This window comes from Acipenser ruthenus, chromosome 46 (genome assembly GCF_902713425.1).
Source record: "Acipenser ruthenus chromosome 46, fAciRut3.2 maternal haplotype, whole genome shotgun sequence".
Taxonomy (NCBI): domain Eukaryota; kingdom Metazoa; phylum Chordata; class Actinopteri; order Acipenseriformes; family Acipenseridae; genus Acipenser; species Acipenser ruthenus.
The window spans coordinates 889,816-950,763 of record NC_081234.1 but is presented as its reverse complement, the minus strand read 5'-3'; the positions used below and the strand labels follow the sequence as shown (position 1 = coordinate 950,763).

General features: G+C 43.8%; 3 protein-coding genes across 4 annotated transcripts; all 3 read left to right on the top strand.

Annotated features, from left to right (window-relative positions):
* The first annotated feature begins 379 nt into the window (after positions 1-379).
* Positions 380-13,226, top strand: LOC131720998 (uncharacterized). The gene is made up of 23 exons (XM_059013728.1): positions 380-507; positions 656-711; positions 1,028-1,117; positions 1,961-2,085; positions 2,447-2,590; positions 2,855-2,932; positions 3,379-3,549; positions 4,085-4,181; positions 4,499-4,722; positions 5,005-5,158; positions 5,332-5,540; positions 6,026-6,143; positions 6,428-6,630; positions 7,064-7,181; positions 8,012-8,181; positions 8,597-8,694; positions 9,534-9,667; positions 9,985-10,035; positions 10,513-10,696; positions 11,454-11,580; positions 11,798-11,885; positions 12,174-12,272; positions 13,082-13,226. The coding sequence occupies exons 1-23, from the start codon at positions 485-487 to the stop codon at positions 13,192-13,194; spliced, it is 2,874 nt and encodes a 957-aa protein (XP_058869711.1). The 5' UTR covers positions 380-484; the 3' UTR covers positions 13,195-13,226.
* A 3,059-nt stretch (positions 13,227-16,285) lies between these two features.
* On the top strand, positions 16,286-29,982 carry LOC131720997 (uncharacterized). Its single transcript, XM_059013727.1, has 23 exons — positions 16,286-16,410; positions 16,559-16,614; positions 16,930-17,019; positions 18,694-18,818; positions 19,179-19,322; positions 19,608-19,685; positions 20,131-20,301; positions 20,842-20,938; positions 21,253-21,476; positions 21,750-21,903; positions 22,085-22,293; positions 22,780-22,897; positions 23,182-23,384; positions 23,818-23,935; positions 24,766-24,935; positions 25,351-25,448; positions 26,288-26,421; positions 26,735-26,785; positions 27,263-27,446; positions 28,204-28,330; positions 28,548-28,635; positions 28,924-29,022; positions 29,832-29,982. Exons 1-23 carry the CDS (start codon positions 16,388-16,390, stop codon positions 29,942-29,944), a joined length of 2,874 nt encoding a protein of 957 aa, XP_058869710.1. The 5' UTR covers positions 16,286-16,387; the 3' UTR covers positions 29,945-29,982.
* Positions 29,983-32,975: 2,993 nt separating this feature from the next.
* LOC131720996 (zona pellucida sperm-binding protein 2-like) lies at positions 32,976-45,995 on the top strand. Of its 2 annotated transcripts, XM_059013726.1 has the most exons (23): positions 32,976-33,115; positions 33,267-33,322; positions 33,639-33,728; positions 34,538-34,662; positions 35,024-35,167; positions 35,432-35,509; positions 35,956-36,126; positions 36,668-36,764; positions 37,230-37,453; positions 37,736-37,889; positions 38,063-38,271; positions 38,757-38,874; positions 39,166-39,368; positions 39,802-39,919; positions 40,743-40,912; positions 41,331-41,428; positions 42,238-42,371; positions 42,703-42,753; positions 43,260-43,443; positions 44,205-44,331; positions 44,552-44,639; positions 44,932-45,030; positions 45,845-45,965. In XM_059013726.1, exons 1-23 carry the CDS (start codon positions 33,093-33,095, stop codon positions 45,955-45,957), a joined length of 2,874 nt encoding a protein of 957 aa, XP_058869709.1. In that variant the 5' UTR covers positions 32,976-33,092; the 3' UTR covers positions 45,958-45,965. The 2 variants fall into 2 exon arrangements, with proteins under 2 accessions (XP_058869709.1, XP_058869708.1); XM_059013725.1 differs by lacking the exons at positions 32,976-33,115; positions 33,267-33,322; positions 33,639-33,728; positions 34,538-34,662 and having other exon boundaries at positions 35,001-35,167; positions 45,851-45,995.
* Positions 45,996-60,948: the final 14,953 nt, after the last annotated feature.

Below are 60,948 nucleotides of genomic sequence, written 5' to 3'. Positions count from 1 at the left end.
AGATATCTTTCAACACGAACCCCCCGAATATATCGAGCTGGGATCGGCGCCCAATGGAGACAGCAGCGGCAGATGCGATGAATCAAGCAATCAGAGCCACTGCGCGCTTCCAGCTCAAGAGGGAACATGAGCCGGAATGGCGTGATTCATTGAATTAAACAGCCATGAAATAATAATAATAATAATAATAATAATAATAATAATAATAATAATAATAATAATAATAATAATAGCATTAGCTAGCTTCCCCGGTCCTCTATACATTTAATGACACGCGATCAGCACGCGTTCAGACACCACGTGGTGACTCATTGACGTCATCACACTCGGGTGCGCTCGGCAGGGCGCGTGTGCGCCGAAGCGAGGCGATTCTGAGGCTTTATAAACCCCGGGGCGCGCCGCGACCCAGCAAGCGAGGATAGCGGCGTGTCTCTGTTGTGAGCGCCAGGGAGTCCTTGTTGATCGGCGGTGCAATCGTATCGAGATGGGGTTTTGGCTGCTTTTAGGGTGAGCTGAGCTTTTATTTATGTATTTTATTATTTGCAGTCGATTTGAACTAGCTCTCCACTTTAGCGGTGTGGCTGCAGCACACTACCGTACCTGATGTGTAAGAATTCATATCCATGTTCATGGCGTTATTATTTTGTATTTGCAGAGTTGCCTGGCTGTGCGTGTTTTTCCCTGCTGGCGTGGTCGCTCAGGACGTGTCAGGTAGATAAACATTGCCCGAAGAACACCCTGTAGCCTCCCCGATATAATATCATCACTTTGCTTCATGTGATCCGTGTGTCCTGGCTTCACAAACTTCAATCAACACTAACATTGGGCTGCCTGACAATGTTACATTAGATAATGAGTCCAGGCGCTGCTGCTAATCAGTTGGCTACAATGTTTCGGCTTCTGAGACGTTGTAGTTAATAAAGAAAGCTAGTTTTCACTTTGTCAGTTACAGTACTGTTCTCTTGGATTGTGTGGTTTTATTTAATGGTGTTTAGATAAAGGTGCGACTCTGATTATCTAAATTCAGGAAACTTCGTGACGGAGTGTCGGGATCGGTACTTCTGGATGTCGACCAATGGCAGGTTTGCCGGCGGCAGCTTCCGCTTCGACGTCATTGGTAAGTCGAGGCGCTTGTAAGTTGTTCAGTCTGCGTGTAGGATTGCTGGTTGTGGGTCATTCCACTGCGTTTTGGCATTTTGAGTCCGGTAAACTCTGGGTCTTCATAAACCCCCGTCATAAAAAGGCAAGCATTTCGTCTGGGTAACAAAACGTCCCGCGTAAACCTCATGTGTCAGTCTAAGCCATTGTCTCTGCCGTCGCTGGAGTGGTGGGGGAGGGAATTGAGGCATATCAGGACTTGGAAATCCCATTCAAATTAAACGTGATTCAACAGTAATACACACAGATATCGGCTAGCTGCAGCCTGATCAATGAATCTCTTGTCTGTTTAGAAATGCATTTTCAGTTTGTGTTTTACATACCAAGTCACACTTTTTCTACTTTTAATTAAACCATGTTTATTTTAAACACTTTGCCTTCCTGTCTTGTTTGATCAGTAGTTTGCTTCATGTAGCCCAGAAGCTCATAGAATACAACAAGGCATCTTAATAAAATACTATTTAAATAGAATATTGTGTTACTGTAGAAAAATCCAAGGTTCATCCAATGAAATATTTTCTTGCATAACTATTTTCCTTCAGTGCATTGAACTTTTTTCCTATCCAACTTTTTTTTTTTTGAATAACCCTGACTCTTCCTCTCCTCCTCCCCCCCCCCCCCCCCCCCCCCCCCCCCCCCCCCCCCCCCCCCCCCCCCCCCCCAAACTACATAAATGTGTTTTTCTTGAAGTTGGTACTGAATGGGTTGGGTTCTGTCCTCCTGTGTACAGTCAGCTATGTCGATCCCTATGGGAGTTGCTTGGTGACGTGTGTTGCAATGTTTCTCGTGTCTCTCCCTCCAGATGGAAACGGTATTCACCCGCTGAATGACAGCTACGCAGCGACGTGCGGGTTCACCTATTCCTTCAACCTCCCCGGGGACCTGATCTTCAGAGCGTCGTTCTTGGCCTGTCACGTGCAGAGCATGGCGAGTACAGCACTGCAGTAACACTACCGTGCCCATTTCTTTATTTAAATCCTGCTGTTGATGAATTCCATCAATTCTGGACCCATTGCAATTGGCAGTCTTGTTAAAATCCGTTCACATTGGCCACACATTCAATTGCTGTCTGTTGGTCAATTAAATTGGCTTCCAATGAAAAGCAGTTGAACAATGGTCTCCAGTTCATTTTTAAAGGACTTGGTGGAGGGGCTTGAGCTTTTAAAAGGCAATGGGGGTTGTCCCCCAGCCTGGTGATGAACCGCCCTGTTTGCTAGTTCTTCTATCCATGTGTGCCGCTTGTGAAGGATTCTCCAGTATTGAATCGCTCTTTCTCCGTTCTCTCTAGAATGATGTCTCGTATGTTCTCCAGTACCGCTTTGTGAGAATGGACTCTCTGGGTAGAGAGACTGTCTACCCCTTCTCCCTGTCCTGCAGCACTGAGAGTCCCTGGAACCCTCGTGAGGTCGTCTGTGAGGAGAACTACATGGAGGTGGGGTGGTAACCCACTGCCCCTAAAACTAGGGGTTTCATCTGGGTGCTTTCTATTGAGCAGTTGATCATCTGATGGATTAATCACACCCTGGTGATTTTTAGGGGCATAGCAGATTCACCCATTCCAGGTTTAAATATGAACTTGACAAGCCACGGTATACAGGTAACAAGCTCTTGGCAAAACCAGGAATGGTTCGCACTGCTATGCAACAGGAGTCTTGCTCCCATCCCTGCTGTTCTAACCTCCACCCTCCTGCCCCAGGTGTCTGTCAGGAAAAATGTTCCAGTTATCGCTCAGGAAGGACTGGCAAAGGAAGACTGGGAAGCAGCACTCTCCATAGTGAGTGACCTTTCAACTGGGACAGAGGTGTAGAGCAGGGGTGTCCAACTCTGTTTCTGGAGGGCAGCAGTGTCTTCTGGCTTTCGTCCCACCCCAAGCTCTCGTAATTGGTCTGATTTATTTAATTGGACACTAACACTACTTTCCCAGTCTCAATGTTTTTATAGGTAGTGTACCTTGAATCACGTGCACTTTTGAAATCGCCATCTGTAAGACTTTCTAAACCTATCCAATTGAACACAATTAGATCAAGTTAATTGAGAGCTTAAGTCTGAATGAAGACCATGTGGCCCTCGGACTGGAGTTTGACACTTCCTGGTGTAGATGTTTGTTTCTGTAGAGCTTGCACTGCCTCTTGTGGACAGGCTCTGTAAGTGCATCTCTCTTTCCATTGTCTATCTGAATGGCTCTGGTTCTCAGCTGGCTTTCTTTGTGTTGCACTGCAGGCCCAGGAAGCAGTGATGTCCGTGTGGCAGGTCGTGTTCCACCAGACCGGGATGCCCCCTAAAACCATGAACGCCACAGACGCCCGTACCGAGGGGTACTTCATCAACTCCACAACCAGCCGCGTCGTCTTCAGATCGCCCTACGGCATGGCAAAGTCAGAGGTGGTCATGGTGAGAACTTTTAAAATACTAGTAATACAAAACTGGTTTCATTTTTATATAGTGTCCGTGTGAAAACATCCCAGGACACTACAGAAATATACATAGCCAAAAGAGCTCCAATCTGCTTTCTAGTGAAAGGCCAAATGAAATCTAGCCCAATTAATAGATTTTCACAATTTAAGAACATGTAATCAAAGAAATTGTTTTTTTAGTAGGAATCTAAGATTACTATTTGGCAGTTGCCTTTATCCAAGGTTTAATGGGTCTTGAGGCAGTATAGTGTTGTAATGCATGATTAATATTTGAATACAGTAAGTGTATATACTACTGATACAGTATGAACTAGGATGCAATGATTTAAGAACTTGTATCTACAGTGACCTGGTAATGCATTTGCTGAAGATCCAGTAACATGATGCTGAGGTGAAGTCCATGCATGGTAGAGGTAGATCTGCAGGTGCAGTGTAAACGGGTGGGTCTTGAGGAGCCAGTGAGATGCGAGGCTCGTCCTGGTCTCTGCTCCAACGCTCTTCTCTATCCTCAGGTGGCAGGGATCCCAGTGGAAGCCATCAGAGCCACTGTGTTCTACAAGCAGAGGTGGATGCTGCTATTGGTGGACACTTCAGCTGCCTGCGCTAAGAGTGAGTAGCTGAGCACAGCAATCCTAGAGGAGAGCCAGCAGTGTGTCTGCAAGCATTCCCTGAGCTGAGAAGCACCGCAGTGCTAGAGGACAGCTAAGGGAGTCTGCAAGCTTTCTGAGCTAGGAACTTTAAATGGATCAGTCCCATGCATTGTACAAATGTAGTGTGACATTCCATAAATTAATCAATTTGGTTCAATATCTTACTAGCTGAGGTGCTAGTATTTATATGCTGAATCTTCAGTGCATTTGAGACCTCTAAACAATTGTCTTTAAACTAATTCCTCCCCCCCCCCCCCCCCTCCCATTTGTCTCTAGACCCCTCTGTCTTCGATGGCACCTACCTGAGCTGGGTCACCCCCAGGCTCCTCTCCCCGCTGGTCCTGCATCCCACCAAGTTTGTGGATAAGCAGATCAAGATGGGAGTGGAGGGGAGGCCCCTGGATGAGATCACTGCTACTAGCCGGGGATACCAGCTGCTAGTCAACAGCACTGCGGTGAAAATCAGCATTCCCTTTGGCGCTGTGGGAGGATATCGCAAGGTAACATAGCCAGGGTCTGGACCCTCCGGTTGGGTTTCCATGCCTATCTGTGGAGGCTTGGTGGTTAAAGACAAGGGGGTGTTCCTGGCTCCGCCACTGACTCGCTGTGACCCAGAGCAAGTCACTTAACCTCCATGTGCTCTGTCCTTTTTCGATGAGACATAAAACAAACAAGGTACTATTAGGAGTGACTCTGCAGCACTTGCTGCATAGTTCACCCCCTAGTCTCCAAGTAGAGGCAGTCTGTCACCCTAATGTGTTTGCATGTCTGGAAATTTGCAGAGTCATGTGATTGACAACAAGTACAACCAGATGTACGCCATTGACCTCTTTCTGGAGCACCAATGGGCCGATGACCTGTGGGAGATGACCCAGCACCGCTCCTTCAAGCCAGTCCGCTCCCCCTACCTCCCTGAGACCCCCTATGTGGTGAACAGTAAGTACCTGCCCACCACAGCCTTGCACTGTTGGAGTAACCTTTTGAGAGTACAGAGTGGTGCGAGCAGGGTTAGAAACTGACACTAGCCCTGCTGTTGCACCCAGTCCTGGGGTTCAGAACTCTCCTTGTTCAGGTATATTCTTGCTCAACCTCTCCATGTCTTTTCTCAGACACCATCCCGAGTGAGAAGGGCTTCACGGTGACCCTTGGTAACTTCAAGCCGGATGTGGAGCTGAAAAATCTGACCATCAACGGGGTTCCCCTTACCCTTCCTGAGGCTGAGAACAGAGGCGTGAAGATCATTGAGGTCAAGCACCCTAACGGCACCAAGGATTTTGTCCTGAAGGTCCCTTTCGCTCACCCCCTCATCACGGAGCAGGTGAGGGTGAAAGCCTGCCTGGTTTTAAGCATAGGCTTTAATTTTTGCCATGCATCTGCAGGCTGTAGCGGTCTAGTCCCGAGGCTGGTCTTGTGTAGGATTTTCTTTAGTAATTCACCTTGGTGAGGGATGAGTCAGGAGTGCAGGTTCCTGGCTGTGCCAAGTTGCTACTCCTTGATTAGAGGAGCATTGGCCCTTATTTCCCCCATCGGTTGGGCAGTCTGACCCCACCCCTTACCGGCCAGGCACCCAGTAACATCAAGCAGACTCCTACAGTCCATTCTCCAGTGTGGCCCCATAGCTTGATGTCCATGGTGGAGCTCCTGGGTGTAAACGGCTGATTAGCACAACAACCCCTGACCTTTACTTCTCCAGGGCTGTTGTGGGGCGTTGCTCCTGTGAGGGGGTAATATAATTTGGTAAAGGTCAGGTTAATTAGTTGCACAGCAGTTGGCCCATCCCTGTTAATACCTCTTCTCTTGCAGTACATTGGTGATAATTACAGACGATACCTGTTGAACATCAACTACACTTTGAACATCATCCCTGTAAACGAGCCCTATTTCCACCCAGCCACGATCGTGTGTGATGTTCAGGATGTTGGTAAGTAACGTGGCTGTCTGTGGGAATTCCAGTTGGTAGAACAGAACTAGAATAATGGTTGTGCTTGACTTGGATGCACTGTTCTTGTTTGGCAGTTTTCTGGATCTGGTTGGAGGTCTGGCTAGTTGAAGCTACAGATGTGTCTTCACTGCCAACAACCCCTGTTCAGAACTGCATTCTCCTGAGCCCAGTGCTGTTCCATTGCCTGCCCTCTGCAAGCAGTTTCATTCAGTCTTGGGGTAGACTGGTTCCAGCCCTTGACTCCCTCTCCCTTCCTTCCCCAGTCCATCCTGATGTCAAAGGCATTTGTACAAACACCAGCATTGTGTTTGAAGTGACCCCAGGCAACATGGACTACCAGTGGGAGCTTTGCATTGGGGAAGAGCCTCTAACCCCAGAACTGGTGGCTCGCCGAGGCTACACCATGACCAGCCAGCCCAAGATCAGAGTGGAGTTGCCGCTCTTTAGTATTGGCTACATCTATGAGGTAAGAGTCTCGGTCCTGGATCTGCCTGGCAAACTCCCACTAGCAGGGCTGTGGCTGCCATTGTATGGTCGGGTGTATCAATGGGGGTTTAAGAGCTAGCCCTACTTGTTAATAACTTCAGGTCCTTCATGGATTAGAGCCATGCTATCTCCAACAACTACGTATATTCCTATTTGTTCCTGGGAATAGAATGCGGCGTTTAGTAGCTGTCGGCTGGAGCCAGCGTTTTGCTGTTCTCCTGTATCCAAGGTGACTTGCAGGGTTCCAATGTAAGACTATCTAAATATTAAGCGCAAGTTCTATCTACAGTGACAATAGTACATTAGAGGAGGATCCAGGAATGTGGTGCTTGGGTCTGGCAGATCCAGTGCACAGTAGGAGGAGGGAGATCTACAAGTACAGTCCAAGTGACTCCTCCATGCTTCTCTCTAAGGATATCACTCTGAGGGGGCTTATTGGTAAAGTGGTGTTGATTCTCCGAGATATGAAGAGCCTGAAGGAGGAGGACAGGTTTGAACAGCGCTGCCCGTTCCCAACCAATGAGATGCTGGGTAAGGGTGGCTTTGCTCTTCAAGGGGGGGCAGGGGGTTCCTGGTTCAGCCACTGACCCGCTGTGACCCTGACAGTCATTTAAGCTTGTGCTTAGTCCTTCAGATGAGATGGAAAACAGAGGTCCCTAGATTTGCATAGTTCACATGTTGGTCTGTAGTCTCTTTGGATAAAAGCATCTGCTGAATGATAAATTGGATCGGGGGTGGCCAAGGTTGGCCCGTCCACTCCTGGTCTTTGTTCCAACCTTGTTCTAAATATTAATGTAACCTCAAACCAGACCTTCAAGTAGTTGACTCATTTTGCCTTTTGGCTTGGCCCTCCAGGACTGACTGGACACCCCAGGACTGGTTGATTCTACCCTGATTTCGGTATACCAGTGTGAGGGTTGAACTTGAACTGCCATTGTCTTCATTTGAGGATGGGCTACTGCCCTATCTATTTGAACAGCTACCTGTTAATTCTCATTGTTACTGTAACGGCTAGTCGTGTCTAATTGTAACTAATTCTACAAATCTAGCCCTTGAGGATTTTGACACTTCAATATAAAATAAGAAACATAAGTCTAAATGATCCATTTATTGGTGTTCTTTCCTACCCACTGTGAAGCTCTGTGTTCTATGTTGTGCTTCATTGCTGGCATGAAACTTGACTGCTCTGATTAGACACGTTTTAACCTGACTGCCCTTAAAACAGAAAGCAGCAGCTTCTAGCCAAAACTAAGAATTGAATAAATCTGCAATATCCAGTTGCAGACATGCATCCCGTGTTCTGAATTTCTAAGGTTCCATTTTTAATGGGTGAAGTCTGCATGCTTTGTTCTCTGCTCCAGTGTGCATGCCTAATGGAGTGATGTCAGTGCTGGTGGTCCCCATGGCTCCTGTACCGCCCGTGAATCTTGCCAGGACCACCCTGCTGGATCAGAACTGCAGGCCCACGGAGGCTACCTCGGACCGGGCCCTGTTCACTTTCCGGGTCAACACCTGTGGGACCAGGAGCAAGGTGATGGGCTTCTCTCTGAATGCTATTCCTTAATCTTGGGACATATCGGACAGCGCTTGCCTCCTATTGCAGTGCTGAAGCATGTGGTGGTTTTCTATTGGTTCTAGAAGTTGGGTCTTTATTGGTTTAGTTATTTAGACGTTCATTGGAACGAAAACCAAATGACCCTGGGATCCCAATTCCCAGGGGTTGAGCAACCCTGGTCTAGATGGGTCTGTTTCTATGGAAATTTGAGTGGGGGAGTCCCATTAATGAGCTGTGTAACATGTTGGTAGAAGCTGGATTAAATAATAGCTCAGTTCACCATGCATGTTTGCAATTGCTTTTGTCTTTGAAGACTATGCTTGTCTGTTCTATTGGTTCATGTTTACGTACTTGCTAGTTGGCTTGATTTACCTGGCTGCTATGTTTTCAGATTGATAATAACTACCTGGTCTACGAGAATGAAGTCATCTATAGTCGGGAGCTGTTCCCAGCCAATGCTCCCGTCATCACCAGGGATTCTGAGTACAGGTGAGTGGAGGAGGGATCAGGGTTATGCAAGGAGCCCCGGAGTGTTCAACAAGATGTGCAACACTACAGCTATGGGAAAGTAGCATCTCCCTATAAAATGAACTCCTCTAGCTTCATTGTCAAATGAAACCTGCTTGTTATGATAACATATTGAATACTGCTATCCATATACTTAACAAGTAACTTGTAGTGGTTTAGCTTCATGTCCAGCTAAACTAATGTAGGTTATGACTGTCCAATGCAATAAAGAATAATGTGCAACAAACCTCTGCAGCTGTGAAATATTTAAAGGGTCAAAATGGAGCGTTAAGGGAGTATTGTCATATGTTTTGGGCATGGCAGACTACATGGTACTGTAGATTTGTTCAACTAAATTGCTGCAAACTTCACAATTGAAAAATGTGACCTTTTGAAATCGAACAGGGAATACTTTACTACTGTGGCTTCCAGTAGACTTGCAGTGTGATGTAGTTTCACTTTCCATGATCAATTTAATTATCAAACCTGAAATTCTAGGTTATGCAAAGCTTTGGCTGTAGATTACTTATTGTGTGAATGGATGCTTGAAGTTTTCAAAATTTAGGAGGCAGTGAGTTACTGCTTTTGAGGACAGTGTAAATGAAGTGAAGATGAACTAGAGGGAAGGAGACACACAGCAGTGAGGGGATGGAATGGGCTGCCTAGGGTTACCTTATGTTGAGGCAGAGTCGGTTGGCTCCTTGCAAGACCCAGCTTGAAGTTCTGGGATCAGTCAGCTACTAGAAACCGGATGAGCTTGGATAGGCCGGCCTCCTCTGTCTGTAAACTTTGTCCCAGCGCTGTCAACACCCTCTTTGTAGGCTGACTATCCGTTGCCGGTACCCAGTGAGTGACTCCAGGAAGATCTTTGCTGAGAGGAAGCTGGTTCCAGCCCCTGGATCCTTCACTGCTAAAGGAGAGGGGACCCTGCAGCTCAAGTCTGCTTACTACAGTGGTAGGTGGGGGTGTGTGGCTTAATCTACCTTTGGGTGTGCTCTGCCTTTAAGATTTATAAATAAATCCATGCATCAACACTTCAAAACCAGAATAAGCTGTCCTTGTTTCCATTTACAATGGCACTTGTTAAAAGCTGGTTTACTGGCGGTGGCTGTCCGTGCATCCTGTGGCATTTGCTTGTATCTGGAGGGGGTGTCATTTATGAAATATTGAATTGCCAGTGTACTAATCCTGTACAGTTCTGGTCAAGTACCGTATGGACTTGCTTGCAGCTGTGACATTGAATGGATGTTGCTTTATTTGTTCCTCTTCTAGGTGACAAGAGAAGCAGAGATGTCTTGAATCTGAAAGCCCGTCTTGCTAGAGGTAGGACAGCCTGAATTAAACTCTTCGTACGCGCTCCCCTGTCCACACTACCTGAGTAACACAATCCAAACTAGGGGCTTTAATAGATTATTGATTGATCACACGTGTAGATTGATTGGTTAACCCATTATGTGCTGTGAGGACAGGCCACTTTGTATTTCTTTAATTATGATGTAACAATTCTGCAAAAATAGGCCTTTGGATGCTTTTATGATGTGTTTTTTATAGACTGAAGCCCTAAATCCATTTTAAAGCTCAATTGAGTTTCTAGCCAGTGTGAAATGTCACAGATTAAGGGAACACATGCAACTGTTCTGTTCTCAAAACAGGATGCAGTCGTTTGTAGCTAATTCTGTGAACGTAAAGGCTCACTGAAGTTTCTGTACAATAGTTAACAGCCAGCAATGGTAGCTCTACCTGTAATGACTCCAGAGCTTTACAAGCATGGCAGAAGATGACTTTTTTCTCTCCCTGCAGATGTGAGCTACTCCCAGTTCTACTCTGCGTTCCCTGTGTCCCAGTCTCTGCTGGAGCCCCTGTTCCTGCAGGTTGAGCTCCTGAACCCCCACAGCCTGGCTGACCGCCTCCTCCTGCAGGACTGCTGGGCCACACTGACCCCTGAACTGGACGCCAGCCCTCAATGGGACCTGGTCACTGACGGGTGAGGGGGTGGGCTGTGCAGATACTCTGGGCTCATGCCATTCCTTTAACATGATGGATATTGAATGAAACCTTAACTTCACAGCAAGGAAAGCTGCCTTTCTCCCACTTGCCCTTCTCTGCCAATTGATGTCAATGCTCTTCCACACTGCGTTGACACTCTCTACTGGGAGATGCAGGCATGGGAATCAGACTCCAGTTGCATAGCAGTTTAACCCATTCTAGGTGTTACAGGCTTGATTTTAGCCACAGTGTAAAATAACCAGTTCAGCTGTGTTATGAGTTTAAGATGTTCATGAGCTTGTTAGCTACACATACTGTGACTAATGGCGCTCTTATTCACTTGCAATGGGTGGCACTGCTAAGCAATAAGAGTCTTATTTCCATCCTTGCAGATGTATTGTAAGTTTCCTCCTGAGGTTCAGTCTTGCCCAGGACTGTAATCCCACAGCTGTCTGCATTGGGATTCCTGTGGGAATGAGTGGAGCCTCCTCCTCCTCAAAGTGAAATTGCCTTGCTTGCATTTGTACAGTGCAACTGACTTGCACACATTTGCATGAACTGTCTGTAAAGACGAATGGCACCTATTGGGTTTTAGTATCCACTGGTCTATAGTCTACATGTGTCTTCACTTGCTCCCCTCCTAACTCTGCTCTTGTGCTTTTAAACTGTTTGCTGCCTCTTGCCCTCTCTGCTAGTGCAGTCCATTCAGCTGTGCTTCCAATGCAGGCTTGCAGTGACTGTGTTCCTCTCTGCAGCTGCCTGGTCACTGGAGATTCCTACTGGACTCTGTTCCACCCAGTGCCAGCCAGGACCTCCCCCCACCTCCAGAGGCTTGAGGTCCAGGCACAGCAGTCTAGCAAGGACCCTGCCTTCTGGAGACAGGTTAGTGACCCTGCATGAAGGGTCTCCTCTGATTCTGTGATCACCCAGAACAATTCACTCCATGCAATTGGTCAGTTAATATGAATGCTTTTATTAAACTTCAGTAACAGCAAGCAATAGGAAAGGTATTAATTCACTATGAACTTCAGACCGTGTGGCAGTGTGTTCCTGTTCCTCTGCTCCAAGAGCTGCCTCTCCCTCCTCTCCTCCTCCCCAGGTGTATTTCCATTGCATGGCTGTAGTTTGTGATCCTAACCTGGAGGATACCTGCAATAAGACTTGTGTACCTGGAGAAAAGAGATCTGGTAAGCACTGGCAGTCCTGAATACAAGCTGGAGGTTTTTTATTTATTTTATATATATTATGCGAGTTATTTAAATCCTTTCTGCTTGCCGTGCTTGTAGGTAGAGCTGCAATTGTGGATAGGCTGAAATTTTAAAATTGAAGTAAACGAATCCAAACATGAACATTGGTTACAGTATAGCGACTCCAAAGAACATCCGATTTCTAAAATCAAACCTCGGAGCTGACATTCTCATGTCTGTACCCTGGATTACTGGTCTCAAGCTTTTGTGTGTTTGGTTTTCTCTCAGCCCGTAGTGTTGATCGGTACAGCCAGATCCGAGGCTATGCTTCTGCCGGGCCAGTCCAATTGGTACCAGAAGGAGGAGTTGTGGACCTTAAAACGGCAGGTGAGACTTCTGTTGGATATCCTAGTCATTGAATTTTCAATCTGGATTTGATGCTGTGGAGTACCCAATAGGAGTGAAATCACTAAAACACTTCAATATGGGAGGCTTTGTGTTCTAAAGGGGCTTCACACCAGGATGTTCAAATCCCGGCACTGCCATGGACTCTGACCCTGAGCAAGTCATTTTTACCTGCTCATGCTCCATCCTTTAGGATGAGACGTGAAACAGCGGTCCCATCATCGGGGGCTGCAGCAGCTGAGGCACAGTTCACCCCCTAGGCTCCAGGTTGCTTTGGATAAGTGTCCTGCTAAATAACTGACCATGGCTTCTAGTATTTGCAGTCCTATCCCACTAGATGGTGGTAAAGGAGCACCAGGATTATTTTGAAGCAGTTTTATTATAAGCTTGATTGGACGGTGTATAGGTAACAAGCTCAGGTGTGTCTTGCTAAACTACTAGTGAAACCAGGAATGGATCAAAGTGTTCTGGATTGGGAGTCCTTTCCATTCCTGTGATGCCTCATCAGTATTTGTTTTATAGCCAGCATGACACTTTACTGGTCTGATTTACGGGCACATCAGACTTGACTGCCTTAAATTAAGGGCACAGCAGTTTGAGTCAGAACTATTTCTGGTTCTGAAGACATGATTTTTACAATGATTCACCAATACAGATGGTGTTCAGTTGTACTTTCAGGAACTCCATGGTAATTTGTGTAGGTCATCTGAGTTGCTAGGCAATGCTGCCTGTATGGGTGGGTGTGTCTTGTGGCTCCCCCTGGGTCCTAGTGCTCACTTGGTCTTGTTCAGTTTCAGACTCCTCCCCCCTGTCCCTCTTCGTGCCGGTGCTGGGCGTGGTGGCCGCTCTCCTTGGAGTTCTGCTCGCCTTTCTTGTTGCTCTTGCTGTCAGATCCAGAAGATGATAAACTTGCTCTAATCTAATAAAGATCTTCATATTCGAGTCTCGTGTCCTCCCATTGCTTGCTTTTCACACACTTGGACCCTGACGGTACACAAGGAATCGAGCACTTTGTTCAAACGGTTTCTTAATACATTGAGAGGAACTCGGATCACAAGGAGGAAACTGACAACTTGACCTGTCTGTACACTTTTATACCCAAGCTGCTATGTGCACCTCCTTTCAAAAAGTTAGCATCATTATTGTGGGACACCTGTCCCTTCCCCTTTTAAAGGGGTAAAGGTTACTAGTGTGTGGTCTCTATTCAAATTGACGCATTGCAGCCGGGTGTGGTGTAAATGGGTATCCAGTCAGGATCTGAATGATCAGGTTCAGTAAACTTAATGGGTCTAATTTAAGGGAATGGCGCGCATCTTTAAATCTCCAATTCTGCATGCAAGGTATGAGATCTACAGAAACTTCACTTGCAAAGGAGGTCAATCTGCTCATCCTGTTCCTAGGAGCTGATGTTGGGTCTTGCTGGATCCCAGTTATTTCAGAGTAAGCTTGGCAAGGTTTTCCCATTTTATACCATCCTCTCTGTAAATGATTTTATGGTTTCTGCCTGGGAATTTTCTATGGATGTCTGGTAGCCCCAGTACTATTCAACCCTCCCTCAAGCAGTCAAATCTAGATAGAGAGGAACGGTAGTTTTATTGCACCAATTTTTTTTTCTTTTTTTTTTCTTATGTATCTATATAGAAACAAACTGCCATTGACTATCTATCCAGCACAGCTATTTTTTCGTACAGCAATAGAAATAAGTTGCTAAAGGAAGGTAAAAATGTCCATCTCCTTTTTCTTGTTCAGCTGTCTTTTACAGACCCCAGTCACATTTATCCACCCATCTGTATAGTACAGAACATCCATGTTTAATGACCATTGACTTGTTTTCTCAACATAAAAAATATACTGGGGACCGTATTTATTGTAGCATCTATCAATTATATTAAATTATTTCTTTTTTTTTTTTTTTTTAAATTGAGCATTTGCCTGCAGAAAATCTTTATATGAATACAATAAAAGGTCTGGTATAATCTGGGATTTGAACATACAACCTTCCGTTTGCCAGCGTGTTATTCTAATAACTGTCAGTGCTACACGATTAGTTGAGACACAGTATTTTGACAGGTGAAGGCAGCCAGCTAAGAATTCTCAGGAATTATATGTTTTGAATTTTTGAGTCATTCATCTTGGTCATCCTCATTCTGAGATTCTGATCTTGAGCTCTGAATTTTTGGTTTCGTGTCGGTGTAATAGTTTAACACTCATTGTGTCCCTATTGGCGCAAGGAAGCACGGTTTCCTCTCCACACTGGCTGAGGAGAGTAATGCTGTTTGTCATCCTCACTGGACAGAGAAACATCAATTTCTGAGGATTAGCAATACTGAAGGATGGCCTATATATTTGGTAAAAGTAAATTAAATACATTCATAATTTAGTGAACTAAATGAATGGACTTTATTTACCTTGATTTATTTTCACTTTTAATACTGTACAGTTCTTGCTCAATTGTATATTAGTGAAGATTTTTGGACATAAAGGTTATCATGCTTTCATATATCTTTACTTTCAAACAAATAAAAAAAGTAACGACCCATATAATTGCTTTGTTGCAGGACTTGTCTGTTAAGTTTGTCTTGTTTATCTTTTATATATGTTACCTGTGGGGGCTCCCGAGTGGCGCATCCAGTAAAGGCGCTCTGCGTGGAGTGCAGGATGCGCCCTATAGCCTGGCGCCGGTTTTTCGAAACTTTGGTAATCGGATTTCCGCGTTTGATCTGGATTATATTGTGCAATTGGGTTTTTCAAAACATCAAAATGCGATCGGGATTACTGTGATCTGGATTTCGTTTTGGTAATCCGATCGCATTTTTAATCATGATTAAATGTTGAAATTGGGTTTTTCAGAATTTAAAGAGGAGATCAGGATTACTTTGATCCAAAATACCAGGATAATTGTGATCCTACTGCGGAGGCGGATTTAGCTTTTAAATGATCACGGAACATCGATATTTTGTTTGTATTGTCATAGCAAACACAGGTTATATGTACAAGTCGATTGTTAGAATATCATATTTACATACAGTATTTATTTAGGTTTTGTATCCGTGCAAGCAAAAATGAAAACACATATTCAGTGGTATAGCTGCAATAATAATAATAATAATAATAATAAACACCACACACGCCTCTTTAAAACTCATCTGAGAGATGCTGGACACCCTAACAACCAGGAAGACGCTGAAAACACAGGTCCTTTCTTCAAAAGTTTTATGTTTATTCAATTTAGATTTAGTTATTTCATTTCTGCTAAGTGGGCATAAATAAAATAATCATTATTGGCATGTGTTATATGTGCACTAACATTAAAAATGAGGCTAACATTTGAATGTTACCAGCGTTCCATACACTACAGCTGACTTCCACAAAAAACACGTTTTCATTTCAGTTTGAAACTTCCAGATACTCCTCATTTAATTGACAAGACAAATACCACTCTTTACATTATGCGATTACCAACTGAAACCGAAAGAAAGTATTTTTATAAAGACCATAAAAAGAGAGTGCGGGCCAGTGTCCGTGTCCTCCACGCTGACCCATAACCACGACATCTCCACACCACAGACATCTTTCAACACGAACCCCCCGAATATATAGAGCTGGGATCGGCGCCCAATGGAGACAGCAGCGGCAGATGCGATGAATCAAGCAATCAGAGCCACTGCGCGCTTCCAGCTCAAGAGGGAACATGAGCCGGAATGGCGTGATTCATTGAATTAAACAGCCATGAAATAATAATAATAATAATAATAATAATAATAATAATAATAATAATAACAATAATAATAATAATAATAATAATAATAATAATAATAATAATAATAATAATAATAATAATAATAGCATTAGCTAGCTTCCCCGGTCCTCTATACATTTAATGACACGCGATCAGCACGCGTTCAGACACCACGTGGTGACTCATTGACGTCATCACACTCGGGTGCGCTCGGCAGGGCGCGTGTGCGCCGAAGCGAGGCGATTCTGAGGCTTTATAAACCCCGGGGCGCGCCGCGACCCAGCAAGCGAGGATAGCGGCGTGTCTCTGTTGTGAGCGCCAGGGAGTCCTTGTTGATCGGCGGTGCAATCGTATCGAGATGGGGTTTTGGCTGCGTTTAGGGTGAGCTGAGCTTTTATTTATGTATTCTATTATTTGCAGTCGATTTGAACTAGCTCTCCACTTTAGCGGTCTGGCTGCAGCACACTACCGTACCTGATGTGTAAGAATTCATATCCATGTTCATGGCGTTATTATTTTGTATTTGCAGAGTTGTCTGGCTGTGCGTGTTTTTTCCTGCTGGCGTGGTCGCTCAGGACGTGTCAGGTAGATAAACATTGCCCGAAGAACACCCTGTAGCCTCCCCGATATAATATCATCACTTTGCTTCATGTGATCCGTGTGTCCTGGCTTCACAAACTTCAATCAACACTAACATTGGGCTGCCTGACAATGTTACATTAGATAATGAGTCCAGGGCTGCTGCTAATCAGTTGGCTACAATGTTTCGGCATCTGAGACGTTGTAGTTAATAAAGAAAGCTAGTTTTCACTTTGTCAGTTACAGTACTGTTCTCTTGGATTGTGTGGTTTTATTTAATGGTGTTTAGATAAAGGTGCGACTCTGATTATCTAAATTCAGGAAACTTCGTGACGGAGTGTCGGGATCGGTACTTCTGGATGTCGACCAATGGCAGGTTTGCCGGCGGCAGCTTCCGCTTCGACGTCATTGGTAAGTCGAGGCGCTTGTAAGTTGTTCAGTCTGCGTGTAGGGTTGCTGGTCGTGGGGGCATTCCACTGCGTTTTGGCATTTTGAGTCCGGTAAACTCTGGGTCTTTATTAATAAACCCCGCCATAAAAAGGCAAGCATTTCGTCTGGGTAACAAAACGTCACGCGTAAACCTCATGTGTCGGTCTAAGCCATTGTCACTGCCGTCGCTGGAGTGGTGGGGGAGGGAATTGAGGCATATCAGGACTTGGAAATCCCATTCAAATTAAACGTGATTCAACAGTAATACACACAGATATCGGCTAGCTGCAGCCTGATCAATGAATCTCTTGTCTGTTAGAAATACATTTGAATTAAATGCAGTAAAATATCAATGCATTTTCAGTTTGTGTTTTTTACATACCAAGTCACACTTTATAATTGAGAATTAAACCAAGTTTATTTTAAACACTTTGCCTTCCTGTCTTGTTTGATTAGTGGTTTGCTTCATGTAGCCCATTGCACAGAAGCTCATAGAATACAAGAAGGCCTCTTAATAAAATACTATTTAAATAGAATATTGTGTTACTGTAGAAAAATCCAAGGTTCATCCAACTGAATGAAATGTTTTCTTGCATAACTATTTTCCTTCAGTGCATTGAACTTCTTTCTTATCCAACCTTTTTGTTTTGAAAAAACCTTGGATTTATAAGCCGGACTTTGGATGCTGATGTAGCAGGGCATGCAACAACTTTCTTAGATGAGATAAAAAAACCTTTTCTGGACCTGTAGGCTACTAATGGTGATTCAATAAACCAAGTACTGCAGAGCCATTCTCCGTGGTACACCGCTTCAGTGACATGCTGTTTAATTTCAGTTTTTCATTTTGATGATGATTATTCGAGCGCCGCTCCGTGCTCAATCAAGGAGGATTCAATTCTACGCTTGCGTGCCTTACCTGTGTTTTCCAGCGCATGGCCACCAGGAAGTGAGGTGCATGCTGCGTTACGTTACCTAGGCAACCCAATACAACTTGGAGCGTTGCAACGTGCCTTGACCAGCAAGTCTGGCGAGGCTATCGTATACTTGTATATCATATAAACCTTTCATTCTTCATGTTGTGGACTAAAATATTCCAAGGCATATGTTGCATATTTATGTGAACATTTTAATCAAATTAACATAGGTCTTGACCTCTGACCTTGTAGCTAACCATTGTCCTCATTTGAGGATGGGGTACTGAGCATTTAATTGGTATCCTCTAATTTGACTATTCTGACAGCTTGCCGCAATTAACGGGAAGAGTTAACGAAATGTACTTTGAGCCTTTTGGGTGCTTTTCACACCTCGATATAAAATAAACTGAAGTTGCATTTCATGCTGTTCCCCTCCACAATGATCATTCTCAATTCTCTTCATTGAGCTTCATAGCTGGTGTGAAATCTCACTGCTCTGATTACTGGAACACATTGAACCCGGCTTTCCTCAAAATAGGACACAGCGGCTTGTAGCCAAAAATGAAGGAAGAAAAAAAAATATTGATTTTTCAGAATGTAACAAACTACATAAATGTGCTTTTCTTGAAGTTGGTACTGAATGGGTTGGGTTCTGTCCTCCTGTGTACAGTCAGCTATGTCGATCCCTATGGGAGTTGCTTGGTGACGTGTGTTGCAATGTTTCTCGTGTCTCTCCCTCCAGATGGAAACGGTATTCACCCGCTGAATGACAGCTACGCAGCGACGTGCGGGTTCACCTATTCCTTCAACCTCCCCGGGGACCTGATCTTCAGAGCGTCGTTCTTGGCCTGTCACGTGCAGAGCATGGTGAGTACAGCACTGCAGTAACACTACCGTGCCCATTTCTTTATTTAAATCCTGCTGTTGACGAATTCCAACAAATCTAGACCCATTGCAGTTGGCAGTCTTGTTAAAATCTGTTCACATTGGCCACACATTCAATTGCTGTCTGTTGGTCAATTAAATTGGCTTCCAATGAAAAGCAGTTGAACAATGGTCTCCAATTCCTTTTTAAAGGACTTGGTGGAGGGGCTTGAGCTTTTAAAAGGCAATGGGGTTGTCCCCCAGCCTGGTGATGAACCGCCCTGTTTGCTAGTTCTTCTATCCATGTGTGCCGCTTGTGAAGGATTCTCCAGTATTGAATCGCTCTTTCTCCGTTCTCTCTAGAATGATGTCTCGTATGTTCTCCAGTACCGCTTTGTGAGAATGGACTCTCTGGGTAGAGAGACTGTCTACCCCTTCTCCCTGTCCTGCAGCACCGAGAGTCCTTGGAACCCTCGTGAGGTCGTCTGTGAGGAGAACTACATGGAGGTGGGGTGGTAACCAACTGCCCCTAAAACTAGGGGGTTTCATCTGGGTGCTTTCGATTGAGCAATTGATCATCTGATGGATTAATCACACCCTGGTGATTTTTAGGCGTGGAAATGAGACTCCTGTTGCATAGCAGATTCACCCATTCCAGTTTTAAATACGAACTTGAGTAGCCACGGTATACAGGTAACAAGCTCTTGGCAAAACCAGGAATGGTTCGCACTGCTATGCAACAGGAGTCTTGCTCCCATCCCTGCTGTTCTAACCTCCACCCTCCTGCCCCAGGTGTCTGTCAGGAAAAATGTTCCAGTTATCGCTCAGGAAGGACTGGCAAAGGAAGACTGGGAAGCAGCACTCTCCATAGTGAGTGACCTTTCAACTGGGACAGAGGTGTAGAGCAGGGGTGTCCAGCTCTGTTCCTGTAGGGCAGTAGTGTCTCATGGCTTCAGTCCCACCCAAAGCTCTCGTAATTGGTATGATTATTTAATTGGACACTAACACTACTTTCCCAGCCTCAGTGTTTTTATAGGTAGCGTACCTTGAATCAAGTGCACTTTTGAAATAGCCATCTGTAAGACTTTTTAAACCTATCCAATTGAACACAATTAGATCAAGTTAATTGAGAGCTTAAGTCTGAATGAAGACCAAGTGGCCCTCGGACTGGAGTTTGACACTTCCTGGTGTAGATGTTTGTTTCTGTAGAGCTTGCACTGCCTCTTGTGGACAGGCTCTGTAAGTGCATCTCTTTTTCCATTGTCTATCTGAATGGCTCTGGTTCTCAGCTGGCTTTCTTTGTGTTGCACTGCAGGCCCAGGAAGCAGTGATGTCCGTGTGGCAGGTCGTGTTCCACCAGACCGGGATGCCCCCTAAAACCATGAACGCCGCAGATGCCCGTACCGAGGGGTACTTCATCAACTCCACAACCAGCCGCGTCGTCTTCAGATCGCCCTACGGCATGGCAAAGTCAGAGGTGGTCATGGTGAGAACTTTTAAAATACCAGTAATACCAAACTGGTTTCATTTTTTTATAGTGTCTGTGTGGAAGCATCCCAGGACACTCCAGAAATATACATAAAGCCAAAAGAGCTCCAATCTGCTTGCTAGTGAAAGGCCAAATGAAATCTAGCCCAATTAATAGATTTTCAGAATTGAACATGTAATCAAACAAATAGGGTTTTTTTGAGTAGGAATCTAAGATTACTATTTGGCAGTTTCCTTTATCTAAGGTTTAACGGGTCTTGCGGGAGTATAGTGTTGTAATGCATGATTAATATTTGAGTACAGTAAGTGTATATGCTACTGATACAGTATGAACTAGGATGCAATGATTTAAGATAACTTGTATCTACAGTGACCTGGTAATGCATTTGCTGAAGATCCAGTAACATGATTCTGAGGTGAAGTCCAGTGCATGGTAGAGGTAGATCTGCAGGTGCAGTGTAAACGGGTGGGTCTTGAGGAGCCACTGAGATGTGAGGCTCGTCATGGTCTCTGCTCCAACGCTCTTCTCTATCCTCAGGTGGCAGGGATCCCGGTGGAAGCCATCAGAGCCACTGTGTTCTACAAGCAGAGGTGGATGCTGCTATTGGTGGACACTTCAGCTGCCTGCGCTAAGAGTGAGTAGCTGAGCACAGCAATCCTAGAGGAGAGCCAGCAGTGTGTCTGCAAGCATTCCCTGAGCTGAGCCGCACCGCAGTGCTAGAGGACAGCTAAGGGAGTCTGCAAGCTTTCTGAGCTAGGAACTTTAAATGGATCAGTCCCATGCATTGTACAAATGTAGTGTGACATTCCATAAATTAATCAATTTGGTTCAATATCGTACTAGCTGAGGTGCTAGTATTTATATGCTGAATCTTCAGTGCATTTGAGACCTCTAAACAATTGTCTTTAAACTAATTCCCCCCCCCCCCCCCCCCCAATTTGTCTCTAGACCCCTCTGTCTTTGATGGCACCTACCTGAGCTGGGTCACCCCGAGGCTTCTCTCCCCACTGGTCCTGCATCCCACCAAGTTCGTGGATAAGCAGATCAAGATGGGAGTGGAGGGGAGGCCCCTGGATGAGATCACTGCTACTAGCCGGGGATACCAGCTGCTAGTCAACAGCACTGCGGTGAAAATCAGCATTCCCTTTGGCGCTGTGGGAGGATATCGCAAGGTAACATAGCCAGGGTCTGGACCCTCCGGTTGGGTTTCCATGCCTATCTGTGTAGGCTTGGTGGTTAAAGACAAGGGGGTGTTCCTGGCTCCGCCACTGACTCTCTGTGACCCAGAGCAAGTCACTTAACCTCCTTGTGCTCTGTCCTTTTTGGATGAGACATAAAACAAACAAGGTACTATTAGGAGTGACTTTGCTGCATAGTTCACCCCCTAGTCTCCAAGTAGAGGCAGTCTGTCACCCTAATGTGTTTGCATGTCTGGAAATTTGCAGAGTCATGTGATTGACAACAAGTACAACCAGATGTACGCCATTGACCTCTTTCTGGAGCACCAATGGGCCGATGACCTGTGGGAGATGACCAAGCACCGCTCCTTCAAGCCAGTCCGCTCCCCCTACCTCCCTGAGACCCCCTATGTGGTGAACAGTAAGTGCCTGCCCACCACAGCCTTGCACTGTTGGAGTAACCTTTTGAGAGTACAGAGTGGTGTGAGCAGGGTTAGAAACTGACACTAGCCCTGCTGCTGCACCCAGTCCTGGGGTTCAGAATTCTCCTTGTTCAGGTATATTCTTGCTCAACCTCTCCATGTCTTTTTTTTTTTTCTCAGACACCATCCCGAGTGAGAAGGGCTTCACGGTGACCCTTGGTAACTTCAAGCCGGATGTGGAGCTGAAAAATCTGACCATCAACGGGGTTCCCCTTACCCTTCCTGAGGCTGAGAACAGAGGCGTGAAGATTATTGAGGTCAAGCACCCTAACGGCACCAAGGATTTTGTCCTGAAGGTCCCTTTCACTCACCCCCTCATCACGGAGCAGGTGAGGGTGAAAGCCTGCCTGGTTTTAAGCATAGGCTTTAATTTTTGCCATGCACCTGCAGGCTGTAGCGGTCTAGTCCCGAGGCTGGTCTTGTGTAGGATTTTCTTTAGTAATTCACCTTGGTGAGGGATGAGTCAGGAGTGCAGGTTCCTGGCTGTGCCAAGTTGCTACTCCTTGATTAGAGGAGCATTGGCCCTTATTTCCCCCCATCGGTTGGGCAGTCTGACCCCACCCCTTACCGGCCAGGCACCCAGTAACATCAAGCAGACTCCTACAGTCCATTCTCCAGTGTGGCCCCATAGCTTGATGTCCATGGTGGAGCTCCTGGGTGTAAACGGCTGATTAGCACAACAACCCCTGACCTTTATTTCTCCAGGGCTGTTGTGGGGCGTTGCTCCTGTGAGGGGGTAATATAATTTGGTAAAGGTCAGGTTAATTAGTTGCACAGCAGTTGGCCCATCCCTGTTAATACCTCTTCTCTTGCAGTACATTGGTGATAATTACAGACGATACCTGTTGAACATCAGCTACACTTTGAACATCATCCCTGTAAACGAGCCCTATTTCCACCCAGCCACGATCGTGTGTGACGTTCAGGATGTTGGTAAGTAACGTGGCTGTCTGTGGGAATTCCAGTTGGTAGAACTGAACTAGAATAATGGCTGCGCTTGACTTGGATGCACTGTTCTTGTTTGGCAGTTTTCTGGATCTGGTTGGAGGTCTGGCTAGTTGAAGCTACAGATGTGTCTTCACTGCCAACAACCCCTGTTCAGAACTGCATTCTCCTGAGCCCAGTGCTGTTCCATTGCCTGCCCTCTGCAAGCAGTTTCATTCAGTCTTGGGGTAGACTGGTTCCAGCCCTTGACTCCCTCTCCCTTCCTTCCCCAGTCCATCCTGATGTCAAAGGCATTTGTACAAACACCAGCATTGTGTTTGAAGTGACCCCAGGCAACATGGACTACCAGTGGGAGCTTTGCATTGGGGAAGAGCCTCTAACCCCAGAACTGGTGGCTCGCCGAGGCTACACCATGACCAGCCAGCCCAAGATCAGAGTGGAGTTGCCGCTCTTTAGTATTGGCTACATCTATGAGGTAAGAGTCTCGGTCCTGGATCTGCCTGGCAAACTCCCACTAGCAGGGCTGTGGCTGCCATTGTATGGTCGGGTGTATCAATGGGGGTTTAAGAGCTAGCCCTACTTGTTAATAACTTCAGGTCCTTCATGGATTAGAGCCATGCTATCTCCAACAACTACGTATATTCCTATTTGTTCCTGGGAATAGAATGCGGCGTTTAGTAGCTGTCGGCTGGAGCCAGCGTTTTGCTGTTCTCCTGTATCCAAGGTGACTTGCAGGGTTCCAATGTAAGACTATCTAAATATTAAGCGCAAGTTCTATCTACAGTGACAATAGTACATTAGAGGAGGATCCAGGAATGTGGTGCTTGGGTCTGGCAGATCCAGTGCACAGTAGGAGGAGGGAGATCTACAAGTACAGTCCAAGTGACTCCTCCATGCTTCTCTCTAAGGATATCACTCTGAGGGGGCTTATTGGTAAAGTGGTGTTGATTCTCCGAGATATGAAGAGCCTGAAGGAGGAGGACAGGTTTGAACAGCGCTGCCCGTTCCCAACCAATGAGATGCTGGGTAAGGGTGGCTTTGCTCTTCAAGGGGGGGCAGGGGGTTCCTGGTTCAGCCACTGACCCGCTGTGACCCTGACAGTCATTTAAGCTTGTGCTTAGTCCTTCAGATGAGATGGAAAACAGAGGTCCCTAGATTTGCATAGTTCACATGTTGGTCTGTAGTCTCTTTGGATAAAAGCATCTGCTGAATGATAAATTGGATCGGGGGTGGCCAAGGTTGGCCCGTCCACTCCTGGTCTTTGTTCCAACCTTGTTCTAAATATTAATGTAACCTCAAACCAGACCTTCAAGTAGTTGACTCATTTTGCCTTTTGGCTTGGCCCTCCAGGACTGACTGGACACCCCAGGACTGGTTGATTCTACCCTGATTTCGGTATACCAGTGTGAGGGTTGAACTTGAACTGCCATTGTCTTCATTTGAGGATGGGCTACTGCCCTATCTATTTGAACAGCTACCTGTTAATTCTCATTGTTACTGTAACGGCTAGTCGTGTCTAATTGTAACTAATTCTACAAATCTAGCCCTTGAGGATTTTGACACTTCAATATAAAATAAGAAACATAAGTCTAAATGATCCATTTATTGGTGTTCTTTCCTACCCACTGTGAAGCTCTGTGTTCTATGTTGTGCTTCATTGCTGGCATGAAACTTGACTGCTCTGATTAGACACGTTTTAACCTGACTGCCCTTAAAACAGAAAGCAGCAGCTTCTAGCCAAAACTAAGAATTGAATAAATCTGCAATATCCAGTTGCAGACATGCATCCCGTGTTCTGAATTTCTAAGGTTCCATTTTTAATGGGTGAAGTCTGCATGCTTTGTTCTCTGCTCCAGTGTGCATGCCTAATGGAGTGATGTCAGTGCTGGTGGTCCCCATGGCTCCTGTACCGCCCGTGAATCTTGCCAGGACCACCCTGCTGGATCAGAACTGCAGGCCCACGGAGGCTACCTCGGACCGGGCCCTGTTCACTTTCCGGGTCAACACCTGTGGGACCAGGAGCAAGGTGATGGGCTTCTCTCTGAATGCTATTCCTTAATCTTGGGACATATCGGACAGCGCTTGCCTCCTATTGCAGTGCTGAAGCATGTGGTGGTTTTCTATTGGTTCTAGAAGTTGGGTCTTTATTGGTTTAGTTATTTAGACGTTCATTGGAACGAAAACCAAATGACCCTGGGATCCCAATTCCCAGGGGTTGAGCAACCCTGGTCTAGATGGGTCTGTTTCTATGGAAATTTGAGTGGGGGAGTCCCATTAATGAGCTGTGTAACATGTTGGAAGAAGCTGGATTAAATAATAGCTCAGTTCACCATGCATGTTTGCAATTGCTTTTGTCTTTGAAGACTATGCTTGTCTGTTCTATTGGTTCATGTTTACGTACTTGCTAGTTGGCTTGATTTACCTGGCTGCTATGTTTTCAGATTGATAATAACTACCTGGTCTACGAGAATGAAGTCATCTATAGTCGGGAGCTGTTCCCAGCCAATGCTCCCGTCATCACCAGGGATTCTGAGTACAGGTGAGTGGAGGAGGGATCAGGGTTATGCAAGGAGCCCCGGAGTGTTCAACAAGATGTGCAACACTACAGCTATGGGAAAGTAGCATCTCCCTATAAAATGAACTCCTCTAGCTTCATTGTCAAATGAAACCTGCTTGTTATGATAACATATTGAATACTGCTATCCATATACTTAACAAGTAACTTGTAGTGGTTTAGCTTCATGTCCAGCTAAACTAATGTAGGTTATGACTGTCCAATGCAATAAAGAATAATGTGCAACAAACCTCTGCAGCTGTGAAATATTTAAAGGGTCAAAATGGAGCGTTAAGGGAGTATTGTCATATGTTTTGGGCATGGCAGACTACATGGTACTGTAGATTTGTTCAACTAAATTGCTGCAAACTTCACAATTGAAAAATGTGACCTTTTGAAATCGAACAGGGAATACTTTACTACTGTGGCTTCCAGTAGATTTGCAGTGTGATGTAGTTTCACTTTCCATGATCAATTTAATTATCAAACCTGAAATTCTAGGTTATGCAAAGCTTTGGCTGTAGATTACTTATTGTGTGAATGGATGCTTGAAGTTTTCAAAATTTAGGAGGCAGTGAGTTACTGCTTTTGAGGACAGTGTAAATGAAGTGAAGATGAACTAGAGGGAAGGAGACACACAGCAGTGAGGGGATGGAATGGGCTGCCTAGGGTTACCTTATGTTGAGGCAGAGTCGGTTGGCTCCTTGCAAGACCCAGCTTGAAGTTCTGGGATCAGTCAGCTACTAGAAACCGGATGAGCTTGGATAGGCCGGCCTCCTCTGTCTGTAAACTTTGTCCCAGCGCTGTCAACACCCTCTTTGTAGGCTGACTATCCGTTGCCGGTACCCAGTGAGTGACTCCAGGAAGATCTTTGCTGAGAGGAAGCTGGTTCCAGCCCCTGGATCCTTCACTGCTAAAGGAGAGGGGACCCTGCAGCTCAAGTCTGCTTACTACAGTGGTAGGTGGGGGTGTGTGGCTTAATCTACCTTTGGGTGTGCTCTGCCTTTAAGATTTATAAATCCATGCATCAACACTTCAAAACCAGAATAAGCTGTCCTTGTTTCCATTTACAATGGCACTTGTTAAAAGCTGGTTTACTGGCGGTGGCTGTCCGTGCATCCTGTGGCATTTGCTTGTATCTGGAGGGGGTGTCATTTATGAAATATTGAATTGCCAGTGTACTAATCCTGTACAGTTCTGGTCAAGTACCGTATGGACTTGCTTGCAGCTGTGACATTGAATGGATGTTGCTTTATTTGTTCCTCTTCTAGGTGACAAGAGAAGCAGAGATGTCTTGAATCTGAAAGCCCGTCTTGCTAGAGGTAGGACAGCCTGAATTAAACTCTTCGTACGCGCTCCCCTGTCCACACTACCTGAGTAACACAATCCAAACTAGGGGCTTTAATAGATTATTGATTGATCACACCTGTAGATTGATTGGTTAACCCATTATGTGCTGTGAGGACAGGCCACTTTGTATTTCTTTAATTATGATGTAACAATTCTGCAAAAATAGGCCTTTGGATGCTTTTATGATGTGTTTTTTATAGACTGAAGCCCTAAATCCATTTTAAAGCTCAATTGAGTTTCTAGCCAGTGTGAAATGTCACAGATTAAGGGAACACATGCAACTGTTCTGTTCTCAAAACAGGATGCAGTCGTTTGTAGCTAATTCTGTCAACGTAAAGGCTCACTGAAGTTTCTGTACAATAGTTAACAGCCAGCAATGGTAGCTCTACCTGTAATGACTCCAGAGCTTTACAAGCATGGCAGAAGATGACTTTTTTCTCTCCCTGCAGATGTGAGCTACTCCCAGTTCTACTCTGCGTTCCCTGTGTCCCAGTCTCTGCTGGAGCCCCTGTTCCTGCAGGTTGAGCTCCTGAACCCCCACAGCCTGGCTGACCGCCTCCTCCTGCAGGACTGCTGGGCCACACTGACCCCTGAACTGGACGCCAGCCCTCAATGGGACCTGGTCACTGACGGGTGAGGGGGTGGGCTGTGCAGATACTCTGGGCTCATGCCATTCCTTTAACATGATGGATATTGAATGAAACCTTAACTTCACAGCAAGGAAAGCTGCCTTTCTCCCACTTGCCCTTCTCTGCCAATTGATGGCAATGCTCTTCCACACTGCGTTGACACTCTCTACTGGGAGATGCAGGCATGGGAATCAGACTCCAATTGCATAGCAGTTTAACCCATTCTAGGTGTTACAGGCTTGATTTTAGCCACAGTGTAAAATAACCAGTTCAGCTGTGTTATGAGTTTAAGATGTTCATGAGCTTGTTAGCTACACATACTGTGACTAATGGCGCTCTTATTCACTTGCAATGGGTGGCACTGCTAAGCAATAAGAGTCTTATTTCCATCCTTGCAGATGTATTGTAAGTTTCCTCCTGAGGTTCAGTCTTGCCCAGGACTGTAATCCCACAGCTGTCTGCATTGGGATTCCTGTGGGAATGAGTGGAGCCTCCTCCTCCTCAAAGTGAAATTGCCTTGCTTGCATTTGTACAGTGCAACTGACTTGCACACATTTGCATGAACTGTCTGTAAAGACGAATGGCACCTATTGGGTTTTAGTATCCACTGGTCTATAGTCTACATGTGTCTTCACTTGCTCCCCTCCTAACTCTGCTCTTGTGCTTTTAAACTGTTTGCTGCCTCTTGCCCTCTCTGCTAGTGCAGTCCATTCAGCTGTGCTTCCAATGCAGGCTTGCAGTGACTGTGTTCCTCTCTGCAGCTGCCTGGTCACTGGAGATTCCTACTGGACTCTGTTCCACCCAGTGCCAGCCAGGACCTCCCCCCACCTCCAGAGGCTTGAGGTCCAGGCACAGCAGTCTAGCAAGGACCCTGCCTTCTGGAGACAGGTTAGTGACCCTGCATGAAGGGTCTCCTCTGATTCTGTGATCACCCAGAACAATTCACTCCATGCAATTGGTCAGTTAATATGAATGCTTTTATTAAACTTCAGTAACAGCAAGCAATAGGAAAGGTATTAATTCACTATGAACTTCAGACCGTGTGGCAGTGTGTTCCTGTTCCTCTGCTCCAAGAGCTGCCTCTCCCTCCTCTCCTCCTCCCCAGGTGTATTTCCATTGCATGGCTGTAGTTTGTGATCCTAACCTGGAGGATACCTGCAATAAGACTTGTGTGCCTGGAGAAAAGAGATCTGGTAAGCACTGGCAGTCCTGAATACAAGCTGGAGGTTTTTTATTTATTTTATATATATTATGCGAGTTATTTAAATCCTTTCTGCTTGCCGTGCTTGTAGGTAGAGCTGCAATTGTGGATAGGCTGAAATTTTAAAATTGAAGTAAACGAATCCAAACATGAACATTGGTTACAGTATAGCGACTCCAAAGAACATCCGATTTCTAAAATCAAACCTCGGAGCTGACATTCTCATGTCTGTACCCTGGATTACTGGTCTCAAGCTTTTGTGTGTTTGGTTTTCTCTCAGCCCGTAGTGTTGATCGGTACAGCCAGATCCGAGGCTATGCTTCTGCCGGGCCAGTCCAATTGGTACCAGAAGGAGGAGTTGTGGACCTTAAAACGGCAGGTGAGACTTCTGTTGGATATCCTAGTCATTGAATTTTCAATCTGGATTTGATGCTGTGGAGTACCCAATAGGAGTGAAATCACTAAAACACTTCAATATGGGAGGCTTTGTGTTCTAAAGGGGCTTCACACCAGGATGTTCAAATCCCGGCACTGCCATGGACTCTGACCCTGAGCAAGTCATTTTTACCTGCTCATGCTCCATCCTTTAGGATGAGACGTGAAACAGCGGTCCCATCATCGGGGGCTGCAGCAGCTGAGGCACAGTTCACCCCCTAGGCTCCAGGTTGCTTTGGATAAGTGTCCTGCTAAATAACTGACCATGGCTTCTAGTATTTGCAGTCCTATCCCACTAGATGGTGGTAAAGGAGCACCAGGATTATTTTGAAGCAGTTTTATTATAAGCTTGATTGGACGGTGTATAGGTAACAAGCTCAGGTGTGTCTTGCTAAACTACTAGTGAAACCAGGAATGGATCAAAGTGTTCTGGATTGGGAGTCCTTTCCATTCCTGTGATGCCTCATCAGTATTTGTTTTATAGCCAGCATGACACTTTACTGGTCTGATTTACGGGCACATCAGACTTGACTGCCTTAAATTAAGGGCACAGCAGTTTGAGTCAGAACTATTTCTGGTTCTGAAGACATGATTTTTACAATGATTCACCAATACAGATGGTGTTCAGTTGTACTTTCAGGAACTCCATGGTAATTTGTGTAGGTCATCTGAGTTGCTAGGCAATGCTGCCTGTATGGGTGGGTGTGTCTTGTGGCTCCCCCTGGGTCCTAGTGCTCACTCTGTCTTGTTCAGTTTCAGACTCCTCCCCCCTGTCCCTCTTCGTGCCGGTGCTGGGCGTGGTGGCCGCTCTCCTTGGAGTTCTGCTCGCCTTTCTTGTTGCTCTTGCTGTCAGATCCAGAAGATGATAAACTTGCTCTAATCTAATAAAGATCTTCATATTCGAGTCTCGTGTCCTCCCATTGCTTGCTTTTCATACACTTGGACCCTGACGGTACACAAGGAATCGAGCACTTTGTTCAAACGGTTTCTTAATACATTGAGAGGAACTCGGATCACAAGGAGGAAACTGACAACTTGACCTGTCTGTACACTTTTATACCCAAGCTGCTATGTGCACCTCCTTTCAAAAAGTTAGCATCATTATTGTGGGACACCTGTCCCTTCCCCTTTTAAAGGGGTAAAGGTTACTAGTGTGTGGTCTCTATTCAAATTGACGCATTGCAGCCGGGTGTGGTGTAAATGGGTATCCAGTCAGGATCTGAATGATCAGGTTCAGTAAACTTAATGGGTCTAATTTAAGGGAATGGCGCGCATCTTTAAATCTCCAATTCTGCATGCAAGGTATGAGATCTACAGAAACTTCACTTGCAAAGGAGGTCAATCTGCTCATCCTGTTCCTAGGAGCTGATGTTGGGTCTTGCTGGATCCCAGTTATTTCAGAGTAAGCTTGGCAAGGTTTTCCCATTTTATACCATCCTCTCTGTAAATGATTTTATGGTTTCTGCCTGGGAATTTTCTATGGATGTCTGGTAGCCCCAGTACTATTCAACCCTCCCTCAAGCAGTCAAATCTAGATAGAGAGGAACGGTAGTTTTATTGCACCAATTTTTTTTTCTTTTTTTTTTCTTATGTATCTATATAGAAACAAACTGCCATTGACTATCTATCCAGCACAGCTATTTTTTCGTACAGCAATAGAAATAAGTTGCTAAAGGAAGGTAAAAATGTCCATCTCCTTTTTCTTGTTCAGCTGTCTTTTACAGACCCCAGTCACATTTATCCACCCATCTGTATAGTACAGAACATCCATGTTTAATGACCATTGACTTGTTTTCTCAACATGGAAATATACTGGGGACCGTATTTATTGTAGCATCTATCAATTATATTAAATTATTTCTTTTTTTTTTTTTTTTTTTTTTTTTTTTTTTTAAATTGAGCATTTGCCTGCAGAAAATCTTTATATGAATACAATAAAAGGTCTGGTATAATCTGGGATTTGAACATACAACCTTCCGTTTGCCAGCGTGTTATTCTAATAACTGTCAGTGCTACACGATTAGTTGAGACACAGTATTTTGACAGGTGAAGGCAGCCAGCTAAGAATTCTCAGGAATTATATTTTTTGAATTTTTGAGTCTTTCATCTTGGTCATCCTCATTCTGAGATTCTGGTCTTGAGCTCTGAATTTTTGGTTTGGTGTAATAGTTTAACGCTCATTGTGTCCCTATTGGCGCAAGGAAGCACGGTTTCCTCTCCACACTGGCTGAGGAGAGTAATGCTGTTTGTCATCCCCACTGGACAGAAATACATTAATTTCTGAGAATTAGCAATACTGAAGGATGGCCTATATATTTGGTAAAAGTAAATTAAATACATTCATAATTTACTGAACTAAATGAATGGACTTTATTTACCTTGATTTATTTTCACTTTTAATACTGTACAGTTCTTGCTCAATTGTATATTCGTGAAGATTTTTGTACATAAAGGTTATCATGCTTTCATATATCTTTACTTTCAAACAAATAAAAAGTAACGACCCAGATAATTGCTTTGTTGCAGGACTTGTCTGTTAAGTTTGTCTTGTTTATCTTTTATATAGGTTACCTGTGGGGTCTCCCGAGTGGAGTGCAAGATGCCCCTATAGGCTGGCGCCGGTTTTTCGAAACTTTGGTAATCGGATTTCCGCGTTTGATCTGGATTATATTGTGCAATTGGGTTTTTCAAAACATCAAAATGCGATCGGGATTATTGTGATCTGGATTTCGTTTTGGTAATCCGATCGCATTTTTAATCATGATTAAATGTTAAAATTGGGTTTTTCAGAATTTAAAGAGGAGATCAGGATTACTTTGATCCAAAATACCAGGATAATTGTGATCCTACTGCGGAGGCGGATTTAGCTTTTAAATGATCACAGAACATCGATATTTTGTTTGTATTGTCATAGCAAACACAGGTTATATGTACAAGTCGATTGTTAGAATATCATATTTACATACAGTATTTATTTAGGTTTTGTATCCGTGCAAGCAAAAATGAAAACACATATTCAGTGGTATAGCTGCAATAATAATAATAATAATAATAATAATAAACACCACACACGCCTCTTTAAAACTCATCTGAGAGATGCTGGACACCCTAACAACCAGGAAGACGCTGAAAACACAGGTCCTTTCTTCAAAAGTTTTATGTTTATTCAATTTAGATTTAGTTATTTCATTTCTGCTAAGTGGGCATAAATAAAATAACCATTATTGGCATGTGTTATATGTGCACTAACATTAAAAATGAGGCTAACATTTGAATGTTACCAGCGATCGATACACTACAGCTGACTTCCACAAAAAACACGTTTTCATTTCAGTTTGAAACTTCCAGATGCTCCTCATTTAATTGACAAGACAAATACCACTCGTTACATTATGTGATTACCAACTGAAACCGAAAGAAAGTATTTTTATAAAGACCATAAAAAGAGAGTGCGGGCCAGTGTCCCTGTCCTCCACGCTGACCCATAACCACGACATCTCCACACCACAGACATCTTTCAACACGAACCCCCCGAATATATCGAGCTGGGATCGGCGCCCAATGGAGACAGCAGCGGCAGATGCGATGAATCAAGCAATCAGAGCCACTGCGCGCTTCCAGCTCAAGAGGGAACATGAGCCGGAATGGCGTGATTCATTGAATTAAACTTGTTTGGTTAAAAACAGCCATGAAATAATAATAATCATAATCATAATAATAATAATCATAATAATAATAATAATAATAATAATAATAATAATAGCATTAGCTAGCTTCCCCGGTCCTCTATACATTTAATGACACGCGATCAGCACGCGTTCAGACACCACGTGGTGACTCATTGACGTCATCACACTCGGGTGCGCTCGGCAGGGCGCGTGTGCGCCGAAGCGAGGCGATTCTGAGGCTTTATAAACCCCGGGGCGCGCCGCGACCCAGCAAGCGAGGATAGCGGCGTGTCTCTGTTGTGAGCGCCAGGGAGTCCTTGTTGATCGGCGGTGCAATCGTATCGAGATGGGGTTTTGGCTGCTTTTAGGGTGAGCTGAGCTTTTATTTATGTATTTTATTATTTGCAGTCGATTTGAACTAGCTCTCCACTTCAGCGGTCTGGCTGCAGCACACTACCGTACCTGATGTGTAAGAATTCATATCCATGTTCATGGCGTTATTATTATTTTGTATTTGCAGAGTTGCCTGGCTGTGCGTGTTTTTGCCTGCTGGCGTGGTCGCTCAGGACGTGTCAGGTAGATAAACATTGCCCGAAGAACACCCTGTAGCCTCCCCGATATAATATCATCACTTTGCTTCATGTGATCCGTGTGTCCTGGCTTCACAAACTTCAATCAACACTAACATTGGGCTGCCTGACAATGTTACATTAGATAATGAGTCCAGGCGCTGCTGCTAATCAGTTGGCTACAATGTTTCGGCATCTGAGACGTTGTAGTTAATAAAGAAAGCTAGTTTTCACTTTGTCAGTTACAGTACTGTTCTCTTGGATTGTGTGGTTTTATTTAATGGTGTTTAGATAAAGGTGCGACTCTGATTATCTAAATTCAGGTAACTTCGTGACGGAGTGTCGGGATCGGTACTTCTGGATGTCGACCAATGGCAGGTTTGCCGGCGGCAGCTTCCGCTTCGACGTCATTGGTAAGTCGAGGCGCTTGTAAGTTGTTCAGTCTGCGTGTAGGGTTGCTGGTTGTGGGTCATTCCACTGCGTTTTGGCATTTTGAGTCCGGTAAACTCTGGGTCTTCATAAACCCCGCCATAAAAAGGCAAGCATTTCGTCTGGGTAACAAAACGTCCCGCGTAAACCTCATGTGTCGGTCTAAGCCATTGTCTCTGCCGTCGCTGGAGTGGTGGGGGAGGGAATTGAGGCATATCAGGACTTGGAAATCCCATTCAAATTAAACGTGATTCAACAGTAATACACACAGATATCGGCTAGCTGCAGCCTGATCAATGAATCTCTTGTCTGTTTAGAAATGCATTTTCAGTTTGTGTTTTACATACCAAGTCACACTTTTTCTACTTTTAATTAAACCATGTTTATTTTAAACACTTTGCCTTCCTGTCTTGTTTGATCAGTAGTTTGCTTCATGTAGCCCAGAAGCTCATAGAATACAACAAGGCATCTTAATAAAATACTATTTAAATAGAATATTGTGTTACTGTAGAAAAATCCAAGGTTCATCCAATGAAATATTTTCTTGCATAACTATTTTCCTTCAGTGCATTGAACTTTTTTCCTATCCAACTTTTTTTTTTTTGAATAACCCTGACTCTTCCTCTCCTCCTCCCCCCCCCCCCCCCCCCCCCAAACTACATAAATGTGTTTTTCTTGAAGTTGGTACTGAATGGGTTGGGTTCTGTCCTCCTGTGTACAGTCAGCTATGTCGATCCCTATGGGAGTTGCTTGGTGACGTGTGTTGCAATGTTTCTCGTGTCTCTCCCTCCAGATGGAAACGGTATTCACCCGCTGAATGACAGCTACGCAGCGACGTGCGGGTTCACCTATTCCTTCAACCTCCCCGGGGACCTGATCTTCAGAGCGTCGTTCTTGGCCTGTCACGTGCAGAGCATGGCGAGTACAGCACTGCAGTAACACTACCGTGCCCATTTCTTTATTTAAATCCTGCTGTTGATGAATTCCATCAATTCTGGACCCATTGCAATTGGCAGTCTTGTTAAAATCCGTTCACATTGGCCACACATTCAATTGCTGTCTGTTGGTCAATTAAATTGGCTTCCAATGAAAAGCAGTTGAACAATGGTCTCCAGTTCATTTTTAAAGGACTTGGTGGAGGGGCTTGAGCTTTTAAAAGGCAATGGGGGTTGTCCCCCAGCCTGGTGATGAACCGCCCTGTTTGCTAGTTCTTCTATCCATGTGTGCCGCTTGTGAAGGATTCTCCAGTATTGAATCGCTCTTTCTCCGTTCTCTCTAGAATGATGTCTCGTATGTTCTCCAGTACCGCTTTGTGAGAATGGACTCTCTGGGTAGAGAGACTGTCTACCCCTTCTCCCTGTCCTGCAGCACTGAGAGTCCCTGGAACCCTCGTGAGGTCGTCTGTGAGGAGAACTACATGGAGGTGGGGTGGTAACCCACTGCCCCTAAAACTAGGGGTTTCATCTGGGTGCTTTCTATTGAGCAGTTGATCATCTGATGGATTAATCACACCCTGGTGATTTTTAGGGGCATAGCAGATTCACCCATTCCAGGTTTAAATATGAACTTGACAAGCCACGGTATACAGGTAACAAGCTCTTGGCAAAACCAGGAATGGTTCGCACTGCTATGCAACAGGAGTCTTGCTCCCATCCCTGCTGTTCTAACCTCCACCCTCCTGCCCCAGGTGTCTGTCAGGAAAAATGTTCCAGTTATCGCTCAGGAAGGACTGGCAAAGGAAGACTGGGAAGCAGCACTCTCCATAGTGAGTGACCTTTCAACTGGGACAGAGGTGTAGAGCAGGGGTGTCCAACTCTGTTTCTGGAGGGCAGCAGTGTCTTCTGGCTTTCGTCCCACCCCAAGCTCTCGTAATTGGTCTGATTTATTTAATTGGACACTAACACTACTTTCCCAGTCTCAATGTTTTTATAGGTAGTGTACCTTGAATCAAGTGCACTTTTGAAATCACCATCTGTAAGACTTTTTAAACCTATCCAATTGAACACAATTAGATCAAGTTAATTGAGAGCTTAAGTCTGAATGAAGACCATGTGGCCCTCGGACTGGAGTTTGACACTTCCTGGTGTAGGTGTTTGTTTCTGTAGAGCTTGCACTGCCTCTTGTGGACAGGCTCTGTAAGTGCACCTCTTTTTCCATTGTCTATCTGAATGGCTCTGGTTCTCAGCTGGCTTTCTTTGTGTTGCACTGCAGGCCCAGGAAGCAGTGATGTCCGAGTGGCAGGTCGTGTTCCACCAGACCGGGATGCCCCCTAAAACCATGAACGCCGCAGACGCCCGTACCGAGGGGTACTTCATCAACTCCACAACCAGCCGCGTCGTCTTCAGATCGCCCTACGGCATGGCAAAGTCAGAGGTGGTCATGGTGAGAACTTTTAAAATACCAGTAATACCAAACTGGTTTGATTTTTATAGTGTCCGTGTGAAAGCATCCCAGGACACTACAGAAATATACATAAAGCCAAAAGAGCTCCAATCTGCTTGCTAGTGAAAGGCCAAATGAAATCTAGCCCAATTTTAATAGTTTTTCAGAATTGAACAACATGTAATCGAACAAGTTTTTTTTGAGTAGGAATCCAAGATTACTATTTGGCAGTTTCCTTTATCCAAGGTTTAACGGGTCTTGAGGCAGTGTAGTGTTGTAATGCATGATTAATATTTGAATACAGTAAGTGTATATACTACTGATACAGTATCAACTAGGATGCAATGATTTAAGATAACAACTTGTATCTACAGTGACCTGGTAATGCATTTGCTGAAGATCCAGTAACATGATGCTGAGGTGAAGTCCATGCATGGTAGAGGTAGATCTGCAGGTGCAGTGTAAACGGGTGGGTCTTGAGGAGCCAGTGAGATGCGAGGCTCGTCCTGGTCTCTGCTCCAATGCTCTCCTCTATCCTCAGGTGGCAGGGATCCCGGTGGAAGCCATCAGAGCCACTGTGTTCTACAAGCAGAGGTGGATGCTGCTATTGGTGGACACTTCAGCTGCCTGCGCTAAGAGTGAGTAGCTGAGCACAGCAATCCTAGAGGAGAGCCAGCAGTGTGTCTGCAAGCATTCCCTGAGCTGAGCCGCACCGCAGTGCTAGAGGACAGCTAAGGGAGTCTGCAAGCTTTCTGAGCTTGGAACTTTAAATGGATCAGTCCCATGCATTGTAGATGTGTGACCTGACCTGGCTGCAATAGCAACACTTGGACCCCTGGTGGCACTGCATGTGGAAATCTCATTCTTCTATAACCCATTAACCCTTTAACTGCCATTGTCCTCCATTTTGGGATACTTAGTGCCTTAACTGGCATATCTACATGTAGTTGGTTTCTCCTAACCTGTAATACTCTTGATTTTTTTGTTTCCAACAGAAGTGGTCTAAAATGTAGTGTGACATTTGCATAAATAGCCAGTTTATCAATTTGGTTCTATTCCTCCCCCCCCCCCCCCCCCCCCACCACCAATTTGTCTCTCTCTAGACCCCTCTGTCTTCGATGGCACCTACCTGAGCTGGGTCACCCCGAGGCTTCTCTCCCCGCTGGTCCTGCATCCCACCAAGTTTGTGGATAAGCAGATCAAGATGGGAGTGGAGGGGAGGCCCCTGGATGAGATCACTGCTACTAGCCGGGGATACCAGCTGCTGGTCAACAGCACTGCGGTGAAAATCAGCATTCCCTTTGGCGCTGTGGGAGGATATCGCAAGGTAACATAGCCAGGGTCTGGACCCTCCGGTTGGGTTTCCATGCCTATCTGTGGAGGCTTGGTGGTTAAAGACAAGGGGGTGTTCCTGGCTCTGCCACTGACTCGCTGTGACCCAGAGCAAGTCACTTAACCTCCATGTGCTCTGTCCTTTTTGGATGAGACATAAAACAAACAAGGTACTATTAGAAGTGACTCTGCTGCAGTTGCTGCATAGTTCACCCCCTAGTCTCCAAGTAGAGGCAGTCTGTCACCCTAATGTGTTTGCATGTCTGGAAATTTGCAGAGTCATGTGATTGACAACAAGTACAACCAGATGTACGCCATTGACCTCTTTCTGGAGCACCAATGGGCCGATGACCTGTGGGAGGTGACCCAGCACCGCTCCTTCAAGCCAGTCCGCTCCCCCTACCTCCCTGAGACCCCCTATGTGGTGAACAGTAAGTACCTGCCCACCACAGCCTTGCACTGTTGGAGTAACCTTTTGAGAGTACAGAGTGGTGTGAGCAGGGTTAGAAACTGATACTAGCCCTGCTGCTGCACCCAGTCCTGGGGTTCAGAACTCTCCTTGTTCAGGTATATTCTTGCTGAACCTCTCCATGTCTTTTCTCAGACACCATCCCGAGTGAGAAGGGCTTCACGGTGACCCTTGGTAACTTCAAGCCGGATGTGGAGCTGAAAAACCTGACCCTCAACGGGGTTCCCCTGACCCTTCCTGAGGCTGAGAACAGAGGCGTGAAGATCATTGAGGTCAAGCACCCTAACGGCACCAAGGATTTTGTCCTGAAGGTCCCTTTCGCTCACCCCCTCATCACGGAGCAGGTGAGGGTGAAAGCCTGCCTGGTTTTAAGCATAGGCTTTAATTTTTGCCATGCATCTGCAGGCTGTAGCGGTCTAGTCCCGAGGCTGGTCTTGTGTAGGATTTTCTTTAGTAATTCACCTTGGTGAGGGATTAGTCAGGAGTGCAGGTTCCTGGCTGTGCCAAGTTGCTACTCCTTGATTAGAGGAGCATTGGCCCTTATTTCCCCCAGCGGTTGGGCAGTCTGACCCCACCCCTTACCGGCCAGGCACCCAGTAACATCAAGCAGACTCCTACAGTCCATTCTCCAGTGTGGCCCCATAGCTTGATGTCCATGGTGGAGCTCCTGGGTGTAAACAGCTGGTTAGCACAACAACCCCTGACCTTTACATCTCCAGGGCTGTTGTGGGGCGTTGCTCCTGTGAGGGGGTAATATAATTTGGGAAAGGTCAGGTTAATTACTTGCACAGCAGTTGGCCCATCCCTGTTAATACCTCTTCTCTTGCAGTACATTGGTGATAATTACAGACGATACCTGTTGAACATCAGCTACACTTTGAACATCATCCCTGTAAACGAGCCCTATTTCCACCCAGCCACGATCGTGTGTGACGTTCAGGATGTTGGTAAGTAACGTGGCTGTCTGTGGGAATTCCAGTTGGTAGAACTGAACTAGAATAATGGTTGTGCTTGACTTGGATGCACTGTTCTTGTTTGGCAGTTTTCTGGATCTGGTTGGAGGTCTGGCTAGTTGAAGCTACAGATGTGTCTTCACTGCCAACAACCCCTGTTCAGAACTGCATTCTCCTGAGCCCAGTGCTGTTCCATTGCCTGCCCTCTGCAAGCAGTTTCATTCAGTCTTCAGTCTTGGGGTAGACTGGTTCCAGCCCTTGACTCCCTCTCCCTTCCTTCCCCAGTCCATCCTGATGTCAAAGGCATTTGTACAAACACCAGCATTGTGTTTGAAGTGACCCCAGGCAACATGGACTACCAGTGGGAGCTTTGCATTGGGGAAGAGCCTCTAACCCCAGAACTGGTGGCTCGCCGAGGCTACACCATGACCAGCCAGCCCAGGATCAGAGTGGAGTTGCCGCTCTTTAGTATTGGCTACATCTATGAGGTAAGAGTCTCGGTCCTGGATCTGCCTGGCAAACTCCCACTAGCAGGGCTGTGGCTGCCATTGTATGGTCGGGTGTATCAATGGAGGTTTAAGAGCTAGCCCTACTTGTTAATAACTTCAGGTCCTTCATGGATTAGAGCCATCCTATCTCCAACAACTACGTATATTCCTATTTGTTCCTGGGATCAGAATGCGGCGTTTAGTAGCTGTCAGCCAGAGCCAGCGTTTTGCTGTTCTCCTGTATCCAAGGTGACTTGCAGGGTTCCAATGCAAGACTATCTAAATATTAAGCGCAAGTTATATCTACAATAACAATAGTACATTAGCGGAGGATCCAGGAATGTGGTGCTTGGGTCGGGCAGATCCAGTGCACAGTAGGAGGAGGGAGATCTACAAGTACAGTCCAAGTGACTCCTCCATGCTTCTCTCTAAGGATATCACTCTGAGGGGGCTTATTGGTAAAGTGGTGTTGATTCTCCGAGATATGAAGAGCCTGAAGGAGGAGGACAGGTTTGAACAGCGCTGCCCGTTCCCAACCAACGAGATGCTGGGTAAGGGTGGCTTTGCTCTTCAAGGGGGGGCGGGGGGTTCCTGGTTCAGCCACTGACCTGCTGTGACCGACAGTCATTTAAGCTTGTGCTTAGTCCTTCAGATGAGATGGAAAACCAAGGTCCCTGGAGTTGCATAGTTCACATCTTGGTCTGAAGTCTCTTTGGATAAAAGCATCTGCTAAATAATTTGGATCGGGGGTGGCCAAGGTTGGCCCTTCCACTCCTGGTCTTTGTTCCAACCTTGTTCTAAAATTTAGTGTAACCTCAATCCAGACCTTCAAGTAGTTGACTCATTTTGCCTGTTGTCGATTGGCCCTCCAGGACTGACTGGACACCCCAGGACTGGTAGATTCTACCCTGATTTTCGGTATACCAGTGTGAGGGTTGAACTTGAACTGCCATTGTCTTCATTTGAGGATGGGCTACTGTCCTATCTATTTGAACAGCTACCTGTTAATTCTCATTGTTACTGTAACCGCTAGTTGTGTCTAATTGTAACTAATTCTCCAAATCTGACACATGAATATAAAATTAGAAACCATTTTTGTTCTTTCCTACCCACTGTGAAGCTCAGTGGTGTGTTTTTTTTTTTTTTTTTTTATTTTTTTTTATTTTTTGTGCTTCATAGCTGGCATGAAATTTGACTGCTCTGGTTATGGGCACATTTAACCTGTCTGCCCTTAACAGAAAGCAGCAGCTTGTAGCCAAAACTAGGAATTGAATAAATCTGCAATATCCAGTTGCAGACATGCAGCCCGTGTTCTGAATTTCTAAGATTCCATTGTTAATGGGTGAAGTCTGCATGCTTTGTTCTCTGCTCCAGTGTGCATGCCTAATGGAGTGATGTCAGTGCTGGTGGTCCCCATGGCTCCTGTACCGCCCGTGAATCTTGCCAGGACCACCCTGCTGGATCAGAACTGCAGGCCCACGGAGGCTACCTCAGACCGGGCCCTGTTCACTTTCCGGGTCAACACCTGTGGAACCAGGAGCAAGGTGATGGGCTTATCTCTGAATGCTATTCCTCAATCTTGGGACATATCAGATGGCACTTGCCTCCTATTGCAGTGCTGAAGCATCTGGTGGTTTTCTATTGGTTCTAGAAGTTGGGTCTTCATTGGTTTAGTTATTTAGACGTTCATTGGAACGAAAACCAAATGACCCTGGGATCCCAATTCCCAGGGGTTGAGCAGCCCTGGTCTAGATGGGTCTGTTTCTATGGAAATTTGAGTGGGGGACTCCCATTAATGAGCTGTGTAATATGTTGGAAGAAGCTGGATTAAATAGCTCTGTTCACCATGCATGTTTGCAATTGCTTTTGTCTTTGAAGACTCTGCTCATCTGTTCTATTGGTGCAAGTTCATGTTTACATACTTACTAGTTGGCTTGATTTACCTGGCTGCTATGTTTTCAGATTGATAATAACTACCTGGTCTATGAGAATGAAGTCATCTATAGTCGGGAGCTGTTCCCAGCCAATGCTCCCGTCATCACCAGGGATTCTGAGTACAGGTGAGTGGAGGAGGGATCAGGGTTATGCAAGGAGCCCCGGAGTGTTAAACAAGATGTGCAACACTACAGCTCTGGCAAAGTAGCCTCTCCTTATAAAATGAACTCCTCTAGCTTCATAGTCAAATGAATCCTGCTTGTTATGATAACATATTGAATACTGCTGTCCATATACTTAACAAGTAACTTGTAGTGGTTTAGCTTCATGTCCAGCTAAACTAATGTATGTTATGACTGTCCAATGCAATAAAGAATAATGTGCAACAAACCTCTGCAGCTGTGAAATTTAAAGGGTCAAAATGGAGAGTTAAGGGAGTATTGTCATATGTTTTGGGCATGGCAGACTACATGGTACTGTAGATTTGTTCAACTAAATTGCTGCAAACTGACCAATTGAAAAAATGTGACCTTCTGAAATCGAACGGGGAATACTTTACTACTGTGGCTTCCAGTAGACTTGCAGTGTGGTGTAGTTTCACTTTCCATGATCAATTTAATTTTCAAACCTGAAATTCTAGGTTATGCAGAGCTTTGGCTGTAGATTACTTATTGTGTGAATGGATGCTTGAAGTTTTAAAATTTAGGAGGCAGTGAAGTGGAGATGAACTAAGCGGGAAGGAGACACACAGCAGTGAGGGGATGGAATGGGCTGCCTAGGGTTACCTTATGTTGAGGCAGAGTCGGTTGGTTCCTTGCAAGACCCAGCTTGAAGTTCTGAGATCAGTCGGCTACTAGAAACCGGATGAGCTTGGATAGGCCGGCCTCCTGTGTCTGTATACTTTGTCCCAGCGCTGTCAACACCCTCTTTGTAGGCTGACTATCCGTTGCCGGTACCCAGTGAGTGACTCCAGGAAGATCTTTGCTGAGAGGAAGCTGGTTCCAGCCCCTGGATCCTTCACTGCTAAAGGAGAGGGGACCCTGCAGCTCAAGTCTGCTTACTACAGTGGTAGGTGGGGGGCGTGGCTTAATCTACCGTTGTTGGGTGTGCTCTGCCTTTAGGATTTATTAAATAAATCCATGCATCAACACTTCAAAACCAGAATAAGCTGTCCTTGTTTCCATTTACAATGGCACTTTTAAAAAGCTGGTTTACTGGCGGTGGCTGTCTGTGCATCCTGTGGCATTTGCTTGTATCAGGAGGGGGGGTCATTTATAAAATCATTATGAAATATTGAATTGCCAGTGTACTAATCCTGTACGGTTCTGGTCAAATACCGTATGGACTTGCTTGCAGCTGTGGCATTGAATGGATGTTGCTTTATTTGTTCCTCTTCTAGGTGACAAGAGAAGCAGAGATGTCTTGAATCTGAAAGCCCGTCTTGCTAGAGGTAGGACAGCCTGAATTAAACTCTTCGTACGCGCTCCCCTGTCCACACTACCAGAGTAACACAATCCAAACTAGGGGCTTTAATAGATTATTGATTGATCACACCTGTAGATTGATAGGTTAACCCATTATGTGCTGTTTGAGGACAGGCCACTGTATTTCTTTAATTCTGACTCCAGTTTAACTGCAGGAGTAAATGTAACAAATCTGCAAAAATAGTCCTTTGGATGCTTTTATGACGTGTCAATTTATAGGCTGAAGCCCTGAATCCGTTTTTAACTTCAACGTTGAGTTTCTAGCCAGCATGAAATGTCAGATTTAAGGGAACACGTGTAACTTGACTGTTCTCAAAACAGGGTGCAGTAGTTTGTAGCTAATTCTGTGAATGTAAAGGCTCACTGAAGTTTCTGTACAATAGTTAACAGCCAGCAATGGTAGCTCTACCTGTAATGACTCCAGAGCTTTACAAGCATGGCAGAAGATGACCTTTTTTTTCTCTGCCTGCAGATGTGAGCTACTCCCAGTTCTACTCTGCGTTCCCTGTGTCCCAGTCTCTGCTGGGGCCCCTGTTCCTGCAGGTTGAGCTCCTGAACCCCCACAGCCTGGCTGACCGCCTCCTCCTGCAGGACTGCTGGGCCACACTGACCCCTGAACTGGACGCCAGCCCTCAATGGGACCTGGTCACTGATGGGTGAGGGGGTGGGCTGTGCAGATACTCTGGGCTCATGCCATTCCTTTTTTATAACATGATAGATATTGAATGAAACCTTAACGTCACAGCAAGGAAAGCTGCCTTTCTCCCACTTGCCCTTCTCTGCCAATTGATGGTAATGCTCTTCCACACTGCGTTGAGACACTCTCTACTGGGAGATGCAGGGATGGGAATCAGACTCCAATTGCATAGCAGTTTAACCCATTCTAGATGTTACAGGCTTGATTTTAGCCACAGTGTAAAATAACCAGTTCAGCTGTGTTATGAGTTTAAGATGTACCTGAGCTTGTTGCCTATACATACTGTGACTAATGGAGCTCTTCACCTGGAATGGGTGGCACTGCTAAGCAATAGGAGTCTTATTTGCATCCTTGCAGATGTATTGTAAGTTTCCTCCTGAGGTTCAGTCTTGCCCAGGACTGTAAGCTCACAGCTGTCTGCATTGGGATTCCTGTGGGAATGAGTGGAGCCTCCTCCTCCTCAAAGTGAAATTGCCTTGCTTGCATTTGTACAGTGCAACTGACTTGCACACATTTGCATGAACTGTCTGTAAAGAGGAATGGCCCCTATTGGGTTTTAATATCCACTGGTCTATAGTCTACATGTGTCTTCACTTGCTCCCCTCTTAACTCTGCCCTTGTGCTTTTAAACTGTTTGCTGCCTCTTGCCCTCTCTGCTAGTGCAGTCCATTCAGCTGTGCTTCCAATGCAGGCTTGCAGTGACTGTGTTCCTCTCTGCAGCTGCCTGGTCACTGGAGATTCCTACAGGACTCTGTTCCACCCAGTGCCAGCCAGGACCTCCCCCCACCTCCAGAGGCTTGAGGTCCAGGCACAGCAGTCTAGCAAGGACCCTGCCTTCTGGAGACAGGTTAGTGACCCTGCATGAAGGGTCTCCTCTGATTCTGTGATCACCCAGAACAATTCACTCCATGCAATTGGTCAGTTAATATGAATGCTTTTATTAAACTTCAGTAACAGCAAGCAATAGGAAAGGTATTAATTCACTATGAACTTCAGACCGTGTGGCAGTGTGTTCCTGTTCCTCTGCTCCAAGAGCTGCCTCTCCCTCCTCTCCTCCTCCTCCCCAGGTGTATTTCCATTGCATGGCTGTAGTTTGTGATCCTAACCTGGAGGATACCTGCAATAAGACTTGTGTACCTGGAGAAAAGAGATCTGGTAAGCACTGGCAGTCCTGAATACAAGCTGGAGGTTTTTTTATTTATTTATTTTATATATATTCTGCGAGTTTAAATCCTTTCTGCTTGCCGTGCTTGTAGGTAGAGCTGCAATTGAGGTGGATAGGCTGAAATTTTAAAATTGAAGTAAACGAATCCAAACATGAACATTGGTTACAGTATAGTGACTCCAAAGAACATCCGATTTCTAAAATCAAACCTCGGAGCTGACATTCTCATGTCTGTACCTTGGATTACTGGTCTCAAGCTTTTGTGTGTGGTTTTTCTCTCAGCCCGTAGTGTTGATCGGTACAGCCAGATCCGAGGCTATGCTTCTGCCGGGCCAGTCCAATTGGTACCAGAAGGAGGAGTTGTGGACCTTAAAACAGCAGGTGAGACTTTTGAGAGACTTCTGTTGGATATCCTAGTCATTGAATTTTCAATCTGGATTTGATGCTGTGGAGTACCCAATAGGAGTGAAATCACTAAAACACTTCAGTATGGGAGGCTTTGTGTTCTAAAGGGACTTCACACCAGGAGGTTCAAAGCCCGGCACAGCCACGGACTCTGACCCTGAGCAAGTCATTTTTACCTGCTCATGCTCCATCCTTTAGGATGAGACGTGAAACGGAGGTCCCATCATCGAGGGTTGCAGCAGTTGATGCACAGTTCACCCCCTAGGCTCCAGGTTGCTTTGGTTAAGTGTCCTGCTAAATAATTGTCCATGGCTTCTAGTATTTGCAGTCCTATCCCACTAGACGGTGGTAATGGAGCACCAGGATTATTTTGAAGCAGTTTTATTAGAAGCTTGATCAGACGGTGTATAGGTAACAAGCTCAGGTGTGTCTTACTAAACTACTAGTGAAACCAGGAATGGATCAAAGTGTTCTGGATTGGGAGTCCTTTCCATTCCTGTGATTCCTCATCAGTATTTGTTTTGTAGCCAGCATGACACTTTACTGGTCTGATTTACGGGCACATCAGACTTGACTGCCTTAAATTAAGGGCACAGCAGTTTGAGTCAAAACTATTTCTGGTTCTGAAGACATGATTTTTACAATGTTAATTCACTAATACATATGGTGTTCAGTTGTACTTTCAGGAACTCCATGGTAATTTGTGTAGGGCATCTGAGTTGCTAGGCAATGCTGACTGTGTGTCTTGTGGCTCCCCCCTGGGTCCTAGTGCTCACTCTGTCTTGTTCAGTTTCAGACTCCTCCCCCCTGTCCCTCTTCGTGCCGGTGCTGGGCGTGGTGGCCGCTCTCCTTGGAGTTCTGCTCGCCTTTCTTGTTGCTCTTGCTGTCAGATCCAGAAGATGATAAACTTGCTCTAATCTAATAAAGATCTTCATATTTGAGTCTCGTGTCCTCCCATTGCTTGCTTTTCACACACTTGGACCCTGAAGGTACACAAGGAATAGAGTGCTTTGTTCAAACGGTTTCTTAAAATACATTGAGAGCAACTCTGATCCCGAGGAGGAAACTGACAACTCGACCCAACTTGTCTACACTTTTAAACCCAAGCTGCTATGTGCACCTCCTTTCAAAGTTAGCATCATTATTACGGGACACCTGTCCCTTCCCCTTAAAGGGGTAAAGGGTACTAGCATGTGGTCTCTATTCAAATTGACGCATTGCAGCTGGGTGTGGTGTAAATGAGTATCCAGTTGGAATCTGAATGATCAGGTTCAGTAAACTTAATGGGTCTAATTTAAGGGAATGGCGCACATCTTTAAATCTCCAATTCTGCATGCAAGGTATGAGATCTACAGAAACCTAACTTGCAAATGAGGTCAATCTGCTCATCCTGTTCCTAGGAGCTGATGGCAGGTTTTGCTGGATCCCAGTGATTTCAGAGTAAGCTTGGCTAGGCTGCCCATTTTATACCCTCCTCCCTGTAAAACGATTTCCAAGTTTGACTGGGACAGTTTTCATGGGATGTCTGGTAGCCCCAGTACTGCACCACCCTGAGTCTTGCGTGTTCAAATCTAGATTGAGAGGAACGGTAGTTCCTCGCACAAAGTTTAAAAAAAAAAAAAAAAAAAAAAAAGGCAGCGACCTGCCAATGACTCTATACAGCAGATATTTTATGTGCAAAACTAAATCTGCAAAAACAGCTATTCTACGTTTAATAGATTCCAACTCAAGTGAAATAAGTGTGTGTGGTTTTTTTTTTTTTTTTTTTTTAACCGTCGTACAGCAAGAGAAATAAGTTGCTAAAATAAGTCAATGTCCACCTCCTTTTTCTTGTTCAGCTGTCTTCACAGACCCCAGCCACATTTATCCACCCACCCGCTCCTCCTCTTTTGACAGCCTTCAACAAGAAAGTTGTCATGGAAACCCACGCCTTCAAAAGCACACAGAATATCTGCTGATAATCTGGAAGACGAGACTCCCTTTTCAAAGCGCGTAGAAACAAGCAATCAGCAGCGACAGTGCTTCCGGCAGCTTTTGTCAAAATTCTCTTTTTATATTTATTTTCTGTGAACATTAGTTTATGGATAATTGTTGGTTTTTAAACCAATTAAATTGTTACAAAAAAGTCTATTCTATAGTCCATTAATTTTAATTCCGTACATGGTCTTGTTGTACTAGTGCTACAATATACACTGCCTTTTTTCTTTCTATATTTACCCGAAACCTCGCTTAATATAATTTTAGGAAATGACATGTCAGCACTGTGCTTGCATCCAGAGCGCGTCTGCCGACGAAAATAAAAATACTGCTAAAACAAAACAGTATTCAGTTCAACAGAGACAGTTAGTAACTTAAAACAAATAAGCGAAATGCTCCGTGTCTGTCTGTACAGTTTGAAATTTGAATGTGCCGCCCCTGCTTGCTCTGCGACGCACAGCCAATAGGCAGGGACAGGACGTTGAAAAGAATTGTGGGAAATATCGTTTTAAAACCTCAGAAATATACTTTTGCTTCTATGCCTGATCCCACATATCCCACAATTCTTTCATCGGCAGACAGGCTCTGGATGCAAGCACAGTGCTGACATGTCATTTCCTAAAATTATATTAAGCGAGGTTTCGGGTAAATATAGAAAGAAAAAAAGGCAGTGTATATTGTAGCACTAGTACAACAAGACCATGTACGGAATTAAAATGAATGGACTATAGAATAATGGTTTTGGTTTTTTTTTGTAACAATTTAATTGGTTTAAAGCTGCCGGAAGCACAGTCTCTGCTGATTTGTTGGTTCCACGCGCTTTGAAAAGGGAGTCTCGTCTTCCAGATTATCACTTACAATGTGCGCCATCAAAAATAAAAAATAAAGTTTCTAAAGAAGATGATTTCAGCAAGCTGAAACACCACACGAACACTTGTTATGTGACACTTTCTATATTGGCTTGTAGCTTGCAATGGGCTGCTGGTCCGCGGCGGTGCAGCACTGAGCGCTGGTTTAACATGTTACAGGTGTGATACACCAGCGCCAGGAGGCACTGAGCGCTTTTCACCTCCAGCGACAGTGTCACTGACGCTGGCATTATTATTATTATTATTATTATTATTATTATTTATTTCTTAGCAGACGCCCTTATCCAGGGCGACTTACAATCGTAAGCAAATACATTTCATGTGTTACAAGTAATACAATAAGAGCAAGAAATACAATAACTTTTGTTCAAGCAAAGTACAAGTGTGACAAACCACAATTCAATAATACAGCAGATAATAGTGATAGTTACATCAGGATATGATTAAATAGTGATAGTTACATCAATCGTATATAATGCGTATCGGGTGCACTGAGAGTCCCACCTGCACCTGCATCCAGCGCGCAGCACCCCATGCTTATGCGTGCATTATTATTATTTATTTCTTAGCAGACGCCCTTATCCAGGGCAACTTACAATTGTTACAGGGTATCACATTATACATATATCACATTATTTTTACATACAATTACCCATTTATACAGTTGGGTTTTTACTGGAGCAATCTAGGTAAAGTACCTTGTTCAAGGGTACAACAGCAGTGTCCCCCCACTGGGGATTGAACCCACGACCCTCCGGTCAAGAGTCCAGAGCCCTAACCACTACTCCACACTGCTGCATTCAAATACCTTCTGCACCTGAAGCACAAAGTAGCGTTAATGACCCTGAGATAATGGTTTAGATAGAAACAGGAGAAGAGGTTTTGAAAAGATCAAGGAGAAGGTTAAGTGGAAAGTCAGGGTGCTGAAATACTACCTGCAGCACTTTCATCTTTTCAACAACGACGGCCACTTGCATATGCAATCTAAACAGAGCCGATGCACTTGCTGTAATGGATAGGGGATATTTATAATTTATTTGCAGACATGAAAGAGGTGCTAATCAAGGTTTGAAAAGTAATTTCTCAACTCTTTCAATGTCACTGTTTGTTTGGGTGAAGCACGGCAGTTGTTGATTTTGACATCAAGTTCAAAGCGCCATAACCAAGTTATTTTGTGTGTGTGTGTGTGTTTGTTTTTTACATAGTGGTTACGATGCTCACTTGCAGTGCTCCATCGTGGGGTTAAACTGCCATATGTCATTCACTTTCACTGGGATCCCAAACCCGGGACACAGCGTCGTTTACATAAACAGACGTCACAAAGGCTCCCCTTTGCACAAAGCGCAACATGCCACTGAACAGATTTTTATTAGTCAGACTACCAGCCAGAAAATGCATCCCTATACAGCACGCGACTCATCACATGTGCAAAATTCGCTTCGTGTGGAATTAATATTCTTTAGAAGTAAAACAAAGTCCTGCTCAAATACTGAGCAGAATTTAAAACACATGTGAACGTGAAAGTGAAACGGCTTTCTTTATCTTTCAGGCGGTATCTTGTATCATTTTTAAATACAGAAAAATCCGCTATATATAATAGCCTGGGAGGAAACAGTGACCCTTCTCAATGGTCAGCTGGAGTCTGAGGTAAAGATCTACCAGTTAATATTATTTATTTGGCAGATGCCTTTATCCAAGGTGTTACAGGGCACTATAGAGTTGCAAAGCAAGCTTAATATTTAAATGTAGTGTAGTTTACAGTAAACAATATTAAATATGATATTACTACAATACTGAGTTCAGATATAGAACACACCCTAACGACAAGTATTGAATAATAAACCTTCCTGTCTTGAATTCGGTTCTCGAAGCATGTGTGGGCGTGTGCTTGCGATCCTTTATTATCTTACTGGAACACAGCGCTTGAGAGCCGTCTACTCAGTAATTACGCTCTCTTCTCAATCACAGAGCATCAGAATGTAATAAGATTAATCATTGCGTAGGCTTGGAGATGAATGCTTTGCCCCTGGCTAACAAAACTGTAAGCTGTTAAAGCTGAAAAACGGGTTCACTCAGCATTTTGATTAAAATGAACTCGAGCCAGAGCTCCTTTTAATATTACAGAAATGATTTCTGACACCCAACGTATTAAATTATTACTCCCTGCTGGGAATGACATGATACAGTGGAGGCGGGCTGTCCAACTAGGAGTCTCATTTCACTTTATTCACTGCTTCTCCAAATGTTAAGAGACTTGGTATACACGTTATTTAGCGTAACTTACTGAGAATCAGATTCCAGGGATATGGGGTGGGAGTGGTCTCTCTGACCGTACATCTGTACGTCAATCTTACATTTTTGCATGTTTCTGGAGAAACACTTATCTAATTTCATGAAACTTGATCATATTAATTAGCATAATATAAAGTTTTTTTTTTTTTTTTTTTTTTAACGTTAGAGCTAAGCTGTATGTTCAATGTACAGGATGGCATATCCACTGTAAGACCGAGTGTTTAACTTTAAAACACGGATTTGTCACACTTTTCAAACACGTCACTGCCTTTATAATTTAGGATTTAAACACCTTGTGGTGTTTATTTCGCAAACTCTTGGACGTGTTTATGATTTGTAACACTTTTTAAACATTTGTACGCGTTTATAACAGGGCTGGTGTTTAAAATCTAAACTTTAAACTTAGCAAAAACGACACATATTAAACACATAACCTTTAACAATTATTTAGAGTTCCAAATGACTAAACACCTGATGACGTATGAACGCTGCTGTCACACGTTCTGTGTATACGCAGGGTAAGAGTCACTGGAATATTGACAGGGGATTGGTCGATTTGTAATACTTGATTTATAACGGGGAGAAACAGAAAGGCTGTGCAGGTTGTTTCTTTGATTGTAATAAAAAACAAAAAGAGGTCTGGTTACGACAGACAATTCTCTGTTTTTATTCTGGCCTCGGATTTTGTGTGGTTGTTTTTGCGATGTGATTTGAAGTGCTGAAAAACAAGGCGGCCTGCTTCAGAAATGAACAACTCGTCCCTCACAAAGAACTCTTCATTACACTGTCTCTCCGTCTTGAGATTTAATTAAATATCTAAATCAACTGCTAGACGAGTTTTATTAGAAATGATTTAATGTCAGTAAAAAGGCACTGCAATCTAAATGTAATATTGAGTGGGAAGGAGGGATTAAAATCCTCCCTGCAGAAACACATGGGAATGTGCATGACCGTTTCTAGCCTTTTGGGGTCGCTCCCTCCCCCTCCCCCTCCCCCTCCCTCACTGTAGCCCACTCTACTTGGCACGACATCAAACCAACATAAGCTTAAGCCTACTGTCTTGTAAACGTTTGTATGAGCACACATATGTACGAGCAAACATACAATGTACAAATAAACACGTAAAGATTTTCCAGTTAGCAGCAACATCATCTTTTATTAACAAAATTGCAGAACGCAATTGGAACACCACAATTGCATTATGATATTTGGCCACTAGATGGCACTGAAGGTCAGGAACTGTAACACCATACAAACACTGAAATGAAGAACTGACAAGGCAGAACAAAAAAGCTATTAAAAGCTTGTGGGGTCTACCGAGTGCCGCATCCAGTAAAGGAGCTCCGCGTGGAGTGCAGGATGCGCTCTATAGTCTGGACGTCGCCTGTTCGAGTCCAGGCTATTCCACAGCCGACCGTGGACAGGAGCTCCCAGGGGCCGGCGCACAATTGGCCGAGCGTCGCCCGGGGGGAGGGTAAGGTCGGCCAGGGTGTCCTCGGCTCACCGCGCACCAGCGCCCCCTGTAGTCTGGCCGGGCGCCTGCGGGCTTGCCTGTAAGCTGCCCGAGCGCTGCGTTGTCATCCGACGCTGTAGCTCTTGGGCGGCTGCATGGTGAGTCCGCAGTGTGAAAAAAAGCGGTCGGCTGACGGCACAACTTGGGAAACCAACTAATGAGAAACGTCTCTGTGGCGCGAATTTGACACACCCCAGTGTCTGTACAGCCCGAGATCACAGTAATGTGAAGACATTAAAAATAATATTTTATATATATATACATCCATTTTACACTCTTAAAAAATAAAGTGGGTGCGTTTTTTATTATTATTTTGGTCTTCACAATTAAGAATTGATCCGATCAGCAATGAAAACGAAGCAAATCTAAATAAAAGAACACCGTTCTCTTGCTGTTGTGATTCTTCTTCAGTTTTTCTCTTTTTACCCGCCAGATTGCTACGTTCTTGATCTTTTTTTCAGACATAATTTAGTCGCAATCCTCAAAGAAGCTACCGGAGGCTGATCTTTTTTTCCCCCCACATCCAAACGCAAAATGCAGCCACAGGAGGCAGGTGTCTAGAGCATGCATGAATGATGCATGATTCCATGATGGCCCTGGGCATGACTCGCTCACAAACACAATCTGTAAATTCTTTGAAAACTGAACGCTGTTATAATTTATGAAAATCAATTTAAAAGAAAATATATATATATATATTTTAATTTATTTTATTTATTTTTTGCTAGGGGGCCCCCTAGTGGCCGGGGGCCCTAAGCGGCTGCTTATGTCGCTTATGCCTAGAAACGGCTTGTGCCTGGGAATGTGGCTGGAGCCGTCAATTGAATAAATGATTAAGGCGATCACGGGTGGTGAAATGGTTAGTGTGTTAAATATTTCTGTTGGTGAGAGGTGAAGGATTGTCTGTGTTCTGTGCTGTCCCCTCCTATCTGTTTATTTACGTCCGTGAGTGTTTGTATAGACCTTTTGTTTTTGGCCCTTGTGTCGTTTTTGTTTGTTAATGTGTGCGCACCAGCGCTTACAACCTGCATTCTCTGCCTCTGAGTAGAACATACTTGCCAGTGACGTCATCCATACCACAGTTCTGTTGCCCCAATGCCGAGTTATTTTATTACCATGCTTTCTCAAAATCTTCCTTTTGCATGCTGGGACTGACCAGCCTTTCACGTTCCGTGCACAATGCGTGACCATTCAATTCTGCCGGTGTACTGCCAGAATATGCCTCTGCCAGAATTTGCTACTGGCAGTAATTTTGGTAGTTATACAATTGCAAAAATGTGCCACCTTGCCAGAAATTGTCACACATGTATATAGGAAAGGAAGGTAGTATATTATGGTAAATCATACTGCAGTGTCAGAAAATACCACTCCTGTATATTCTGTAGGAATAATTAGGTAATAAATTGTGGCAAGTTGTATTTTGGGGTCAGAAAATGCTACCCTTGTACCTTCTGTAGGACAAAGGTAGTTAATTGTGGCAAGTTGTATTTTTAGTTTCAGAATGTGGTAGTTTAATTATGGCAAGTAACAACATACTGATAGACCACACACACCTACATTTTACAATAACCCAAATGATTATTTAAAAAAGAATCAGTATAACCCCATGTACTGTCTTTATTATCCTGTTATGAAATAAGCTGCCAAATCACCGCCAACCCTCCCGTCGCGTAAATCCGTTGCTATGCGTGTCAAAGCCTCAGTCGTGTCAGTCAGTTTTAATTGTTACCTTGGAACTTGACACTGAGAGTGAATTCTTTGACTGTCGTTGTGCTTCATACATAACAACAAAAAAACATTCTAATATTGTGGCGGTTTTTTCACAGAAAAACAAAGCAGATCTAAACAAAAACAAATCATCACGTGATCTGTATATGATTCTTGCCCGGGGGGGGCTGGGCAAATTCCTGCGACACCGGTGAGGAAACCATCAGCAACCACACAAGTTTATAAACTGCAATTATTTTCCATTTTCGACGAGCAATCTGAATAATAAAGGAATTGTCACAAGTGTTTCATTGAGTGATCTGAGCTGCATAGTTTGAGTACAGTAACTACTGAGTCCTGTTGTTAGGGGGGCGTTAGGCATGTTAGCAATATTTTCCAATCTAAAAAGTAATATTATTATTAATAAAGAAACGGTCGCAAAAATTACAGTATCTTAACTTCTAAATCTTTTTTGTGTGGTTGGGTAGCTATTTCTGGCATAGTAGATGTGTTGAGCATGCACAGTGTGCAAAGGTAGAAAAGAGCACGTGCAGAGCATGTGCAGTTCCCGAAGGAAAGAAAGTGGCAAAAAAGGGCAGAACACCGGCTCGCATAGTAGGATTTCACCAGCCGTTCTTTACAGTGGAGAATTCTCTACAGTGAAGTGCAGAGCCTCACAAGACAGCAGTTGGTTACCATTATTATTTATTTCTTAGCAGACGCCCTTATCCAGGGCGACTTACAATTGTTACAAGATATCACATTATTTTAACATACAATTACATTATTTTTACATACAATTACCCATTTATACAGTTGGGTTTTTTACTGGAGCAACCTAGGTAAAGTACCTTGCTCAAGGGTACAGCAGCAGTGTCCCCCCCTGGGATTGAACCCATGACCCTCCGGTCAAGAGTCCAGAGCCCTAACCACTACTCCACACTGCTTATCAATAATATGGTGACCCGGTGTTCCGCCAATTTTTTTGCTTCTTTTTGTACTGTGTCAGAAAAAAAACTCCCTACTTCAATCGTTTTAATTTATTGGTATTAAGTATAAATACAGATTATTTTCCCAACGTGGGTAACACTATCTTCCTAAGACTGATTTAACTTAAATGAAAAATATCTAGTATGACCGATGTTTGTTTGTTGACTTTCTCAAACACGAATAATTCATCTTGCCTGTTTCTGAAACATGAGCATTGTGTATTCCTAATCGTAAAGTAATGTGTCGATGGCATTTCTTCTGCTTTTACATTTTTGTAAAACAACTCTTTAAAAGACTAGTAACCCATACTGTATTCTATCTTTTTTCATTGTATAAACAAGGGTAGCAGTCTGAAACCACAATACGACTCATCAGAATTTATTACCATCTTTTTTTCCATTGCATAAACAATGGTAGCAGGATGTTCAATATCCGAAGAAGAGAAAATAATCTTGCCTCCAAGTATTTGCCTCCAAGTATTAATTCTGTTGATTTCTGAGTAATCTGGAATGCAAAAGGTTCTGTCGTGATGCAAATGAATTAAATGCGGGTCTATTCAAGGTGTTACATGAGCCCCCCACTGGGTAGCATATTCTTGTTTGGAAGCGCACTTCAAACTTGAACAGCACTCACAAATTTTTTTTTTTAAATATTTAATTTATATAGACCTTTTATGATGAGTAATCCAAAAGCAATTGGCAATACAATAATTTGCATTTTCATTGTATAACATTAAAACAAACTTTTAATAAAAGCTAAAAAAAACATATTGTAGAGATGGCATTTAAAAAAACTAAACATAATCTGTAGCTCTGGCTTGCTGAATGCAGTAAAATTATCCAAACCCCCCCCCCCCCCCCATATCAATTACATGGACATTAGATATGTAATTAGTTTTACATTCTTTGCTTCTGAAGCTTGGAGAATTGTACTGATAATTGGTTCATTTACTAATACAGTGGAGCAAAACAGTGTCTTTATTTACCTTCTATGTGTGTAATCATGTGCTGGTGTAAAAATATTTCTCACTGACACTTTCTTTAGAAATACATATTTATTTAAAACAAAACAAAAAAGATTTTGTAAACCTGTAGATGCTGCGTTTCTCCATAGACTTCTCTGCTGGGTTCAGTAAAAAGTGTTTAATACTTACCTTCCAAAGTGACCTTGTCTGCATGTCTCCTTAAACTTCTTTGAAGGTTTCTACAAGAACCTTTGGGGTGTTTCCACTCTGATTAATAATTGTCCACATCTTTCAGAGAAACCCCTTCTTGTGTTCACCTTTCATTACATTCCAATGCAAAATCATTGAAACGAGACCGTTTTTTAGCAGACAAGATTCAAAGACGGTGCAAAACATAAATGAATATGCATACGTGCGGACTACAAATGAGACTCTTCTTCTGAAGACAGTATTTGGCATAACACTGGATCACATGTTTTGTGCATAACGACACCTTTTTCAAACCACTTTGAACGCACAGATACATACACACATATAAACACATATCTCTACTCTTACATATTCAACTACAAAGCCCAGCTCTAAAATGACATTTACTACACAAACAAATCTTGCATTGAAATGCTTGAGCAAATTCCCTATACTAGTGATTCGTGCAATATTTCTACAGTAAATACAGTACAGGTGTTCAAACTATAAACAACCTCTCAGTCTAACGTCTCCCTTTTGAGCGAGGGAGCACTACAGTATATACACACGCTGTACATAGATACATACACACATATCTCTACTCTTGCATCTTGCTCTAAAATGACATTTACTATACAAAAAAACAAATCTTGCATTGAAATGCTTGAACAAATAAGCCTTTGAATGTTGAATAATGTTGATGAATAATCAGCATTCTTGGCAGTTGCCATGATACAGTTTACAGTGGTATGCTTTCACATTAACTAGGCGTTTAATTAGTTTCCATTGACTTGTATGATACCCTATTCTACACTTGCATGTTATTAAGCATCGTCGTGGATTAAGTCTGCAATTGTAGCCCTGATGGCAACGGCTTGAGATCCACCATGACAGAACTGTACGAACATTATAGGAGCATGACAAGAGACTCCAGGCATCTCTCATGACCGCCACAACCCCTGCATCTCCATCCAGTGCACATACTTGGCCTTCTTCTTCACACCTTTTATCCAAGGCAACTTACAGGGTTACAATGCAAGATTCATATTTAAATAGTGTAGTTTACAATAAGTGCAATAATACTACTAGAATACAATATGAACTAGGATGCAACAAGTTAGGATTACAACAAGTTATATCTACAGTCACATATTTATCGTGCAATAGTTCAAGGATAGTGTATTAGCTGAGGTTCCAGTACCGTGGTGTGTAGGTCAGCCATGCAACCTAAGCAATATGTTTACTGTACGATCCTGCACCATTAGTCGCGTGCAATATCAATGAGTGAACGGATCCCTCAAGACACCTTCCAGCACCTTGTGGAGTCTCTGCATGTGCAATATCAAAGCTGTGATCAGGGCAAACGATGGCCCAACCCGATGTTAGGTACAGGTCTTAATTAAGAAGCCAGACTGTGTAGTTGAGCATGTGTTACTTGCTGTATTCAGTGCTTTATAATGCTTAGAGAGGCTTTGCTACAGTTTGCTGTGCTTTAACCTTGGAATAGAGTAGCGGATTTGGGTTGGTGTTGTATCTTATTACAGTTCTTCTGTGTGCATGTCATAGGTGCCTAACCCACTTTGAATATGGGGGGGGGGGGTCAAACTATATATTTGGCCCCTCCACTTTTTTCCTGTTGATTTTTTTTTTATTTATATATATATATATATATATATATATATATATATATATATATATATATATATTACCATATCTAATATATATATATTTATTTGAGTTCTGCACAGGAAGAAAAATCCGTGAAAAATACCTCTATACCCGGATCTTTTTCAGGTAATAATTTAAAAAACAAAATAAAAAAAAAACCTATATTGTTTTAAGTGCATGATACATTTTTAAATACTATATGAACTTCCATTGCTATGCTGATGATACCCAGCAGTATTTGTCCCTAATGCCAGGAATGTCTACGACATCAAGCATCGGATGTCACAGAATTTTGTAATGTTGAATTCAGATAAAACGGGGGTTATGTTTGTGGGCTCACAGAACCAACTAAAAAGAAATGTGAGCTTGACCCTTGCAGTCTCTCATCAAAACTTAAACTAGAAATGAAGAGTCTGGGGGTCATCTTTGATCCTGAGCTATCATTTGAGACTCATATTAGGGAAGTTACTAAAGTATCTTTTTACCATTTGAGAAAAATTGCCAAATTTAGACCAATTATTTCAGTATCTGATTGAGAGATTAATGCAAGCCTTTGTTTAATCTAGAATTGATTATTGTAATGCACTTTCAGATCATAGGGTGCAGGGCTGCTGGTTTTTCCTAGGGTCAACAAAAGCACCATGGGAGGAGGGAGGGCTTTTTCTTGTAGAGTTCTGAATTCTGGAATGCTCTGCCTTCATTTGTCAGTGAAGCTGGGACTGTTACAGTTTTCAAGTGAAGACTGAAAACACACTTTTATAAAATGGCTTTCTTAACTTAGTGGGTTTTAATGTAACTTTTAAAATGGCTGCTTTTGTATTGTGTGTATACTGTTATTGAAATGGTCTGGCTGTGGCAGTCTTAGGTGTGACATGCTATACAAATGTATTGTGGTTTATTTTTTTTCTGCTATGCGATACTTTTGAATAAAAAGCGCTATATAAATGCAATAGATAAATAAATATAGTACGCATAAATTCAGTCCCTTCAGATCTGTAGAGTTGTTTCACTTTTTTCAGTACTGGAAACATCGAAATAATACTAGTAATAATAAAAACACATCTCAGTTTTAAATTGTCATTAATGTTAAATGCGCATCATGCTGCAGGATTCTTTGCAACATATATTGGCCAGATTCCGTGCTAATGCAGTAGTACAGCACTGCTGCCATTATGCTATGGATGGTCGCAATAGCTAATTGAGGCAGCTGGGTTTGTTCGTAACAATAAAGTGCCATTCCTGATCACTAAATCCTGTCTTGTGAATACATAACACTGGCATCCAAGCAAAGCATTGTATGAAATGTCTTTACCAAGCAGGAGAAAAACGGAATTTGCAAACTCTGCCAAGGAAGTATTTCATTCAAAGGAGGAAGCACACTTACTTAATGTGCTCCGCATTATTTTATTTTTATTATTCATTTGCATATTTATTTTTAAATAAAGGCTACTGTTTTTTGGTAAACTATATCTGCTCAATAACTGTAGATAAAGCATTCCATACTGGAAGACACGTGTTATTATTAGTGGATCACAGAGTTATCACTGACATAAACCAACAGGAGCTATTATTATTATTTATTTCTTAGCAGACGCCCTTATCCAGGGCGACTTGCAACTGTTACAAGATTCCACATTATTTTTACATACAATTACCCATTTATACAGTTGGGTTTTTACTGGAGCAATCTAGGTAAAGTACCTTGCTCAAGGGTACAGCAGCAGTGTCCCCCACCTGGGATTGAACCCACAACCCTCCAGTCAAGAGTCCAGAGCCCTAACCACTACTCCACACTGCTTTTTGCTGTTGTTTTTGTCTTTTTAAAGTAAGGTATTCAGAGGATGGATCACATAAGCAATCAATACGTTCTCCCTACACCAACATATTGGTTTGACCCAAGGTCAAGTGAATGTAAACTCAGTAGGCGGTCGAGAGATGACTCAACGAAATATTAATACTTTAATACAGGCATATTCATTTTGTATTGCTCTCAAAAATATCTTGAGGAAGAGAGAGCATCAGACCATTATTAAAAATGAATTACTGAAAAATTAATGAAAAATTACTGTGTTGACGCACGCCCATGAACAAGTTCAATTGACACCTACGTCTTTAATCTTTAGCTTAAGCAGCAGTAAATATATCATAGTGCCATTTCAAAATCACGTAAGCCTGATTTTACACTCGTGAAAAAGTTGGCTGCGATAATTTATTAAAAACTTGTAACTTAGTCGTTCTTTGCTGATTTATTAATGTTCAGCTTTCCTATCGAAACGTTTAATAATGAACATTTGGATATATTATGTCCCTGAATGACTGTTAAAAAAAATGTAGAAATGCTGATTCATAAAAAGGAAGACTCCTCAATATTTGGTGACAGTGCCGACGCTAAGGAGAGTGAACTTGGGTGGATCAAAAGTGTATACAGGAGTCTGTTGCATATCCGCCTGCGGTGGGACCAGAATAAAAAGTCTGATAAATGAATCCTGCATTCAGACAGCACCCGTAGAACTCCTCCTTTTTTCCCTATGGACACTCTTCCTTAAATGCGCTTTACTTGCTCTTATCTGCCCCCTATTTTACTGCATTTAATCCTGTACTTCAGAGTACTGTAATCTGTCACAAGTGTTATTTAATCTGTAGTATTTTGTATTTAATTATATCCTGATGTAACTATCACTGACACAGTTATCTGCTCCGTTATTGAATCGTATTTTGTCATACTTGTACTTGCTAAAACCAAAGTCATTGTATTTATCTTGCTCTTAATTGTATTATTACTTGTACTGTGATTCTTGAAATGTATTTTTGTTTACGACTGTAAGTCGCCCTGGATAAGGGCGTCTGCTAAGAAATAAATAATAATAATAATAATAATAATAATAATAATAATAATAATAATAATAATAAATACAATTATACACAACTGTAGCAATTACTATATTCATATAATTATTGTTTTGAGATTCAGCTTTTATTAGGGAGCGCCCCTAAATCCCTTGTTTAGAAAGACACAGGGTATTGATGCTTGTGACAGAGTAGCTGTCTGCCGTGTGGGTGCGTGCATTCGCCGCTGAGTGACAGGCAGGAGATCCAGACGGAGGTTGAAGTTGATACGCCCCCCGCAGGCGAACAGGATTTATTTACACATCAACACACTGCACAGCTCGCGTGACACTACCAGCAATGGCAGCGCACGGAGCACACACATCACAGAGTACGAAAACTGTGGTGGGATGTACAATCTGTGAACTAATCTTCTCTGTTCAATAATAAACGAACTCCGACTACTCGCCCAGCTGTCGGCGGCTTCGACTTCCTTACTCACTCTTCGGTATCCAACCCCCTCTCTCTCTCTCTCTCTCTCTCTCTCTCTCTCTCTCTCTCTCTCTCTCTCTCTCTCTCTCTCTCTCTCTCTCTCTCTACCTAACCACTACTATACATTTACACAAAAACCACTCTTCATGCACAGTGCTACACTTGTATCAGTGTCGGGTAATTTTACACAGCAGCAAAATGCACAGGTTTCCGAAAATAATAATAATAATCAATTGTAAGCACAACTGGCTTTCACGTTCCTGTAGCATTTTGCATTAGTGCTGCACACGTGAGTGACTTTGCCGATGGGATTGATCATGGCGGATAAATTGTTAGGGTGGATACGTGATGGGCGGATACACGATGTATTTTCCCCGTTTCTTTTCCTAATTTTATCTGATACATTT

Excerpts from the sequence above, each read along its gene's own strand:
- LOC131720998 (XM_059013728.1), top strand. The coding sequence starts at position 485 with ATGGGGTTTTGGCTGCTTTTAGG. Across the intron at positions 508-655 it reads GGGTTTTGGCTGCTTTTAGG|AGTTGCCTGGCTGTGCGTGT; the intron begins GTGAGCTGAGCT and ends TTGTATTTGCAG. Across the intron at positions 10,036-10,512 it reads GAAAGCCCGTCTTGCTAGAG|ATGTGAGCTACTCCCAGTTC; the intron begins GTAGGACAGCCT and ends CTCTCCCTGCAG.
- LOC131720997 (XM_059013727.1), top strand. The coding sequence starts at position 16,388 with ATGGGGTTTTGGCTGCGTTTAGG. Across the intron at positions 26,786-27,262 it reads GAAAGCCCGTCTTGCTAGAG|ATGTGAGCTACTCCCAGTTC; the intron begins GTAGGACAGCCT and ends CTCTCCCTGCAG. Across the intron at positions 28,331-28,547 it reads ACCCTGCCTTCTGGAGACAG|GTGTATTTCCATTGCATGGC; the intron begins GTTAGTGACCCT and ends CCTCCTCCCCAG.
- LOC131720996 (XM_059013726.1), top strand. The coding sequence starts at position 33,093 with ATGGGGTTTTGGCTGCTTTTAGG. Across the intron at positions 35,168-35,431 it reads GTGAGGAGAACTACATGGAG|GTGTCTGTCAGGAAAAATGT; the intron begins GTGGGGTGGTAA and ends CTCCTGCCCCAG. Across the intron at positions 36,127-36,667 it reads CAAAGTCAGAGGTGGTCATG|GTGGCAGGGATCCCGGTGGA; the intron begins GTGAGAACTTTT and ends CTCTATCCTCAG.